The 72,089-nt window shown below is 37.3% G+C and overlaps 1 protein-coding gene across 1 annotated transcript; it reads right to left on the bottom strand.

Annotated features, from left to right (window-relative positions):
- Window positions 1-33,300: 33,300 nt before the first annotated feature.
- On the bottom strand, window positions 33,301-64,121 carry LOC105437406 (proto-oncogene tyrosine-protein kinase receptor Ret-like). The gene is made up of 19 exons (XM_030980125.1): window positions 64,094-64,121; window positions 59,955-60,194; window positions 58,976-59,202; window positions 57,728-57,887; window positions 55,466-55,668; window positions 45,125-45,365; window positions 44,386-44,406; window positions 43,016-43,234; window positions 42,248-42,421; window positions 41,336-41,628; window positions 40,450-40,597; window positions 39,715-39,825; window positions 38,856-39,094; window positions 36,649-36,771; window positions 35,387-35,457; window positions 34,933-34,973; window positions 34,182-34,278; window positions 33,384-33,483; window positions 33,301-33,309 (listed from the first exon to the last, which is right to left on the bottom strand). The coding sequence occupies exons 1-19, from the start codon at window positions 64,119-64,121 to the stop codon at window positions 33,301-33,303; spliced, it is 2,745 nt and encodes a 914-aa protein (XP_030835985.1).
- Between the last annotated feature and the right edge of the window lie 7,968 nt (window positions 64,122-72,089).

Here is a 72,089-nt window from a genome sequence, read left to right as displayed (position 1 = left end):
GTTCGTCTGTCTGATTATCAAGATATTTATGATTGGAAATCGAAATTTCTAAAACAGTTTTTTTACCACTACAGTCTAGTGGGACAATGAGCATGGTCAAACCAATCACTCAAATATTTAAAATGGGCACTTCATGATCATTTTGAAGCGCAATTTTTTTTTAGGTCTTCAATATTGTAGTATTAATGACTGCTTTGAGAGAAATAGTTGTTTTTATACGCTCTCGGGAAGGTTAAAATTGTGCTATTGCCCGAGGCGTGCCGAGGGCATTAGCCAAATTGTAACCTTCCCGAGAGCGTATAAAAACAACTATTTCTCGAATATTAAAGCAGTCAGTAATACTTTTATATGCCGAAAAAAAGTCAACATATGACACCACCTTGGCCTTTCTGTAGTTTATCTGCACGGTTGTTTTTTATGACTATGACTGAGTGTATCTTTGAGAATAGACTAGATCTAGATTCTAGTCTAAGGAAGATAGTTTTACAATTTTGGGGGTGGGCCGGCCCTGTGGGGAATATGGAAAAAAACATGCTCTCTCATATGACACCTCACTTACTGAGTATCACCTTCAGGATCCCGAGCAATATTAGTTTGAATCTCATGAATGCGCAATGCTTAGGGATGTGTGCAATCTCTATGATAGAGATTGCACACATCCCTATGCATTGCGCACTCATGAGAGTCTATGGGAAGGATTTTTAGCACTACTACCAGATCTATTTTCAATATATTATGGAGAATTTGACGTACCCTTTTGGTTTTCTTGCTGTCAGCAAGTCTTGCATTTGATCATCATCAAGAAGTTGAAATCTTGGGAGAGTTTCTTTAGCCATTTTTGCCTTGTTTGGAATTCAGTTCAATCGAGAATGCCGTACGTACGGTCGTCTGCTCTGTGCTGTATTAAAAATATCGACCAATCCTTCGCTCACTTACGGTATCCTCGATCGCTCAAACCAGTTTTTAACATGTATACCTATGGGTATTTCACCAAGACTGAACTATGTTGCCCGGTAACTGGAATTTTACCGGGAATTTTACAGGAATATTTTAGATAGGGTAAAATCTGGCTATGCGTTATATGATTAACAATTCTTATTTATATGTCAAAACGTGCTTTCGGAAATCGCGGAACAGAAAACAGTATGAGAGAGATGAAGTATAATGAACGGTTTTTAGAGAGTGAGAGAGTGAGAGAGAGAGAGAGACAGACAAGACAGAGAGAAAGAGAGAGAGAGAGAGAAAGAGAAAATTGGGCGCATCGTTATATAGTCTGTATTGTATTTATTAGTATGCTATTTTGGCTTTCCTTTCACCCCCCCCCGTTCTGGATTCTTCTTGAGTTTCATTTGATCATGTTTATATATTTTCGCTACCGTATAATGTCCGACGTAAATTATAACAATCAATTTTGGCTGATAAACTATTTCAATTAAATTTGATGCAACAGAAACTTACATTAAAATAGCTTACTTTTTATAAACTGTGTATTTTCTCATAAAATCGAGTATCAAAATAAAAAGAGATAAATAAGAAGAATAGGAAGAAGAAGAAAAAGAAGAAGAAGGAGGAGGAATAAGAGTGACAAGGAAAAAAAAAGATACGGAGGAGAAAGAAGAAGAACAATATAAGTAGGTAGAAGAGGAAAAAAAGATAACGAAGAAAAAAACCCACCGTACGGAAGAGCTGAAAGAACTTAGAGGTTGGAGCACGGCAGATTGCCAAATGATCTGCGCATGCGCTAAGTTCCTGCTCGTCGAAGCGACTGGCCAGGCTTTAGGTCGCTTCAACGCACACGCATTGTTCCGCGCGCTGAACAGTCGCACGGTACGGCAGCGAAGGAGTCGAGTTTTCGATTTTTAATCTCGTTTGTGGGGTGGCTATCGGGCTGAATAATTTCGGAAGGAACGGGTTAAAACCATGACTGCAATTTCGACCAATCAGATGGCTGGATTTCTTAAGTGAGGTATATAATAAACCATATCACAGACACTGCTAACACTTAGAGCCATACATCTCAGATTGAACATTGTTAAATGATGCCTTTAAAATAATGGGAACAAAAAGTAAAACAACTTTGAGATTGAATAATGTTGCGGCCATGAGAGAAACAAAAAAACAACAACCAAGAACACCCCTCCAAAAAAGCGATCGGGGGAGGGAAGAAAAATAAAACATAAAAAGTAGCACAAAAAATCCACTTTAAAAAATTGGCCTTTCATTTGGGGGGGGGGGGGGGTTATTAATTAAATCTAAAAAATCATTACTACATAAAAAAGAGCGACAGATTTAAGTGGACACACTGATAAAGATAGTTAAGCTCAATTTCATTATACACGTATATCTTTTTATGATAAGACGGAAAGCGAAACCGGAATATATACTACAGAGAATGAGGTAAATCGCTCCTTCAGGCATCCACATTGCTATTGATGCCTGTGCTAATTCCGAACGCCCGAATCAAGCTGTCATTAATATCTTTGAGCTTATTTAATTTGATTAAAGTAAATAATACCTCAGTGCTCTCAGATATTATAACATCTTAAGGTCGGACTGGAGTGCAAGGACGCAGGCAAGGATGAAAAGATTAGGCTTTGTAGTTTCTTCTTCATCCTCATTCCGTTTTTGGGGCTGCTCTCATTTTTGTTTTGTGATATAAGCAGGGGAGAGGGGGTTCCGCTCCGACGTTAATCATATTTAAGTTTATGCTCTTGAATGGTGAGGATAAATATGAACAAGTTATATTTCAATGTATCGACTTACTACTTAGTACTTTATTCTCAATTTCTTACTTTTATTAATTTACTCATTCATATATAATTTACATATTTCTATATAACTATTATATATACATACATTTATGTATCTATTCATTCATTTATTCATTCATTCATTTTTGTTTAAACTTCCGTACTTATCTTCAATTTAAGCCCTCCCCCCCCCCCCGAAAAAAGAAAAAGAAGGATAAGAAAATGAAGAAGGGGAAATATAAAAGAAGAAGATTCGAATAGCCAGGTTTCTGAATGCAGGATTTCTTTTAAAACATTTAATTCTTCTTATTTGTTATTACATCATTATTAAGACATGAATACATACATAGCTGATATGCGATAACAGGGAGCCTACTTGTCTCATTGTATTTGAATTAAGTACCGAGCATAGTAAAGGTAAACGAGAAAGATGAACATATTGATATTGACTATTAACAAAACACACAGACAAACGTCTGTTGCGATATAAAATACAATTAAATAAATTATCAGAAGAAATAAAACAATATATATAGATATTTTCAGGATTATAATAAAATAGTGTGCCTCGGTTCAAAGACAAAACACAATCTGCGTATATATATAATTATATATATATATATATATATATATATATATATATATATATAATATATTTCAATTTGGTTCCATTAAAGCTGCTTTTACTTCGGGAAATGCGCCCTTTCTTTACTAGTGAACACTAAATTCATGAAACAGGTATCAACTAGTATACCCCATGCATCGTATGGAATCTACGTTGAACTGTTGCAGTCGGTATTATAATCTGGTTCCCACCACCGTCCCTAAAGTTCAAATAACTTTCGATTTTATATCAAATTCTCCCCTCATCCCTGGATCCACTGCCTTATTACATATCCACGGTGTGTAATGTGCTGATATGTTTCTCCTCAATTTTGGTGTAAAACAACAGGAGAAATTAATACAATTGTCTAAGTCTTAATCATGTTAACTTTGACATGTTTTTTTTTAGAATGCCTTTACCATTTTATGGGCTTAGGGTAGGTGTAGGGAATTGGAGACCATTAAGCACATTTGCATGATTTACATAAACATGAAAGATGTTACACATACAGAGAAATTTGTATTTCTCTTCAGTAACTTCTTCTCTTTATTTGATAACAAAATTGTGGTCATGATGTAAACTGATTAATAAGATAACAATGAGTACTGACGCCATCACCAAAGGTCTCTCATTACCTACACGTGTAGGTAAAAAGGGACAGTTACAAATCAAGACATTTTAAATACAATTTGAATGAAAAAGGGATTGCTATAGTTAGTTCAAACACTTTTTGAAAGAGATACATGCAGCCAATGAACTTACTGTAATTTTAAAACGGTTTTAAAACAATGTGGCCCAAAATATTTCTGTAGTTTTTTGTTTAAAGTAATAATTGGTGCTTTAAATTATGTTTAAATAGTTTAAAAATAATGTTCTGGCAATGTGACTTTTACATTGATCAAACTTACAGCATAAAAACAACTTCTTAAAGATAAAGGTGAGTTCTGGTCAAGCTAGACGAAGGGATAATCTTTTTACCTAAGGTAACTATCAAAGCTTGACGAGACGACCTCACTGCCTGCCCAGTGAAACGGGGTGCAGTTAAGGAGTGGATATAGCTCATACGAGTGACCGGTATGTGCATCATAAGCCGTCGCATAGCCGTGGATTATAATTGTTTGACTAATATTACCATTGTGTCATAGGTTTTACTTGGAAGGTGTGTGGATAACAATTTGTGAGAAATATGAATTTAGTAAACATTGATTCTTTCTGCTACTTCCTGATCACTTTCCTTGGAGATATAAACATGAAATCGGGGTTTTCATCATAAAATAGTACAATTTTTGGCATGTAACATTAGAACAGAATAGAAAATGGCAGTGAGGCCTCCCGCTGCCAGAGTATGAGGTGATGATTCCCAAGATATGGATACACTTAGTACATTAGTATATGGATACGCTCAGTACATTAGTATTTGAATATACATGTAACATAGCATGATGAAGATTGAGATCATTCCGTATACAAAAGTGGGCATCGTTTTACCGAATTATTCTTAGTTCACCTAGGTGTACCAACATCCCATCGAAAACGGATATCGGTGAACCTGTACTTATGACGTTGTCGTGAGTAGGAGCGGTCGTAGTATTTATTTGTCCGTTCCATTAAAAATACACAAACAAATACAATATAAACATAATAAAACAAAAAGTGCGACTGGATTGCCCATAATTGAACCGTGTCGGGCATGACATGGCTGGTCTGCCATGAGCCTGGTGAATATACAAATAGTAAAGGCCGTGATACACATTTACAGAATAGGACCTATATACCCATGTCATGTAAAACGATAATTTTTTTCAAGAGGCATTGCAACTGTTATTTGTTGTCTAATTCTGGCCCTATTCGAAACGCGGAGCTTGTGGTTGAGGGGGGGGGGGGCGAGGAAGGGATGTGGATAAGCCAGTCTATCAATATATTTACATGCCCTAGTTTCAGGAGTTCGCATCATTACTATTTTTTAAATGGAATATCGTGTTCAGTAATTCAAGTTGTCCTATTCATACTCGCAACACTACAGTATAAAACTAGAATAAGTGATTATTGTTAGCCCAAAATTAATCCCCTTTCTTGATATCCAATCAATATAATATGATATAATGTCGTGATACATGCAAGGTAAATACTCCCATGCGATAGTTTACCATGTCTGAAGGAATGTTTAGTACTGCTGATGCAATGTGTAACATTATTATCTTTAAACAAAATCCTTTTTGAAGATAGTTCACGTGTATGCATCTGTGGAAGATGAACAGGTGAAACTATAATGCTCTGTTATTTGTTTTGCATAATTAGGTGTACATGATATATATATTTTTTCTCTCGATACACTCTTGTTTAACCCCAAAAAGGCCGGGCTATTTGAGGTCTTAGTACGGCCGGGGGGGGGGGGGGGCATTATGGCCCCCTTAAGATAATGGCCGATCTCCACGAAAATGTGCACGCATGTCAAGTGAAGTGTATATAATAATATGATAATTTCATTTTTGTATAATCTACTCATTTGCATATTTATGGAATTTTATGCAAATCAGGTCATAAATTCCTATTTTTACCCATAAATCATATATCATTTATATTTAAGCATTCTTTTTCACTACATATATTTATTAGATAATTTGGAAAAATAATGCGACAAATTTTTTTTGGGAAGAGCCAGCTCATTCCTTCTGTTATTTCTTGTTTTGATAATTTGTTACTATATATTTCTTTGTTTTAATTTATGTATTTTTTTGTTTTAACTTATGTATGTTATTGTTTTATTTCATTTCTAACTACAATTTAACTATTTTGACTCCCAAAACAACCACCTAAACTTTAAACAAGACCAAATAACCAATTCCTTTTGTACACAAATCACGAAAACGAGCTATTTTCGGTCTGAAATCCAAAGACAAAAGGTCACGTGACCTTGTAACTGTAGGTCCAATTTTCAACAAAAATCTTTTAAAAGATGCACAACACTCGAACAAAACAAAAACAGTGAGCGGCGGGGCGCCATCCATATGCGTTCCCGAACAATCAGGAAAATAGTGGAGGGGGGGGGGGCATAATAAGGAGATTTCAGTGCTTTACAGATCATTTTAAATACCTTTTTTTGGTGCTGCTTTAATTTTTTTTTTTTTTTAACAAACATGTTCTATAGCTGCAGCTGATTTACAGCGACAAATGAATTGTTCAAAACCTTTTTTGTCTTCATTGGATTAATAGGTCCATATTGGGTTTGATTTGATATATGCCACATTAATTCATAAGGAACGTGTGAGTTTAATAGCAAGGAGCACATTTTAATTGGGAATCAAGCTTTCATTCCATCGCATAACACTTTTAAGAAAAATGAAATACCAAACACTAGGTTGAAAGCGATGACTTAGACTGAGCAGTACCAATGCACTTTTTTTATTCCAACTTTTATATAATTTCCATCCTTTTATTGATGTATAGATTATCACCTGGTACGCGTGCTGGAACCCTATACGCAAGGGGAGAGCCACGTGGCGTCATAATACGGATCACCGTGACCTTTTCCTTCATATTTTCTTTTTTAACTTTCCCAAAGCACTAGCGAGATAACCATGCGATATGCCCTTTTTCCGCATCCACCGAATATATCGAATATCGGTAATAGAAGTAGTGCTTCGATTTATCGTCTTTACGTAACATATCTGTCGATTAGTCTGCTTGCTCAGACTTTAAAGGTACTATGTCCCATTTGCAGTCAACATAAATTCTGTAGAACTTTGCTAGAATTATGAATATGTCACGTTTGGCTTATCTGTGAAATTGAAATGTTAGCAGTGTCCTAATATTTTAAATTATGCAAGGAAACCCGTTTTAATACTTTCTAGACTTCTCTGTCAGACACCATTGAGTGACTGACTGAAATGTTTTTTTCCTTTGGTAATAACATACAGAAAATGAGCTGAAAAGGATACATGAGCATTTGTCAACATCAATAACCCGCTTCTTGCAATGGCCAAAATTAAACTGATTGAATCTTTGCGCAGCATAAACCAAACATACGAAGATTCGGTACAAGGGTCTGAAAGTCAGTCTCCTACTAAATGGATTGCGATCACCAAAGTCGATTTGACAACTAATGGTCGTTATTTTCCCACTTAAAGACATTTGTAAGCCCTTTCGTTTTGGGGGAAGTTTTAAATCAGTATCATTTTTCAAATGCCTTTGGAATTAAATCTTTTCATTTGTTTGGCCTGCAAATGGGACCTTTGATATGCTAGTCAAGCTTCAGCCGAGGCTAACCCTGTAAATCTCTTGCTGTGTCAAAGAGGAACAACAATAGTACAGGGCCTATGGAGTGCGTCAGACCGTACAACCTGCATAGTCTTGTAGTTCAGACACTCTGTTCAGCGATTGACAAGGGTATGGGTGTGCAAACTATCTATTGATATTTGATGCACCAAGCAGGCGGTTCCGGGGTTTAAAAGACATGTGCAGTGACATGATACCATCGTCACTGACCTTTGAATAAAGATCCTGTTTCCTAGTTTTACCAGGGATTGTGTTGTCTCAAGTTTTACCAAGGTTTCGCACGACGAAAATATGGCGAAGCTGCAGTCGAAGGTCTTTGTCAAAGCCTTATTTTTCTTAGTACATCTCTTTCTATAATAGTAGTGTTTATTGCTTCATGGGTGGATCTTTTACTGTCTTCATAATCGCAGGCGCTTTGACCACATCCTCCCTTCCAAGAAAAAAGGGATTGCAACTTAAGATTTGTTTGGAGAAATAAATCTCCCACTTTTCTAAAATAATATTGGCTTCAGGTATCGTTTTAGATTTGTTTTACTCTTTCATAATGACCAATTTCAATTTTTACAGATTCATATGGATTTGGAAATGCAATTATACCCCAGTCATTCACTCTGCATGATGATCGTAAATATCAGTGGGGGGAAATGAGGCGAGGAAAAGAGAGAGGGATAGAAAGGGAGGGAGAGAGAGAGAGAGAGAGAGAGAGAGAGTGTGTGTGGGTGTGTGTGTGAGATAGAGAGAGAGAGAGAGTGTGTGTGTGTGTGTGTGAATGATAGGGGAGAAAGGGGTGGGGGGGGGCACGTGACGAAAACTAAACCATTTCTTTAGTTTTCTTCACTTTTATCAAGCTTTCGAAGCCGTCTCTGAAATAAAATTTCTACTTGTCATTAGTGCGCTCACCTTTCCCCTATCCTTTCCTATATCCGGCCAGAACCTGTGATACATCACGCTGATTAGAGATAACTCTAATTTCCATTCGACTAATTGCAGGCATTATGGTCTGCAACGCAATATGTGACGCAATCGGATGTCTTTTGGACGTACATCGTGACCGTGAAGCGTGTCAAAATAGAAACAAACGGAACCAGATCAAAAAGACGATATATATTCTATCTTTTATCGTCTTTATCTCACTCACCCCCTCCCCTCCCCTCTCTCTTTCAGTCTCCATATTGATGTTTCCCAGGTACGCAAAGATCGTTTAATCGAATCAATAACAAAATGACGTCAATATCACGTGATCGAATCAGGGGCAACGGGCAACAGGTGGAGTTTATCCGGGTTTCATTACTTTATTGGGGTTCTTTGTCGCCAATGTTTGTTCAAATGAATTTCTAAAAATTGGTCACAGGTTATTAGGATACTGGGAAAATCACACCGTTCGAAGAACCATGTATGACAATAAATATGCCTTTAAAACAGGTGATTTTTCCGTTACTTTATAAGTGTATCAATCTATTGTTCAAATTATAAGAGGGTAGCAAATTTAAGTTGTTGAAAGGAAAGATATATCGGTCGAGTAACTAATCTGTTATTCACGATGCCAAGACAAATGAATTCGCTTTTTCAAAACTGAAAGTGCATGTCTATTCCCGTTCCATGTTTTCTTTTTAATGAACATCCTATATTACAAGTAATGTACTTAATGTGGATTGAAGATATTACACCTACACACACTCTTACAATATTATCCTTGATAATGATTTTGATGACGACGCCGATGATAGTGATGCTAGTTATGATGTATTTCATATTTACCTTGAAGAACCTGAAGACAGCAAGACTTATGTCCATAACTTGTGAAATGGCCCAACCGCGTCGACTTAGTTTAAGGCCCTGGACATCCCGGTTACTGCGGGATAGCTCTGCTGCTATCGCATCTCGTCATCCTTCTCCTCCCGCGCCTCCTCCTCCCCTCTTTCCTCCTCCTTTTTCGCTCTCCTCCTACTTGACTGATGAACAAAGTGCTGAAAAGATATAAACTTTATGTATCAATAATCCACTTTATTGTTACAATTATGTCTTGAAAAGAAGTACGTCAAATTCAGTCCAACTTTTATAGGAGGCATAAAACAGACACTGATACAACTGTCTTTCCGTATTAAGCAAAATAACTATTTAGAGCAACGCAAATATCAATTAAAATATATTGAGAATTAATGTTTGATCAGACGCAGGTGGTTCCAATATTAGTATTCAATTATTTACATCTAAATGTTTGTATCTAGTCTATATACACACCTGCGTCATGTGTTATATTAAGATAACCCCTCGTTTTTAATAGCAGCTATACAACGTTTTTCATTCCCGCTTCTCTTTTTTTTTTTTGAAAGAGGCTGCGTTTGTTTAATATCGAGAAAATTATATGTAAACTCTTCAGCATCTTTATCGAAGTATATCAAAGTAGATCAGTCTCACGAAAAAGAGCGCCCATACATAGTCTGCAGGTATAAACTTTCATTTGACACTAAATCACAATTCCGTTAAAGTCTTGATCAGAGCCTAGTTATGCCAAAATATGGCTGTACCTATAAATTGCAGTCGACAAAGCCTCTATTTTCAAACAAATACGCACTACGACTGACAAGGATTTGTGCTCGCAAAATACTAAATTTCCCTTTTTTTCTGAATTAAGTTTAAAATGTGTATACCTTTGTTGCAAATGATGTCCATTTTACCAATTTCTGTGTTCAGTGCTTTTCACTGATTAGTAAACAAGATTGAACAAATTTATATGTTTTTTTTATAAATTCAAAACCTTAAACCCTTCTCATAACTTACAAACACTTTCCGTCACAATGAAATCCCTTGAAAAGTACTAACTCATAATTTCAAGAGTCGCTAGGCGGGAGGAGGTGAGGGGGGGGGGGGGGGGGGCTAAGGCATGAACCTGTCTTTAAAAAGGGACTTGCCGTCTATCGCTTGGAAAATATTGCATGTCCTATGACATTTTGAGTGCAACCCCCCTGATCGTGACACTCGCCAAATTCATGGCCCAAAATCAAAGACAAGGGGCGAAAAGAGGGAAAAGGAAGGGAATAAGATAGAGAGCAGAATTGATCTGTAACTTGACTCTGAAAAGCGGCATTCGAGAACCAATTAAATGACCGGTGAAACAGCGGGCACCCGGTTGACTTGAAAGCCGATGGCTCCAATGACGTGGCGTGCGGTTTCAGGTCTCGAAAAGAAATAAAAAACCGCGAGCAAAAATAATAATAAGTGCAAAACGGAACTGTTTAAGTATCACTAATCTCCCTGTCTTTTGAGTATGCGACATCCCCGTAAGAAGGGTGCTATTCGTGGATGCATCGATTCCGGATTCGATTTCAATGACGCGGACTTCAACGGTTATGAAGGTAGAAGTGAAGATGCCAGAGGAATTTCGGTTAGAAAAAGCCGGATTTGTTTTGATCACTGTAGAAATCGGACATAACATTTAACGCATTTCTTTCCTCTTTCCTCTTGAAAGGGATTTCATTTATTCCGTTAATATCAAATTTCAGTATCTTTTAATTGTATGATCATAATAACAGAGAGAGAGAGAGAGAGATAGAGAGAGAGAGAGAGAGAGAGAAGGAGAGAGAGAGAGAGCTAACTAAAGGGGGGATAGTGGAAACAGAGGCATATCACCGGAAATATCGATTTTGACGTTTAGCCAAGAAGTTCTTGGTTTAGCTACATCTCTAAGATGTAGTGGGTGAATTGTATTGTTATTGAAATTGCTCTGTTTAGTCTGTCCTGAAGTAAGCCTATACTATGCCCGTCTTTCCTCCCCCTTCATTAACAACTCTATTTCCCCTCCCCATCTTCTTCTCCAATAGTCTCTCTTCCTCTAAATCATGATACGCCCAACTCCCCCCCTGCCCTCACCCCCTCTTTCTCTCTCTTTTTCTTAGTCCTTCACCCCCTACTCTCTCTTTACTCCACCAAAGTTTAAATCATTTTCTTTTGTTGGAGTAAAGTTTCAGATTACTTTAGCGCATATCTGTTAAAAAACCAAACCCTCTAATTCCAAATCCTTTTTACCAGGAGAAGTGCAATTTGATAAAAAGCGTCTAGGGACATGGGCCTCGACCGAATTCCAGTTCCTGCAGGTGGTGTCAGTAAAAGTAAAGTTTGTCCCTGGCAAATATTTTTCTTCTCCTCGCGAGGTCTGGATGGGGATTCCATGATATTAGCACTCGAAGCAGATTTTTCTCTTTGTTACAAAGAAAACAGAACGAAAAGGTGAGACACCTCCTTTTTCAAAATCATATTATTGAACGGAATTAAATTGGCACGTCTGGTTATGTCCTTATGCTAACATTCTCTTGTTCACTATCTCAATGTTTGTGAGATATATAAACCACCGCCAAATGGCTGCATGTATTCCTTGCTGTACATGAACAAGTTTAAAGAACTTAATCCTTTGACAAACTTCTTTCATTTCATTTTTTCCCCTGTCTTGTTATTGTTTTCATTCCATTCAGTTTACGTCAGTAGGTAGAACTACCGTATTTCATTTGTTTAACTTCGCTGGAAACACAGTTCGAACCTTCACCGCTCGCGTAGTTGATCTTATCCGTCTCTATTATCTCTTTCTCTTTCTTTTTTAAAGAGTTATCTTACAAGTTTCTACATTTGGATGTTTTAATGCATATAATAATAATTTATGTTTTATTTTTCCAAAGTAATACAAGGGCCCCTTCTTACAAAATAGTTGCAATTGCTTCGAATCAATCGCAACTACTTCCTCTTCTCAAAAGACTCATCTTACTAGCCATCTTAGAACACATACATTCCAAAGTTGCGTCTGTGCCCAGCTGAAAACTTGATGCATTCTTCTCGCGTCGCGATCTATTCTTCTCGCGCCGTTTGCGTTGTAATGGGCGGGGGTATTATCTTTCCAATCATGAGTTGTTGAAGGTTTCCGATGTTCATCGCTATGCAGCACAGCCTGAAATTGCTATTCAGAAATTTAAGGAATTCCAATTTCACCCTTCACTTCCCCTTCCGATCACAATATTCAATTTTAATATTTTTTTGCAAGACTCGCCCATTCTTCCCTTATCGTTTTTCGCTAGTCGGGTGGGAGCGTTTCTGTTTTGTTTTGTTTTGTTTTGTTTTTTTTTTTTTTGGGGGGGGGGGGAATCAACACACCCGTGATCAGAATAAATAACGAATGTTATGTTATTTGTGGCGACTGTATGAAATGTGAAATAAGGATGACTATGTACCATGAATGGTTGTTTAATTGCGAGCTTGATTGCCCCCTAAAAAACAACAACAAACAAACAAACTAAAATACGAATGATGTGAATAAATACATGCGGTTATTGTCAAATTTATTATTGTTTGGGGCGCTTGTGTATGTTTTAAATTTGAATGATTGTCAACAAGCTTCTCTAATTCTCACATCACGATATTATCCATGCGTGGTAACGTACACAGGAATTACCATTCTCTCCCCTCATTATTCACGCTACGCGATGCACATCGCCACTGTCTTCCCCTCCCTTAACTTGGTTCTAATAAACAACCCATATTGTTTAATAAAACTCGATGCATTCTTTTCGCGTCGTCTTTTCTTCTCATGCCGTTCCTTGCTATAGTCATAGTTAAACACCCTTCCATATCCTCCCCCAAATTAGTATAGATATAAACGGACAGAAATCTGAACGGATAATTTTTGATATTTCAGCTGTTTCTGAACCTATTTTGATAAATAACGTTTATTCTGTCATTGAATTAGTATAGATATGAACGGACAGAAATCTGAACGGATAATTTTTTGATATTTCAGCTGTTTCTGAACCTATTTTGATAAATAACGTTTATTCTGTCATTGAAAATATACTCTTTCAAATTTGACAAATTTGCGCAAAATAAGTAAAATAAAACCGGCCGCGTATAATACATCGTGTTAGCAATCTGTATACGAATTCATATCATATCATACCTATCTTTGTGATACCACACTGTGTTACTGATATCAAAATGATATAATATATTGGTCTATATGTGGTCCGACCCTTTCCTTTTTTGTATTATTTAGCATTTTTTTGTTGACATGTTGTGGGCATAGTGTAGATCTTTAAGTCCTATACAGAATGAAATGATACTGGTAATATTTCTAATCAAACTATCATTCCAATACGAAACGTTCCAATTGAATGAATCCGGCGAGTTGATTATATCAATAGTATTAATGAAGCATTATTATATCGACTATTTCAATTGGTGATAAGTAGCGAAAGTGAAATGTTAAAATCATAATGCACCATCGGAAATACAAAAACATATCAAACATGTTTTTCTTCTATTATTTAAAGACGGCAGATTCTAATAGATCTGTTCAAAAGGAGGGAGGTGCGATAGCTCAGTAGTAGAGCAGTAGTCTCGTTACGGGGGAGGTCCCGGGTTCAAAACCAAGTTGATGTGCTAGTGCCCTTTGGTATATAATGCGTAAATCTGCATCACCAATTCCTTTGGAGAGGGTTTAAAGCCGTATGTCCCCTGTTTGCCTAATTAAAAGCATACACTTGCTTTCTATAGCAGCCAGGTAAAAAAAAAAGCAAACGGTATCAAAGGAAGGTACCTTTTTAAGTGTTCCCAATGTACAAACTTGCGATTAATTCTAGGTTGCGATTAATTTGAATTAATCGTAACTATTTTTAGATACAGGTCCAAGAGAGAGAGAGAGAGAGAGAGAGAGAGGGGTCTTTACTACTTCATTTCGGAACCATACGCACTTAAAGGTTAATACCGGTTCCTCTTTATAGATCTTCATCTTGAATGTCGTATATTTGAGACTTTCATCGATAATATAAAGACGGTTTGATTGCCACAGTTACAATATCTCTAAGTTATGTAAGTCTTCGATCTGTTTCTGTCTTTAGAATCAATTTGCAAATGTGCGTCATAGTACGGTCCTAAACAACAATGTAATCTGCAAAAAGTCGAAAGTGAAATTCCTTGCCAGTTGAGGGTGTTCGGCGAACCTTTCGGCTTCAATCGGCAACTGGCCGTACATCATTCGTCGATCGGCTGCCGACCTTTTCTCAACCAAATATATCATCACACGGTAATAGTCGACAAGCACTTGTGATCAGTCGGCAATCAGTTTATGAACTGGAAGACCATGAAAAATCGACACACAAACAGTTAAGCCTGCTAGTATGTTCCCGAAGCAGCAACGTAAATCAGTTTCTCCAGTCGACCACAATGACTAAAAGGACGTCGGCATGTTTTACGAAATTTGGTAAATTGACTAAATCCGCAAAGTAACAATGAATGGTACTAAAAGACAATTTGTTGACAGTTCGATTAGATGATATCACTATTACAAGAATATAAATAATAATATCATATTTAACTTTACTTACATCATGACTGTCTTTCTTTCAAATATATAATGCCTCACAATCGTCATTAATTCGGTTTAAGGTTTTAATTAATAATTTGTTTCCCCGACATAATATGTCCCCGACATAATATAACGACGTCGTACGAAATATGCTGATATTATCAGCATATTTCGTACGACGTCGTTATCGACAGTCAAAGTAAACCCCTTTGAACATTCCTGACTGTGTATTATCATTATGCTTTATTTTTTAGCGAAAGTAATTAAAAAATATTAGACATACATTGTCACTGTCTTTCCAATTTGTAAGATGATGGTTTAAACATTACGAGTTTGTATAGGCTTTATCGAATACAGCAGGTGAAATCAAAATAATTAACATGTTATAAAGTATCAAATCATATCAAGATTATAACTAAGAGTTTCGTGCCTTCTTCCTTGTAATACAAGTTCTTTAATTATATTTATGTTCCTACTTTAATATAAAATATATTCTTTGGAAGAAAATAAATGTTCATTTGAATTGAATTGAATTGAATATACATATTTTAATAGTCCTTTGAATCCTTAAAGAAGAAGACAAAAAAGGGTACTAGCACTATAGAATTAAAATAGAGCCACATTGATTTAAATCGGTATCCAAGGATAGTATTAAAAAAACTATATTGTCTTAATCAAACTAGAATTTGACTTTATAGACTAGACGCCCTTCCCCTACCCCACCTCCCACCTTCCACCTCCCACCACATCAGTTCGACTATAAACACGGATAATAACTTATCCTATTAACACTTTAAGGGTATAACGCAATAAAATCTACCAACGTACATTTCCATTTTTTAAAATTGGAACACGTATAGTGTTTGTCCCGGGGAAGTGGGTCTACTGTGGAGTAATATCGGATCTGCTTATGTCCAAATTTAATTAGCTGCTGTTGCTGGGGGTGCTTAAAGGTGATGTCATGTTCGATTGCATTGCCCCACGTCTGATATAAAAGAGTATTTCGCTTATAAATAAAAATACACTATGCAGTTTTCAAAGGTACTTACAAATACGAATTTAAATCGATCTTCTATTGACTTACGGGTTCAAAACAATATTTGTGTATGCGTCGAGGAATATTGGCCTACGATCATTTCGATAATAAATCTTTAAAAATGCAATTATGGTATAAAATCCACAGGTATGATATAATAAATAAGATTTGTAAGGCGCCAAATCCACTTGACAATGAAATGTTCCAGGAGCAGCTTGTGCAGAAGATGAAATACATGATAATCAGTGAATCCAGTCGAATATATATTAATTCATCCAAAGGCTGTTTTCTCAAAATAAGCAGTATTAGGTCCTTTTGTACCTGTTTTCATTCTTTATAAAATATATCTATTTGATGGACATAATTTCAAATATACAGGCGCCTAGGCCTGTTTTAAGGGTCAATACATTGTTATCTTTTAGGACATACATGTATACTAATCTGAACAGAACAACACCGTACGTATGAAAATTGAATGTGTTTGAATTAATACATTCAATAAACCAAAAAGGAAGCGGTAATATAATGTTTTGCTTTCTAAAAACACACATTGACATTATTTTGTTGTTTTAATTTTCATGTTGTATACACCGTCTTCATAACACTTTTATGAAATTTGTTTTAATTTTACTACACGAAATTATAAAGAAATCTAAATCGGAAATGTTTTTCCTATTAATAATGGCGGCCTTTAAAGTTAGCGCGAATTCATTCATTTAGTAAACCCAATATTATGACGGTTGGTCGTGACTTTCTACACGTGTCTTTGCAAAGTAAACTCGAGGGCGATTCACAAGGGTACGAGGCTAATGAAATGTACTCCCCTCGGGAGCGCGAAGATCGTGTGAGTAAAATGGGGGCGGTATAGTAATATGAACCAATTCACACGTACCAGGAAAGAGAAGAAGAAAACATAGGGGGAAAAGTGCAAGGCGGAAAGGATTACAGGCGAGAAAAATAATAGATGACCTGCTCTGAAGGGGAAATGAAATGGAAAAAAATAGGTTAAGAAGGGTTAGTTTACATACTAGATATAAGCTGCCCAGTCGTACATGAATATAGTATATTATAGAAATGTAAACAAATATATATTATATATAAATATGTTTACACTTTCTATTTTGTTTAAACAGATACTAGACAAAAAAGTAATTATATTCCCTTAAGAAGGCAGGTTTTTCTGGCATAATATCAAAACTATAATCATTTTGGGTAATGCGTCTTAACTAAACAACTATTAAAATAACATTTAATGAAAGATTTACCATTTCATTCCAATATATAATTGTCAAACATATTTAAATTCACATACATTTCTTATATTATCCTTCCTGTACTGTATTCCACATTAACTACAAAACTAAAAAAAAACTGCTCCAAAATTATAAAGTTTCCCTCACCGGTATAACGCATGTACTTGCGCGGTGTTGACTCTTCGAACCTTTATAATACCGGAGTCGCAAATAAGATCAGACATGTATAATCAAATATGTTAAAGGTAATAATACTTGTTAATCGAATCCTGGAAGGTTGTCCCAACAAAATTAGGTTAAGCTGGCCAAATGATTGACGTTGCTATGACATGGTTATCTAGGAAAAATAACAGTATAATACGCCTCTGCTGTGATGTTTAAAGCGTAGTAAAATCTTGTATTCATAATGGAGTTTAAGTGATTTTAAGTTAATGTAGACTGCGGACAACACAACAAGAAATTAGGTCAACGCTTCAGCAGTCTCTTATAGAAGAACTGATAATATCTGTGTATACTATCAGATGTAGTGGCATTAATTCTTTTTAAGATTCAAGGGTTCTATCCTAACTGTTTCCTCGGTGACTGCATGCGGTCAATGCGTGCGCTCCATCGCAATTGCGCGCCAGAGTGTGACAGATATATGACTCAGCTTGGTGGTAAGTTATCTTATAATTTCTTTCTCATATATTTGCCATGGAATAGTGGTTCATTCACTTGACTCTCATTCCAAGGGCAGAGGACTAACGGTTCGAATCCCAGCCTGGCACTAACCTCCTTAGGCAAGATATTACTGCCACTCTTCACTAATGTGTCACTTGGTACATGGCAATGATAAGGTAACAGGATGAGCGCGAGAGAGCAATATCGAATACCGACGAGACCTACTTGTGTCAATAAGTTCAATTTGTCCATCGAAATGTTAGGTGTATTTACGTTATTAGAGAGAAAAACGCAAACAAAAATAAAGTTCGTCCAAAACTATAGACCGATTACGCTTTTTAATGTTGATCACAACATAAAATTGACATTAGCCAAAGTTTATATGAGGTTTTTTTTTAATAAAGTGAGAATTCATTTTTGACCATTAAGGTAATATCAAAAACAGGAATATGGAAGAATGTTTAAGATCAATATATAATATGTTTTTATATTCTTGGTTTCCCACGATTTCTTATTTAATATCCTGCATTTGATTTAGATTTGGTTATACGTTTCGTGTTTGGGCCGATGCGTTATAAGCAGATATTATAAATTGTATTACGAGTTAGGAAATTCCACAGAGACCTTCTTACACTTACTTTTAAATCGCGTGAAGGTCAAACTGATTTGGCAATTTATTAATGAACACTAGGATTGAGTTGAATTGAGGAATATGGATAAGCCGCGCATCATAGATTTTCTAGGATTTGTCGGGCTTTTCGAATTTGAAATTTTAGTGAATGATATCATACTTTTATTGAAATATACCATGTTTAAATCAAGAGCAAATGGTAATTTACCTATCGGTGTTTAATAGAATACAGAAATTGATTACGGACTTTATAGAGGAGGACAAAACTTTCCAATCAAGGTAGGTATGTTGTCGTTGCGTTCACACAAATGGTAAGAATTAGAAGTGACTATAACTGCGAGCACGTTAACTTGGTGTCTGTTTGGTGTTTGCGTGTGTGTGTGTGTATGTTGTCGTGGAGTGTACGAGTGTGTGTTTTCCAGTATTGTCTGTTTGAATTTTTTTCTCCTCCCCCTTCTTTCTATGTGTTTTTTTGTATTTTATATATGGATTATGATTAATATGTCATTTCTATGTATATGTATCATTATGTCTATTTTGTTAGGGCAACCCCCACCACAACCCCTTTGCTCATGGGGAATTTCTCTTCCTTCCCACAAAAAATTGTACATATATATCTTAAAATATATTTTATTTGTTTTTGTGAGGAAAATAGATGTTCATTGAATTGAAACATTGAAATTAACTATTAATAATAATATTATTAATATTATTATTATCAAAATTGTTGTAAGTGTAATACTAATTTATATTATTAGTTTTACCATCGCTATTACTATTATCATGATTATTATTATTTGCTTTAATATTAATAATTGAATATACCTACGTAAGCCTAACTAACGGTAATTCTCTTCTTCCTCAAAAGCCCTGAAATTATCACTACTTTTATTACAATGTTTAGGTATCAGATTACAGTTAAAAGCAGAATGAGATATGTGGATTAATAAATTGTCAAATTGCGGTTTTTTTTTAACCCTCCGCCCTTTGATTGAGAGTCAAGTTAATGAAGGAATGTACAAAACCTAATTAAGGTCTAATGACAGATATCTTCTAAGGGAGTAAGCGATGTCATGACGTAGATTTCTGGATATGAATTACTTATGCTCCTTATTATAGAAAATTAAGAAGAAAGGTTATATCATAACGAAAATGCAAGTAGAAAAAAATATATACATGGATAAATATATAAATAGAGGGAGAGAGAGGTGAGAGAAGGGAGAAGAGGTACATAAATGCCCATAATTTATTTAGATAGGTAATAGATCGGTTAGAAAGTCCAAAAGAAGGAGAGGGAGAGAAAGATAAATAGAGATATGGAAGGAGATCGTACGTGCATATTCTCGTTTTCCAGGTTTGTTATTCCACTCAAGGATACAATCCATTAGTAGGCCCACTTTCATTTTGCCATTCATCTGTTTACCTGAAATGATTCCTCAAAGAAGAAAGGATCAGCTATAGAAAAGGTTACGTCAATGACTCTTTGAAGTTCAAGTAAGAAAGGGTTTCCTTACAAAATTTGTTTCGCAATCACAGTTCTTTATAGACTGGAATGTTTTGTGCGATGTGTTAGCCTTCGGCATGAGCATTTGGTGATTGTGTACCAGTATATATTACCGCACTTACGCGGAAATTCCAAATCAAGATATTAAAGTAAACAATCGTGTATATTAAACTTATGCAATAGATATTCATCAAGATATTAAAATGTAAGGTACGTGACCTAATGTTGGATGTAAAGCATGAAATCTCTCTCCTTCATCACGTGTTTGCACCATCTTAGTTGAGATGTAGGGTATCATGTATTTTTTAAATTTTGTTTAAGGAGACCTATATCCTAAACCTTGCCTTCATTTGTTTGTTGTTCGCTGCCAAAGATTTTCTTGTTTTTAAGTATTTTCTGTGTGTGTTTAATCATTGTTAAACTGTACATACACTGTCGCTCATAAAGTTGGAATATTTTTGTTTTACCCCAATTTATGGAATTATTTCAAAAATAATTTAAAAATAATAGATTTAGATAATACTATACATTCTCAGATTTTATTGAATATTAATTTGCCAATGTGTGTTTTGCGTGACTGTTAAAAGCATGTGTTTGCTACTATGCTTATCGAATAGGGGACCTACGTCATTAAGTCATAAATGACAGTAATGGGGATTAATGCCCCACAAAAGGGCATTAATATTTTTACCCCGGTCCCCAACATAAAAAAAATCCTCTGGACGGCCATGCATTATGGCTCAAGGCATGGGCACACAGAGGATTTTTTTTATGTTGGGAACCGGGGTAAAATGCAATAAATTTTCAATAATTTATTGCATTTTCTTTGTTTTGTTTTATTTATGGAAACTGCCCCCTACCATAGCCCCCACTTCGTATTGGCATGGTTCAGTGGCAAAGCAATGGCCTCTTAAAGGGAAAGTCCACCCCCAAAATAAGTTTGTTTCGATAGAGGCAGAATAATAAGAAAATCAGGTGAGTGAAAGTTTGAGCAAATTCTGAATGAAAATAAGAAAGTTATGAATTATTGAAGTTGTGATCAATCAAATACAAATTGGCAACTCTGTGACTTATTATACGAGCTCTCTTTCATTTGCTTTGTGCATAATATTCCATAAAATCATGTTTTCTTCGTTATTGATAACGGAATATATATTTGTTCCTTGCAGGGGGAGTATAGAAACATATTTGCAATTATTATATTTAGGGTGCATTGTATGGTGAAATTTTTCTTGAGGGAAAATGAAAATTTTAGATTTTTTAAGTACTGAGCAAATGGAAGTTGAGCTCGCATGATACGTCATAGAGTTGCCAATTTGTGTTTGATTGATCACAACTTCAAAAATCCTAACTTCCTTATTTTTAATCGGAATTTGCTCAAACTTTCACTGACTTGTTTCCCTCATTTTTCTACTCCTATTAAAACTAACTTAATTTCAGGGTGGACTTCCCCTTTAACGGTGAGGCCCCATGATCAAAACCGTGTCGATGTGCTATATAAGTGCCCTTTTGTCGGGCATTAATCTTTCATTACTGTCATTTATGACTTAAGGGCGTAGGTTCCCTAGTTGATAAGCATAGTAGCATACACATGCTTTAGCAGTCACGCAAAACACACATTTTCAAATTATCATTCAATAAAATCTGAGAATGTATATTATTATCTAGATCTATTATTTTAAAATTATTTTTGAAATAATTCCATAAATTAGGGGCCGTTAAAGAAATAAACTTAAGGGGAGGGGGAAATTACTTTAACGTTATCGCTAGTCGCCTTTATACATGTACTCACCCTTCTCACTTACAATGTCTAAATAATAATTAAATGTTAAAGCAAAACAGAAGACAATAACAACATATATACGAATGGTGATGATGATACATGTATAAATACCCCTTTTAAATATGATAAGCTCCACTTGTTACTTTTGATGTAATTGCATGCCTTTTGATAAGTGCCCATTTTTGTCTGTATTTCCCACTGTCGCTTACAAATTGTGCCCTTGTACAGTCATTTAAAGAGCCACATCAGGTTTCTAAGAATCAAAGCAGCTTTATGTCATACGTAAACCTTCTTTCTATATAATGCTTTAAATGCACAATGCTCATAATGATAGAACGAACGGTGCCATTTATTAGAAAATATGATTGTGCTCGTTTGCGTAGCTATTAAATGGTAGTATTTTTTATACACAGTACGACACAACAAAAAAACGTCCTTGTGCATTGAAACTTTCGCGGTTTAAACTTCCAGTACATATTATGCTCTACTCCTAAAAGAGACATCTTCCAACCTATCACTATTTAGACCTCACGCCCTTTTGAATTTCCGATTCAAAAGAAACTGAAAATAAATAAATAGTTACAAAAAAAGATCCATGGAAATCGATCGATCTATATCGGCATGGAGCGCTTACCAAACAGCTATTCAAAGCAAATTAGTATTGCATTGGGAAATTGGAAATAACGACACTGCATTACTGTGAATGTCATGGATGTCTTCTATAAAATGGTATTTGGTCAGACCAGTTTTGCCCAGAAATGACAAGTTATCATCAGCATCATGGTTATGGATTGATGATTGGTAGTCAAGGCATTTAAATAGACCCTTCAATCCAAATACATGTTTGCAGCACTTCATTCGGGATGTGTTAATGAAACTTCTACATAACGGATAGTAATGAAATAAAAGCTACATTTCGTCTGGAATATGATGAATGAACAACATGCACATTATGTAATACAATACCTGCAAAATATATGAGAAAACTTTACTGTACGCACAATATTATTTGATTGTGATGCATGTTTATATATAATAGTAGATCAACATTTGAAATAATCATTATGGGAATCTATGTAAACATGGCCTTTTTTAACGTTATCACAGTTTAACCCAAATATAGATATAACTATTGGCAGTTCATTTTTTGTTTTATTTTTGTATTTTTGTATTTATTTATTTATTTATTTATTTATTTATTTTTCTTTTTTTTCTTTTTTTTTTTTTTTTTTTTTTCTTCTTTTTTTTTTTTTTTTTTTTTTTTTTTTTGGGGGGGGGGGGGGGGCATTGCTTTTAACGAATTATCTAAATTATATTATGTATTACGGTTGATTATATGTGATAGACATGATTGAGTAGCGCATTAATAATATTTATAACATACGAATACAAATAGTATTGTGCTGATAAATAATAATTTTCAAAAGTATTCCGCTTATTATGTAGCTATTAAAACATTGCTTCACAATTGTATATTAAACCCAGTGTTTGGTTTAAAGCTAACTAAAAGGCATGTCCGACTAATTTGATAGTTGAAATACATAGATAGGTAAAATAATATTAATAATACAATAATAATGTTTTATTTACCCAAGGTAGCCACTTCAATTATGAAACTGCTCTTCCAGCGGGCCCTGCATAACAGAATATTTCAATACTACCCTTATCCAATCTAATATGCTGAGCGCCTAGCTAGAAGGCAGAAGGTCCCATTGTTATAAGTCTTTGGTATGACTCGGCCGGGGGTCTCGAACCCACGACATCCCGTTCATGAGGCGGGCGCTCTAACCACTGATCCACCATGCCCGGTACAAATTAAACATTCAAAGCGGTGAAAGTTATGAAATTGAGACAGAAGTCGCCAGGCTACAATAATAAAAATAGGGAAAATCGTGGAAAATTTTCTTTTCTCTTTTTTTCTTTAAGATTTATCGGATGTTTAATGTTTCCTGAATAAAAAGAAAGGTGAACAGGATGATGGGAAAGGGTAAAAACCTTTTTTTCGAGTGTATGGTTGCGGACAGTGATGTCTGGCGCTCAAGGAATCTATTTGCTAAGCCACATCCCTTAGCGTCGTAGGCCTGCAGCTAATGTCCTTGGCGGTTCACAGGAACATGTTCTTGAACATATTTTTGTTTACTGTTGTGTCTTGTTGTACGCTTGTTCTTTACAAAATTGGAAATTGTAAAGCTCAATTTAAAACCGGTTGAACAGAAATATAAAGCTTTTAAAAGAGAGAATGAAAACTGAGTTGAGCTTTTAAGTGCGCAATTCAGAAATAAAAACAAAGATTGACTGGTTATTCAAGTTTGAATTCTTATACTTTAAAAAGCGGCTAATTATATAGGAAAAATAAAATAAAAAGGACAGGAACTGTTTCCAGATTACAAGGGCGTGATTTACAATGAGAGCACAAAATACATCATTCATCGCCTGGTCATGAAACATCTTAATTCGTTGCCAGTTAAAAATGAGGTGAACAAGTCAGAGTTAAACAAATCAGGGTTAAACATGTTACTAGTAAGAATGTCTGAGGTAAATTCTGAAGTCACATTTCTGAGGTAGACATGCCAGAGGTAAAAATGGCATTGACAATTATGAATAAGGTAACAAAACTATTTTTTAATGCAAGCAAATACGCACAAACGGACCTTATTGTCATATAAACACGTATGCAGAACTAAACGAAATATCTTTGGATGATAATGGTTTCATTGAATAATCATAGTGATGTCCCCTTTCTCTTGAACTTCTCATGAGATAAACATGAGTGGAATATCAGTTTGGCAGGAAAACCCAGCTACGGACACGTTGCTGGAGTTCTTTAACATGAAGCAACATTCACATGTTTATCGGCGCCTCTTCCACACAACAGTCAGTAGCGAATAGAGTCGAACAATTTGAAAGGGGTAGGTGCGGAGTTGAAATGGAATGTTTACATTTAGTGCTGGTGATCTTGGTTGGGTTACCGCGTTAAAATGTTTCTCTTTCAGGTACGAAACAGGACAAGTTCTAATGAATCCTTAGAGAGTTACCCAAACCCTCACGATCCTCACAATGTGGCTGGTTTGACTCGTTTTGATAATGAAGTACAAGTTCTGGTCTTAATCACAAAGACAAGGGTGAAAGTATAACTTGCACATGTTAGAAAAAAGGCGTAATCAAGGAGGTGTGTCCACAGGTCCTCTGTAGCCAACCGGACAGTTGCACAAAATAAACAATAGGCGAGATTTGTTTCAAAATTCAATTTAAATAGCTCCATCTGACATTCATACACACCGTCTTGGTCGCTCTATTTTGAAACAGCGTCCCTTAGAGCACCACACGCCTTCCCCAACCTCCCTCGGCCATCTTCCCATTATCATCAAAGTACGCATAGACGTGGGCTAATAATTATCACTCGATTTGATTTGATATTTATTTATTTCATATACATCAAAATATAAACATTTACAATCGTATAACTATACATGTATGATAATGGCATGGTATATACAGAAAAGGAATCTCCTTTCAATAGGCATACTCTTAAAGTGACGTCCTTTATCAAATGAAAATAAGAATACATACAATATGAACCGGTGCAAATCAATTTCGAGAGAAAGGAAGAAGAATAGAAAAGGGGCATACACAGGACGAGAAGGGACCAAGAGGAACAGGGGAGAAAGAGAATGTTACATTCATGATAGTATCGAAAGGAGTTCATATATAATAGGGACTTTTAGATTTGCAAGTCGGGATGGTGGCGCGTGACGTCATTTTAATGCACTGGCTTAATAAAAGGGCTTGACGCGTAGCAGTCCACTATGTCAACGTGCAAATCTAAAAGTCCCTATTTAGTCAAGTTGAGCATGTATTTACAATCACATTTTAACAGCTACTATTCATAACAATAGGGACATTATTGGCGTCTGTCCAAGTATATGAAAAAACCTACATGCGTATACATGTATGATTCTTGCAATCAATTAAGTATTAGTTTGACTGCTATTAAGGAGAAGAGTTATTAACTTGGTGCAGGGAGGTGGGATGTTAACTCAAAGTTCCCGTTCTCTGTTTCGCGTGTATATGTGTACAACGTAGACATACATACGGAATACCAATGGTGGCAATTTACAAAACTATTAAGCTATCTCTATATTATAAGATGACGTGGATCCTAATCGAATTGGTTGAGAGCATACACGTGACCTGGCATTTATTTTGCCTAACCCGTAATTTTGATAATGACTGGTCATTATCAAATGCTAATGACCGGTCATTAGTAATGATTATGTTATAAAACATCATGTTATTAAACAAATGAAACATAATCTTATAAAACGAATATTACACATCATTTTGTTCGTGCGTTTTAGTAAGATTACTCACACTCGGTACCTTCAAAAAAATCCAAACACCCTCGGCTTTCGCCTCGGACGTGTTAGACTGTTCCAAAGGTACCTTGTGTGGGTAATTCTTACTAATGACCTCAGTGCTGTGTATTATTTGTATATTATGGGTAACATGTGGTAACATAATTATAAAATAGGAACTCTATAATTACAATTACAATTACAATAAATATGTGCAGGGAGATGGGGGTTTTAATAAAACTCCTATCTTTCTGCTTGGCGTGATTAGTAATACAACTTAGATATATACGCGTGACACCGATGGTGGCAATTTACAAAACTTTGAAAATATGGTATAGGTTGAATGGCAACATCATCATACAATAACATATAGATACATTGCTTTAATATTGCTAATGAAAATGAATAGTGTTGCAAACTATAGACATATTCTTTGTTGGACCCGTTCGGATTTCATAAGAGACTAAATTTCAAATATCAGGGCCGGTGTGCATTTTCTTATAGACTAGTTTTGTGAGCTAGAGCTGTGTTAAGATTATGTAGGTGTGCACATGTCGAGAAATTCAAGTGGGATAGCTATAAATGACAGAGTTCAATCAGAACTTGCCATTAAATGTAAAAATAAAGCAATTGATAATAGTATAGTTTTAAAAACAGGAAGTGTATGCAACTGACAAAAAAAAAGAATTATGAGCTAAGTATGCGCCATGTGTACATATTTGAACAGATTTAGTTTGGAGAAGCCAGATACGATTAATATTTTACTATTTCTTTGCCAAAAACAACGTTACAATACGATATGTAAGGAAATTTAATTGCATTGTAAACAGTAAAAAAACGTGGATTTTATAGCTTCTACCAACCTTGAATTTTGTGGGCAAGCTTTCGTCCACTCCTGTGGACTTTCTCAAGCTAAGTGATCAGTCACACGTTTTCTCAGCGCTGCCTGATGTTTTGCGACCACTGGACTTTTGTTAACACTATATCCTCTCGCTTTAATCGATATAAGTGTTGCCTTCAGAAGCCCTAGCAGACTGAGAAGTAGGTTGGTCCATCCAAAAGACCAAATTCCAAGAGAGGAAAAGACAGGCATTGTGTTCAAGATTACTTGCACAGGTTGTAACAATTCTTATGTTGGGGGAAACGGGCAGAACTCTTAATGAGCTATCAAAAACACAAAAGAGCCCTCAGATTGAGTAACCCTTTCCATTCAGCTTAATAGCTGAACACACCCTCAACACAGGACACAATGTCGGATGGGATGATGCCCTCATTTTTTTTTACTTTGAAAGCAACTTCTGGTCAAGAAATGTGAAAGAGTCAATATGGATTAAGAGGATTAAGCCTACACTTTAGCAGGGACTCTGGATACCCATTGTCACATTTTTTTGGTTCACTGATCGCAAAACACCAGGCAGCGCTAAGAAAACGTGTGACTGATTACTTAGCTTGAGTAAGTCCACATGTGTAGACGAAAGCTCGCCCACAAAATTCAGGGTTGGTAGAAGCGTTAAAAACTACATTATGATTATCTCCAACCGATGAAAGTTTTCTGTATCAGTCAAATAAAGTAGTTGGAGGAACATACAATTTCAATTCATATAATATTTCAATTCCACGTGATGCAGAAATAATTTCTTTCCAATGTGTGTCTTCCAATCAAAGCACTGATCTTGAAAAAAATAGTTTTTTTTTTTTTTATTTTGTATTGAAATTTCATCGACCTTAACATCGAGTGTGCATCGTTTACAGAGGCATTGTCGTTGTCTAAAATGTATGTCAGTAGCATCACCAAGGTTTTTTCTGAACCACGTGGATAGTGTGGGCAATTAAATATTCATGGTTTCAATAAGTGTATCGATTTCGTGGTTTGAGAGAAAAATATATTAGTTAAGAGCAGGCATAATGTGGCTCCTTGCGGCACACCACATTGTATTTATAGTATATCAAAGTTTTCATTGTGAATGGTTGTAAATTGTCCGCGGTTAGAGAGATACATTTTAAACCACTGAAAAGCTATTCGTCTTACTTAATAACATTGTACTTTATATAAAATAATCTTATGAAAAAGAGTATCGATGGCTTTTGATAGTTCCATAAATACTTCAAGAACATGGTTCTTTATTTAATAAGGAATTTGCAATTTTATCACATAATTCAATGAGAGCCTTTTCCGTGGAATTATTTTTACGGAATCTATATTGATGCATACAAACAAATTATTAGAGTTTGTTACAGACAAAGGGATATTGGTCGATGATTACTAAAAACTGAAGCCTTTTGCTGGTTATATATTAAAATAAATTCCGCTAATTTCACGCTACTTTGAAATATTGCAGATGATATCGACATATCAAAGATATGGGTCATAGGAATAAGGGTCATTGTTTAAACATTGTTTATGATTCGTTGACTACTGTATATTGTTACTACCTTCCTCATGATCTTCTTATTTACTCGTGTTAAATTGCGTTTTCCAATATTTCATTGAACTAAAAGAAATTTTTACAAGGCTGTTTCAGATAATGTTGGTAAGTTACATTAGTTCATTGTATCTTAGAGGCTTGATCAGGACCATTTGGTTAACTTAGAGTTGAACGCATTATCAATTTCAAAAGGGTTTTTATACAAATGTCACCACTTTTATAGGTTCGTTCTTTATTACAATATACAGTGCGTCCCAGAAAAAACGAAACCGAGAAGTATCGATGTTTTATCATAACTTAATCGCAACCATAATTAATGAATGATACATATTTGGAAAGCTTAGAGTCTCCTCATTCATGTGATTCTACTCAGATAATGCATATTTCACGAATGAGTGATTAAAAGCAATTTGAAGGAAGGAAACCAAAAAGACATTTGGCGGGCGGTATCTAAATTTCGAAGAAAAATTCACATTTCTAGAAGGTTGAGTTTCTGCCCTTTCATATGACACCTCAATCAGGAAAAATGAGCGATGAATGACAAAGTTCTGTTTGTTTGAAGTAGCCCTTACATTTTCATAATTTTAACAAACGAATTCGTTTTCACTGGGTGCCTGCCGTAGCAAAAAGCAGATTTGACAAAAGACTTAACTCCGTTTCGTTGACAATCAGCCATGCATGAAGGCTCTCGTCTACGGCTGATTGTAAACGAAACGGAGTTAAGTCTTTTGTTAATTTCGTTTATTGATACGGCAGGCAGCCAGTGAAAACGAATTCGTTTAATAAAATTATGGAAATGCAAGCACTACTTTAAACAAACAGAACTTTGTCATGCCTTGCTCATTTTTCCTGATTGAGGTGTCATATGAAAGGGCAGAAACCCAACTTTCTAGAAATGTGAATTTTTCTTCGAAATTCAGATACCGCCCGCCAAATGTCTTTTTGGTTTCCTTCCTTCAAATTGCTTTTAATCACTCATGCGTGAAATATGCATTATTTGAGTAGCATCACATGAAAGAGGAGACTCTAAGCTTTCTAAATATGTATCATTCATTAAATATGGTTGCGATTAAGTTATAATAAAACATCGATACTTCTCGGTTTCGTTTTTTCTGGACGCACTGTATATATATTAAAGAAATATATCATTGATTACTTTTCAGGTCGATGACAAATTGCCTTTTGCGTTGTCTTTGTTTTTTGAAAAATGTTCTTTATTAGAAGCTCTTAATATGGAAATCAGACTGTTTCGATATGAAATTCAATTCGATTCAATTCAATTTATTTCCACTTTGAAAACAATTCAAATATCATGACATATACATATGAATAATAGTGGCGCTCGTTTAGGAAATGTTCTCGTTAAAATTACAAAACTGGGTGTACTATGAATAACGCCAACAACATGAGTTTTATAATTTCCAATGTCTAGTTCAATAAAGGATTCTGCATTTTCTTCAGAAATAAGTATACATTATGTCTTAATCTAAATTATATAGAATTTGTCAATATAGATTGCATCATACCTTCTCTATTTATTTTCCGGTATGTATGCAGAAATGAGTAATTCCAAACCTTTAGCAAGGAAAGTGAATATTTATGCAGCCATGTTTCTGTGATACCAATGACGGAGAATAAATGGGATAATTGACTGTGTAAGCTTTCTAGTAAATAGGTATTAGTTTGTTAAGCTTCGTTTGTTTACATTGTGAAAACTGCGTTAGTTAACACGAAATTTGAATTCATCATCGAACTCTCAAGGTAATAGTGGCATTCATGTATGGAACTTGGTTCGTATAAGATATCATCTATAATTAGTACAGAAGTTTACTATTTAAGTACATGAACATGTCCTTGTCATACTTGGGGAATAAGGTTGAAAGAAGATGTGAATCCTACTCGGTTTAGTTCTATACATAATGCAATATAGTAGACAGATATGGGGGAAATATTCATGAAATAGGTGTTGTAACTAGCATCAATAAACTTATCAATGACTACTAAGTACAGCTCAGAACGCTCGGGATACTGGAGCACAACAATTAATTATAATTACGTCTTGATTTAACTACTATAAACAAGAGTTACGCATGTAGATAAGACATCCCTACAAAGGCAGATACATATAAATGAAATTAGTAAATATAGATATTTGGAAGAACAAGATGAGCAAGTCAAGTTACTACGAAATGTAAAATGTAACAATAAACTAAGTTCCTTTCATGGAATGATTAGCAATTTTTCTATGCAATAACTATAGTATGAAAATAAACCGTGTGTCGTTGTACACTTTTGTGTACATATATGATAGCAATGTTAAGATATGACAAATTAGAATGCTACAAAACGAAAATAAAATAAAATAAAATTTCCACAGATGACAATACTTAAAAAAGCTGTTAATTATGCGGTGTCCGTACTGCTGCCCGTCAAAATCCATATCTCCTATATAAAAAGATCATTTTGAAGAAGCTATCTTTCCGGTTTAAGTTTGACTACCTTTCACTTAGAGGGTTCTCCCGCTGGCGACGGCATACAATCGTTGATGTTGCGATTAAAGGCCGCGAGTTGACCGCCCTCTGATGTCCACTTTCCGGCCGAAGAGGGTTTACATCGCGATACGCTGCTTGGGACCATTTTATTTTCTATTATGAGTTTCTGCGATGTAAAATGGTACACCTTCAGCTTATCGCGTTGCTTTAAAATGATAGTGTGCTTGTCTTGATACGACGGAAGTTTCACAAGCATTTGTCTCGGCGTCCTGTCATTGGCTCTCCCGTCTCGGTGGGCTTTCTCCATTGGTAGGGTTTTGTTGAAGTGTAGCGGTAACAGCTCGGTAACTCTTGTTGGTGGAGATTCATTCGTTGTTTGTAGCAGTCCAATCATTGTGATGTTGTTCTTTCTCGAAAATCGATCCAACCTATTCTCTGCTCCGTGTGGTTTTTGTTAGTTGCACACCAAAAGTTTCTACTCACTTATCTAGATCACTCTTTTATTCTTAATAAGCAGTGTCTTACGATTCCCAAGATCCGTTGTGCGGTAAGCTCGAAACTCTCAGGCAGTCTCAATATTTGCTAGCGCTGGAGGTCCTGGGCATGCCCAGAGCCTGCTTGCTCTGTGCTTAGGCATTTCCCCGAGGTAACAAAGTTCTGTAGGCATTATTGATATTCCAATAGACATCCTTAATGCGAGGTATAAACGATCTAATTTAACTCATAAATGATCCAATATTCCGTTGAAAGTGGTATTATCTCTTAAGTCGGCAGTTCAAACCAGATTAATCCAATACATTATGCGAAAAAAGTAGAGCCCCAGGTTGTCACGTAGAGGGTATTTGGTCGGCCTTTGTTTCTGTTGCAGGCATTTGGCATTCATACAGCTGAATAAGTTGATCTAGGAAGAGTAAAGGTAAAACAAAAAGGCAATCGTGTTCATTGATTGTATAGAGCTGATATTTCAAACTCTGACATTTTACCCCTGACAGTTAAACTTCTGATAATTTTCCTTAATGCGTCTTTGAACACAAATCAACGAAACAAACATAACAAATTATATTATATCACTTTTGTTAAAATTTTTTTTTTTTTTTTTTTGTTTTGTTTTTTTTTTTTTTTTGGGGGGGGGGGGGGGGGGTTTATATACAATATTTTGCTTTGTAACTAGCTAAAAATGAACACTCCACGGATACAATTCCCTTAAGTAGACAGTCATTGATTTAATATTGATTTAATTTGTGCCATTGCATATTAAAGGGTAGGTTAAATCGAAGAAGGTTATAGAAATTTTCCGTTCGGAAACATTCAAAGTAACGATCATTATCAATATTAAAGCGGTAATATACGGCCCCACTTTCGCACTTGAAGAGCTTTCTGAACACTGCCGAGATTCGTGACGTCACGCAAATGACCAAATTAATATAAGCAGACGATGTTCCATAGCAATGCACACGTTTTAGTGTTGGTCGCGTCGTCTCCTCTTTTCCCTTAATTCACCAGTGTTATTCTAACTGTTTGATTTGTTGCCTCACTCTACATTTCGGACATGTTTTTATTTTGATGAAATGCATAAATGCATCTAAATGTACAATGGTGTCTTCGTTACAAGCCATAGTGAAGCTACATCTGATTTCCTTCATTATTTTTCAAACGCTGCATTAAATAATAATAATAATAATAATAAATCATTAAAAGTCATTAAATCCTTAAATCACACGGCATTCACACAGCTGCGGCGATGGGTTACCCCCCCCCCCCCTTCCCTCCTCCCCACCCCATGCTCTACAGTACAGACACTATGTACCAGAAAGAAGCAGTGTGTGAAATCCCTCGGGGGTCACAGCTCTTCTCACCATCTCTGTTTTTCCTAAGGAGACAGCACTGCTCCTTGTGGCACTCAACCACTTCCTCGTTCTCTTCGTCTGAAGAAAGATCACCATTGATGTCCGACAGATCAAGGTATTCCTGTTCCAGATACGGGTAAGAATATTCATTCGATAATAAGAGAAAATTATTTTTGCGGATAATCATGATAATAGATAATAGATAAAAGGCGTATAAACTAATGTGTTGAGTTTACTTCTTTTTCACATACTCCGGGCATACACTACTACTACTACTACTACTACCACTACTACTACCACTACTACTACTACTACTACTGTGAGGAAATTAACTTAATATTATACGTACTGATTTTAAACGAGTGGGTAGTGTCAATTTTGATTATATATAGCATTCCTCTGGAGGAAATGAATGTACTTGCCATTGTTTCTTCAAGCATTTTCTCGAACTGCAAACCGAGTTTCTCGAAAGAAGGCCGTTCTTGTGGATCATCCGACCAACATTGCTTCATTATTGTATATCTATATCGGAGATGGAAACAGGGAGTGATGACGAAGGAGGGAGAGAGATGGGTAGACAAGGATGCAGAGAGAGAGAGAGAGAGGGAGAGAGGGGGAGGTAGACCAAAGAGGAACAGACAATAATTGATATAAAGACTCATTAAATAGTTTTTGTTTCATCTCAATATCATTTATAATGTATTGATTGACAAATCCACTATTTAACCAAATCTTTATGACCATTAGTTTAGCAAAAATAAGACAAAATTATTTGTCTATAAAAAATCAGACACGAAGTGTAATAAAACAATTGAAGTCAATATGTATTTTTCATGAATTCGTTATTCGCTAAAGAATAGGAAAATAAATGGCCAAATATTTTGAATTCGCCCTCGTACCTCGTTTTTATGATATTCACTACATTATGACAATTTTTTTTTCGATGTACACAAAAAACCAACAATTCCCCAAAATATTTACGCTCATTCTAAAAGGCTTTCTATAAAAAGGAACACTCATTACTGTTTTTTTATTTTGGTAGTTAGTGTTTTATAGTGGAAAATTCAGCTTCAGTAATAAACGGGTAACAATCACTCATTTGATAATTGAATAAGTTATGATAACCCGTTTCTTGCTACAATGTTTATGTCATATTTGCTATCTAACCAGATGATACATTGTGAACGTGGGAAATATTTATTACGGATTGAGGTACGAACAATTCTTCACTGCACTCTTCTGGTCTATCCATCCTGTAGCCGTCCCGTAGTAGTTGGCACAGTCTCTCTGCAGTAACACCAGGGTATGGAATGGCCCCTGTTCAAAAAATGGAGAAAACGAATGAACAATCATTGCCAATAGTGATTTCCCGCATTTGTTTAAACAAATATACCAATTTATGTGCTCGTAAAAATGGGAAGGATTATGATGAGAAAATTAAAGGAAAGTAACATTTTATCGGTATGCCATTACTGTTGTGTTACTTGTAGCTGATGACATGTTGACTCATGGTGCATTATGAGGCGGAAGCTTTATCAAGCATAATCTTGTAGGGGACAACTTTGTGACTAAGGAAAGAATCGTCCATAAATGATATATTGCTGACTTGATTGATCGAACAAACAAAAAGTTAATCGTGACAATGATAATGACAATGACAATGACAATGACAATGATTTTTTATTTCTTTAACGGCCCCTTCTGGGGCATGGAAGAAATACAGTTGAATAATTATATAATGTTCAACAACGATATTCATATAGATTTTTTTTTTTTTAAACACACACAGAAAATCTTTAAAAACAAGAAAAGCTTTGGCAGCGAACAACAAACAAATGAAGGCAAGCTTAAGGGTATAGATCTACTTAAAACAAAATGAATTAAAAATAAATCGTCACGCTGTGAAAATATTTGTTTTTTATTGATAGAACGTTAGACTGATATTTCTAAAACATTGGGGTATGTACTTACCCATCGTTACGATCTCCCATAATAAGATACCGAACGACCATCTGAAAAATCAATAATTGTAGAGGAAAGGAAATGATAATACACTTAAATATTAAACGAGCCATCCACAGATCGGAAGAGAGAAAGAAAAGTAGAGAAAGAAAGAGAGGGAGAAAATGAAAATGGGAAAGTTTGTGTTTGGATGGCAGAGTGGGAGAGAGAAAGAGAGAGGGGGATTGAGTAAAATTATGCACGAATTCTAAAATTGGTTTGAAAATTTGTATAATCATTTTTAAGTACAGAGGCAGAATTTTGTTAGGGTCTTTAATCACTATGCCAGGAAGCACGTGTGGTTCAGTTTTGTTTAAATGGTTTATTTGTGGCACATGTAATCAGTTAAAGAATTTAAGGTAAAGATTAGCATGGAATTCTGGTACATGACTAAAATGTTCACCGTTAAAGTGATTATACTTACACATCACTTTTCACTGTAAATACGTTATCGTAGAGGGCTTCCACAGCCATCCATTTTACTGGAAGTAATGACTGAGATGGGAAAAAAATTAAAAGAGAATACGATGGTTATATTTTACATTTAATCAATGCAATGGTGTAATGAGGTCAGGTCAGGCCGGGTTAGGTCAGGAACCCGTTTCACAAAGCCTTTTTTCAATGACAAATTACAAAAGTCCGTGACAAATCTGCTGATAACCAATCAGAAGCAAGGATTTCAGTAGCTTATAACAAAAACTGTCATTTGTCACTGATGACAAGTTGTGTGAAACGACCCCCCCCCCCCCCTGGTGTGATCGGTGGTATAACCGACTCCCTCACTCTCTCAGAGGGAGGAGGGTGAGTAAAGCAAAATACAGAATACAAGAAAAGAGAAGAAGCTTCACAGCTCGCCCTCAACGTCTCCGTTGAGACTCGCCTGCTGGAAGCAACTAACCTAGTAGGTAGGATTCTGAAACATTATAGGGCGTTCCCCGGAATTAAGCGACGCGCGTCAGCGGACACCAATTGGCGTGGAAAGACGATAGGCGGCAGAGGTTGTCTGACATGAGGAAGTAACGAAGGACACCATGGGTTACAGGAGAAGAACATAGAAAAAAAGGAGCAATCATCCTGGAGAAGGTTAGGGATCGACATGAAATCGATATGGGTTGGACACTTGGAGATGGCTGATGAAGGAAAATCAGGAAATGACATTGTGATACAATGAAGCAGATGACAAGGAAGGCAACAAACCTGTTGGAAGAAGGACAACATTAAACAAAGTATGTGGGATCTGAATATGTCAGCGGCACAAACAGGGAACATATATAAGAGTAGAGATTGAGGATTTAGGAAACAACCCTTGTTAAGGAACGACGGATCATGGAGTAGTAGATGGTGATTTTTTTCAAAGGAGAATTTCAACTTTCCCAGACACTGAACTGAATAGCATATTAGCATTAGATGTCGTCAATTAAAACAAGTTTATTTTACGGGGTATTACAGTAGAATATATTGGCTTAAGAAAATAACAATAATCCGGTAACAAGGGATAATGAATAATAAACTGAATCTATAGAATTTTTAAAGCAAATAAATTGTTCCGTCGTTTATGTAAATGTAAGCTTTTATTAGGTCAATACGAGGTCATCATCTTACTTTGTATATTTCCTCTCAATGTCAAACCTTTCTTATGCTTTTAAAATGTGATTTTGCTTAACCAATTAAAATCACAATATTTACCTTGCTTTGCCTCTCGTACAGACCCCTTTCATAAACATCACGAGTGAGACCAAAGTCGGAGATTTTCAACAGAAGACCCTCGGCTACGAGTACGTTACGAGCTGCTAAATCGCGATGAACAACCTGTAAAAATCAATCATTATATTGCTTTTTAAAACATTGTATTTGCCTTTTCATTTTCATTGATAACGATGAGACACAGCTTTTGAAAACCGCTAACAAGCATATACTTCGAAAATGGTAAATAAAGCTCAATGGTTATATATATATAACCCTGGTTGTTCATTGCGAGGCAGTCTGTCCAATAGGCATGTATAAATTCAGCATGCTGTTAATATTTTTGTGATAAAAGGGTATGTTGTGGCTTAATCATTTTTGAAAGTAGTGTTACCTTTCAAATAGCAACTATTTGAAATGAACAATCCAAACTTTATATATTAACAACAGCTTAAGTTGCCGGATGCCTTTTTGTAAACACTGCCTCTTATTGAACGATGAGGGTTCTATATTCACTGTTTTTAAAGATAATATGTCCCTTTTGCAGGCAACATCAAATTATGTAGAACTTTGCAGGAATTATGAATATGTCATGTATGTCCTATATCTGTGAAATTTAAACGTTAGCAGTGTCCTGATATTCAAATTATGCAAGGAAACCGGTTTACTTGCTAGACTTCACTGGCAGACACTACTGAGTGTCTGACTGGCCTTTTTCATCTTTGGTCTTAACATACATAAACTGAGCTGTAAAAGGTACATGAGCATTGTCTACATCAATAACCCACTTCTTGTAATGGCAAAAATTAAACTGAGTGAATCTTTGCGCAGCATAAAACGTACGACCATTCGGTACAATGGTCTGAAAAAAATCAGACTATTACTTACTTGCTCTATAGCTCCTAAGTCGATTCGACAACTAATAGTCGTTATTTTCCCACTTAAAGACATTTTCAAGCCCCCCCCCCCCTTTTTTTTTTTTTAGGAAAGCTTTAAATTAGTATTGTCTTTCAAATGCCGTTGGAATTTAACCTTTTTCATTTTTGGGGCCTGCAAATGGGACATGGTACCTTTAAAGTTAATGCCTATTAATTTTTGTTTGATATTGTGTATGGCAGGTTAATCGTTAATGCCTTAAATTCGAACGGTCTTCCGCTGAATTTGTGGTTTGCAGAAAATTCGCCGGATTTAAAAGCCACCAGGAAAATTGAGCGTATTTTTCGTTTGTAATCTACCCTGTCACATATTGGGTGTAAAAGTTATTAGAGATCCCCCGATGCCCGTCAGTAAACAAACGGGGGTCGGGCGAAGCTCGCCCAACGTAAGGTCGGGCGCCGTCCGAGTTTCATTCAATGTTCATAAGGTCTGTCGATGCCCGCCCGATGCCCGCCCGACGTGCGGGCGATTTCAGGACTCCAGGGCGACTACAGATGACGTTTTCTTATACGCCATAATGAAGCTATAACTCATTCCTTTATTTATTTAGTTTTTTATAACGCTGTATTTTTACATCAAAATAATACATTGTTCCCAATCTACAGTGAAGCAGCAAATCAAACAGATTCTGGTGAAATAAGAAAAATATGTAAACAGAATAACGATGAAACCTATTCTAACAAAGTGTGTATGGAACGTGTTTGCTTATGCTAATTTGGTCCTTTGAGTAAAGTCACACATCCTGCCGTGTTCGGAGAGCACTTCGAATGCGAACGTGGTGTGGTATTTTATCGTTTTAAAATTGACATTCATCGTTACTTTGAATATTTCCAAGCGAGGAATTTTGATAGCCTTGATTTATCCTAACCTTTCCTTATGCAACGAATCAAATGACATCAATAATCATTACACCTCTACTTTAAGGATACATCATGTTTGTATAATGAAATGTAGCTTCAACACCAATATTCAAAAGTAGGTTAGGTATAAGTCTCGAGGTATAAGTGTTGCCTACAGTACATTACGATTTAAAAAGAAATGCTGCCGAGTCTTTATCAATGCATGCAGGATGATGAATCAGGAAGGACTAAACAAGTCATTTGACTTCAGGAAACGAGTGTGAAAGAGCATGGAGAAATAATGTCCAGTCCAGTAAGTAAAGAACAAGGACAATTTGGACCTTTTGTTCTCTTTAGACAATGGGTCGTCATGGAGCGCTTGTACGATACGAAATTCTTACCTTCACAGAGGTCCATTTCTTATTCTAAGCTTACCTTCAGAGATGATATATAATGCATCCCTTTGCATATTTGCCAGGCGAATGAAGCGATTTCTTTGAATCCGATGTCAAAGCGCTTTATGACATCTTTTCCCCGGGAAAGTCCGGGAATACTGGACGATTCGTTTGATATGGAGTATTCAGTGTACAGCGCCTTCTTCCTGTTTAGCCTGAGAAACTCCCGAAGGCATCCATATTTGCAGTACTCGACTATCACACACGTCTCGAAAGGGTCTTCCGTAAAAAGAAAACGATAATTTTAATATAACTTCATATGAGCATAATACGATTGAGTATTCTTGACTTTGTACAAAACGATTGAATCGTTCCATTGAAAAATTTCAGCCATAGAACAATCATGTGTATTGCACAATTCTCTGTCTGCATTTTATTAGCCAATATCAATATGCTTCTGTCAGAAGGGCCACTGAATATTGATTGGTGGGAGGGCATATAAACCCAAAATCATGGAGAAATTATAATGAGTACTATTATGTAGATCATTATTAAGAACATTCTATCATAATCCCGCTTCATTCAGGTATGTTATGCAAATAAGGAATATAGGTAAGAGCTCCTTTTAGAATCGGTTAAGTATTTTTGAAAGTATTTTATTTACAAGATTACGTTTCAAGTGGTCAGCACCGGTCCTAGATAGTTCATTTCCTGGCATAATTATGATGCATTCATAGAGATAAATGCGAACGTTAGAAGTCGTATTTTTAACGAATTCAAATCAATAAACTACGCTTATGTCTTTAAAAGGAGTTAGGATTCATTTGGAATCAAACTTCATACAAGATGGGGGACCAGACAAAATAAAGGTATTTAAAGTAATTAAACAATAAACTAACCTTTTGGAATGCAGGCACCAAGAAGTCGAATAACATTTGTATGGTTGAGTAGTTTCAGCAGCTCGAGCTCTGTAAGCAAGTCATGTAGCTCAGCGGAGGTGGCAGTATCTCCTGTAAATGTCATAGTGACAGCAGAAGCATGAAAAAATACCACAGTCAAAGTGATATTCTGTTAAGAAAATCAGTTTCTGCTCTAAAACTACGTGGAAATAATCATTGCCGATTACTAAATAAACCACCTAGAGTAGTTGCCTTGACTAATTCAGACAATTATATTTTCACTAAAATTCACTGGGTAGGGAGGGGATGGGGGCGGGGGGGGGGGGGTAGAGATACAGGTGAGGATTGTATGAATGAATGAAATGAATGTATTAATTGTTAGTATACTTGTTTTAACCTTGTGGAAAACGAATGGTAGTAATATTATAGAGCACATATAAACAACAATTTATTTAGGGTTCAAGCTATATTTTTCTCTTTTTTCCATGTAGTTTACGAGAAGAGTCATATGATAATGTTGGCCTTTATGTGGATTTTCGGATAGTGATGCTCAAGGCCTTCACTTCATACAAATGCAATCGCTTTAGTATTGATCTAAAATATATATTTGTCTGCATTTTACTCTGATTGTTAAGATTAATGGATTTTGTCATCTTATGAAACCTAAATAAATATTAGGTTGGATTTCCCCTTTGATTTCTTGAGAGTATTATTTTGTTCAAAGAATTGTCTTACTTTTTAGCATCTTCACAGCCACCGTAGTGTAACCCGTATGTCCTCGTATACTGAGGGCTTGAGCTCGGACAACTCGACCGAAGTGACCCTCGCCAAGCTCATCCTCGAACAACAGCTTGTCTAAAGGAAACTCCCATTTGGAGTCCTGCTGCAATCACAAACATATAATTAAACACGAGAACTTTAGAACAAGAATGAGTGTGAATTAAAGACATTTTGAGAACAAAAAAATATATATCATGAGGAGGCAATCTCAGTCAATAAAGCGTCTGACTGTGGAACCAAAGATCGTGGGTTCGAATCAGAAGCAGGTGAATGACTGATACCTGTGTTGTTTGTTAACGTACCCCTCTCCTGTGTTATACACGCGGAGTGGGTTATAGTGGAAAACACTCCGTTCTTCTAAGAAGATTTTGACTCGAGGCCCCGTGTAAAATAGAGTCACCACCTCTGCACGTTAATAACCCACTGCACTAATCGTGTCCAATATTAAAGGGAAAATATTGGTGTAGTGGTCCAACTGCACGACCCAGTCAATTATCTCGGGAGTGACCCGAAAGATCAACACAGTTATTCAGTTCACTTTTTCCTTCAACAGACGCAGGTGACGCCAAATTCTATAATAATAGCGATGCAGTTGTTTACTGAATACCTGCAATTTTTCATATTTACATCGTATTCCCTTATGTAGGTAATAGCTCCTGGTTTTCAATTCGACACAAATAGTTCAAATTAAGTGCCGTACCTCGTGCTTGTTATTCGTAATTTAAACATTTTAAATGTATTCGTTTTCTACTACACATTGATTTATCCTATTGTCACCGGCATTTGCTAGTGATATTTCCTAAATATATAAATGAAACACCATTTAACTCTACATACGTACTTCGAATCGGCCTTTGAATCCAAACGACCTTCCTGACGTCATTTCATCCGCATATTCTGCCAGCACCATGCTTGCACGAGTCGTGTTTGGGGCGTCGATGGGAGGCTTGAAGATGCTGGAAGTGTAGGCCCGACGTTGGTGGCGCCTCGCCCGTCTCTTGCGCACCGCCAAAATGATCGTGATGAGAGCGGTGAGGAACACCCCTGCACAGACCCCAAGGTAGCACTCTGGTCCGCAGAGCTCGTCCCCTGGATCCTCCTGCAATGGAACTGGCTCCTTCGTAGTAGTAATTGCTGAATAAATTAAATAAATGTATTAATTTTATACTCAGAATAGAGTTTTTCCCTTCTATTTTGAACACTTGAACAAACAAAGAAGGGAAGTCAGAAAAAGTTCGGTCCCGTAGGCTGTCAGTATAATGGCCGCTCTCGAAGCTTGCTAGTAGGCCTACGAGACCGACATTGTTGGTTTGACGAACATTGAAAAGTAGTTGTTGGTCGGTATTATCGGGGTTTCATTCTTTTTTAGAATATTTAAACCTTTCACTTTTTTGTATTAAAAAACCAATATTAATTATGCCTTTAATAAAGTAGAATTGTCAGCTCCATCTGAATGGCAACGAATCACCCTGCAGTTATATGGCCGGCTATCTTGCTCCTTTTATAAAACTCTCACTAGAGTATTGATCACACACTCGCTGCTGGAAGTTACCCTAGTATAATAATGACGTCATCACAGATAAACTGGGAACCGTTTTACAAAGCTTGTCATTAGTGACAAATAACAAATGTCTTTGTTATAAGCTACTGAAATTCTTGCGTCTGATTGGTTATCAGCAGATTTGTCACTGATTTTTGTCATTTGTCATTGAAAAAATGCTTTGTGAAACAGTTCCCTGGTATATGATCTTACATGGAAACCTGATGATTGGAAGTGTAGGTCCCGCTGGCTTGCCAATAGGAGGTGGCCTTGTGTCGGCTCCCATGCACATGCAGCCTCCCCCTGCGTAGCACCAACACGGACCGATGGCTACTTGAATACCTGGTAAGCTCTTGTTTATTGGTCGTTGGAAACCGTCCGGACGTGCTGAAATTGAATTGGCATGGTTTCTTTAATGTGTTTACTTTAGACACGTTAGTAATTGTTTCTTGGTTAGGGAAATACATAGGAATGTAAAAGGTTAAATTGGAACAAAACGCACATGAAAACAATTATCCTCATAATCCCATACCAATCTGCATTGTCTTTTAATGATTTTCTACGCTCTGTCTCATCGAATGTAGATCGTTTGAAAATATATATTGTTACATGGGGTCAATTTGAAATATTATGAAAATATCAATCATTTTACAATATTTGCGAAAAATAAGAATTTTAATATAAACAAGAATCCCCCTGCAGTTATTTCAAGATGATAACAAAGATAACCAAGTTAAGTTTTTGCTATGCAATAATGTAGTGAAAATACATTTTAATGCGCATTATTTCCCTTTAATGGTATAATCTACAATTTGCATCGCCTCTATGATGCATTCTTAGACCCGTATTTGTATATAAATACCCACAGGGATAAAAATCCATCGCATGGACTTCCTTTCCCTACAAATGCAAGACGCATCATTTCCACAAACAAAACAAAAAGTGATTAGTTGTGGTCTCATCCAACAGCCCAATACTCACTGGTGCAGTCTTGAGGGCAGATGTCATTCCTATTCTCCATCTCGACAAGATCGCATCTATTATCCGGACAGGTCTTCACATCGGGCGTACAGGTGGCATACAGAGTGGACATGGCCCGCTGCATCCCACCACCCCTCCAGGAGCAGTGACCATGCATTGACCCCATACCGCAGTGGGTCAAGCAGTCGGCTCGGTTACGATGACGGGAGCAACTGTCGCCTTTGTGACCATGGCCACATAACAGCATTAGAAAATATCGAAACACATCATTGCTTTGAACAAAAAACGACTGTTAGGCCCTGTTTCATAAAATTTGATATCAATAACACGTTACAAGCTACTGTTATAAGCTACTGAAATCATGGCATCTGATTGGCTGAGGGCAAAATTTGTGATAGAAAGTTTTATGAAACGGGCCCCAATGCTAGATTTTTTTTTCTCATTAGAAATAAGAAAGAAATACAATTTGGTAAGCATTATTAGCATGTGACCGAATTCTAATATTGTTAGTTGCATATTTATGCAGTCTGGATTATGTTTCCCAAATTACATGAAAATATATTTAAAAAGGGAACAATTCTTTACCTATATTCCCCAATACATCAATATACATGTATACACCCCTTCATATGGGCATATATCGCACAATACACAACAACCCATGCTTAACATCATGGGATTAATGATATGTCTATGGGGGTCAAATTTTTGAAAGATAATAATACATCTGGATTTATATTTGTATTATTGATACAGAATACCGTCTCTAAGCGCTTTACAGATATGAATATAATCCCGGTCATCAGATTCATTTACGCACAGAGTGTACGTTTCCACTCCCTGTGAAGTATTCTTATTATTATGGTGACCGTGAGGGCATGAGGCAATCATTAATATCACAAAGCTTATGTCATTCTACCAGGGGCTGTTTCACAAAGACTAAGAACGACTTTAAGTTGGACTTAACTATGGCAGGCCGTTCATGCCACTGTTTGCTCTCACCATACTGGCATTGGCCTCCCAAGGGACGTACAAATCATGGTCCCAAGTCTACAGAATTAACATTTCTTGATAATGAACGGCCTGCCACAGTTAAGTCCAACTTAAACTGGATCTTAGTCTTCGTGAAACACCCCCAGGTCCCTATTTCTCTCCTAGTTATGGAGTGGCAAATAAATATTAAGGTCTTCCCGAAGGTCACTAGTGCCGAGCCGGGGATCGAACCCACGGCCTTTGCATATCCAGCCAAGTGGTTAAATCTCTCGAGAACGGTTATTATTATTATTGTTTTTTTGTTTTTTGGGGTTATTGAAAACCATACTTTTAAATGTCTCCCAATATCATAATTGTTAAAAACAAGACTTACTTACCTACCCTACAAGTTTGCAAATCTGAAATTAGAGATAGAGAGAAAAAAACAGGAAAATCAATATGCAGGCAACTCTAATACAGTTCATAAGTCACGTAAGAGCAGTGCAATTATATAATTATATAACACGAGTGGGTTTTTCCGTCCGGTCAAACACAACAATCGCAATCCTACCAACTTTAATAAAAGCAATGTATTGAAATAATTATCTATCTTCCTTAGATATGAAACTAATCTCGATAATTACCCAACACCTGATATGAATATAATTCGCCGGTACAATATTTTTTTACAATGGATGTACATGTATCCTGGAATGATTCGATCTAAGACTAGAATAACAGTTTATTATCAAGATACTATTAACTGAGGGAATTATCATTGGAATATTATGATGCTGGAAAATTTACTAGCAGCAAATCTGCATGTAAATATTCCCTCCAACTTAATGCTGAATCACTTGAATGTAGATTGTTTTTCTTCAATACTTAACCTTCTTTTTTAGAGCAAATTTTTCTTTACTTTCATTAAACGTTTTACACCATCATCTTTTACATGCTCGTCGCAAAATTACAAATACGTAAAAATAGGATGAGCAGAATTAGATGAATACAAGGAGGAGAAGAACAGAGGAAGGAGAAGAAGGAAGAGGAAGAAAAGAAGCAGAGGATGAGGAGAGGAAAATATAATCATCAACCACAAATCATTTTATTAATACAAAACAATCGGGGATTGTTTACCTGTCTTTTCAATGGTAATCGTTAAATTGATGATGATTCCGGCATTAAGAACATCTCCAAGAGATCCGCACTCCACATACAAGGTAACATTGCGTGGTGCAATGAGCCTCAATGCAGTTCTGTTTGTGACGTAAACAATGCCCATTGTTTCTTGCAACTCAAACATGGAGTGCCAATATTCTTCATTGACGAACCGGAGAGGGCGCTTTGAAGTGGAGAGTGCACTTGATAGGTCAACAATCTATGGCGAAATTGATAAACAATACTGATCATTATTATACTAAAAGAATAATAATGATGATAATGAAGTATTTTTTGAGTATTTTGAGTGATAAATTTGCTAGAGATACGCAAACTCGCATCTAAACCGTGCATTATCACTTTTAGCCGTGAGTTATCACTTTTTGATAGGAAAATTGTGTACACGGTAGGCGTGGTAAGAAAGAATGATGCCAGGTCATGTGGTCATTTGACCAATATTGCTTTAATTCTTGAACCAGTTTCACAGAGTAAAACAAAGATATGTTTTTTTTTTATACGTCCTGATATTGGGTTATTGACTGCAAAGTTGCAATTATTTGTTTACATAACACGGACATACTTTAAATATGAGTTGATTTAATGTAACTGGTCGCGTGAATGATATTGACATTTGATATTTAAGTGATCTATTCAATCTTTTCACAAACATCTATAATCACCTAAACCATAGACCAAGCTCGGTAGAATTATAAGATGTATTACTATTAGATTTTATGAATTAACATTGCATATGGTTCAATTTCATTAAAAAAACACACTATACTGCTTTTTCAGATGTAAATTTAATAGGTTGACAGTTAAATCTTAGATGCTGAATAGTGAAGTAACTACTCACAACAATTTCATCCATAAAGGATTTCATCGAGACACCGCACCGATTGAAAATAATATGATCTTCACAGACCCACATGTTATGAATTTCCCGTTGTCCCCCTTTAAAATTAATAAATTCTTTCAGCACGACACTTAGTGATTACACAAAGGAGAGGAATACCAACTTTTGTATACATTATGCAACGCCGTGAGGCCTATATAAAGTCCCTTTTCCACAAGGATTTACCCGATGATTGCCTGAGCACGGAAAGGTAAAACGGAGCAGATTTATTGGAAATGAAAGACAGCAATCCTGATAAAGCTTACATTCTCGTCAGATGGGATGGAGGGGGGAGCACAAGCAAAACAAAAATATATTTTAACGAAAACTGCCAATAATTTTAATAGTACACTATGTCTTTTCGAATGTGTCCTCTACACTTTTCGATATGATGATTTTTTTTCTTCTGAGAGAATGTAATAAGTAATGCCTCAAACACCTTTTTGCCATAAGTTGACATGCTTATATTACTCCCATATTAACCGTCGCTTGGGACGTAGAAGAAGTAAAAGTAGTGGAAGCCGCATCATTAATATTTTTATCGGTAGTAGTAGTAGTAGCAGCCGCGTACACAGGGGGGGGGGAGGGGGTTAAACCCCCCCCCTTACAATTGTTTTATGTGTGTATTATGTGTGTATATTTGAGCAAACCCCCCCCCCCTTTTTTTTTTTTTTTTTTTTTATTAACCAAAAAAAAATTATGTCAATGGCTGACCTAACAAAAAGTTACCTTACCATCATTTATTTGCTCACATTAAGTTTTCTGAGGTTAGCCGGTGTCAATATTGCAATTAAGAAATATAGGTTATAAGGATATGGACCTGTATTATAGGTTGTGTAGTATAACATTATTCGAACCACAGGGGAGTTTTTTTTCCACTCGTGATCATTAATATCACCCCTTCAGAGGTAAGGAATTTAACAAAATTATTATACACCCTACCAGTACATATATTTATTTGTTATATTATGTAGCCTTCATACACTGTGTTACATAACAATCAATGATAACGAAAGACTTTTTGGTCAATTTAACCATCGAACATTACCGGGAATGAAATATGCACATTGCGATCCTCGCAATCATTATCACGTGATGAGCCGTGGACCATTCACACATTTCTGTATGTTAAAGCCATGTAAAATGTGTTCAAATTTACATTAATTCCAAATTTAAATTATAATAGTAACAAATGTATCGCCGCGATGAGGAGATTCCGAGTGATTTACGCTCTAACATTCAGAACTAACGATGATAATGATAATCGAGAAGGCAATGCCATTGGCAAAACTGTCAGTTAGATTCATCCCCCGCGTATTTGTGGCGTTACAATTTGCGTGTTAATAGGTATACTAACTATACAAGAAGCAATTCCCACAGCACAATGACAAGACACTTTATTTTTATGATCCCGTGTCTTGTTTTCCCCAAACAATTCCCCTTCCTCGGTCCGTGCTTGAACCGTGTTTCATACCATGTAACGTCAGACGACCATGTGCACCTTTACGTCCCTCGTGCAAAATTAAAACACGAATGACTACCCTTTCGTACCAGCCTTTGGAGAGAAGCATAGATATATCACACACGCTTCACTTGTTTATGGTCATTTTCGGGTTGTATTTCATGGCGATAGTTTGTGGGGGCTTGCCATTAGAGCGGATCGGCCCTCTGAAAAACGTCACGGGGGGGGGGGGGGCTACTATTACGATCATTGCCTCGTAAAACCGGTGAACTTCTAAATGATATTCTCACAGATTATCCACTCTGTATTAACAGTGTGTGACATAATGGCTCTGCCAGCTTTCGAAATAAATTCCCTTTTTTTGCGGAATAGGAAGATATTTCAGCAATAGAAAGATTGTTACTGATCATGGAAAATAAATTGTTCTTACTATTGTTTAAACAATATATTTATTTGAGACCTTCACATACTTTATCACCCCCAGAGGCTTTCCTTCTGATGGGAATCAGTTTCTTCCAAACCCCACCCAAGCCACCCACACATCCCGCACACAGAAAACAAATTGATTTCTGCATATGCCCTAGCTTTTGAAGACGTTTATTTGTCCCTGCAAATTGCAAGTTGAGCGTTAATAAAAATTGAGGTGAGAATAAAAATAAAGAATCGACTATGAATATACCTTTGATATCATGTATCAAAAGAATAACTAGCTTGTTAACAAGCGATGTGTACTACGGTCATCAATATCTTTTTTTTTATCATTCAAGTGATCATGATGATGATTTTATAGCGCTTTATTATTATGATTCTCATTGGAATTATCATATTTTAATTTGAAAGCCGTTGTGGTCGTTTTAATATGCATAATTGCGGATTTTCTTTAACATGATTTCTACAAAGGTTACCCGTCCGGAATCGGTAAACATGCGTTCCAATCCCTGATCCAAAGAAAGTGACAGTAGCAAAACAAGATTCTGTTTCAAATCCGTTCGCTTGGGTGCATCTCAACTACAACCCATGGGAAGCATGGAAAAAGACAGAGTAGTCAGGGTTGAGGAATGTGATTTTTTTTTTTCTTCAGCCGTGGATGGAATTTGAACCATGCTCCCATGATCTGTTTAGGCTGACGCTCTACTATGATTTCAGTTTGACTGTAATGGTATATCTTCACCCAATCAGAGAAAATGAGATTGTCTCTATCAAACGTGTAGAGGTGTCGTGGTCGAGTGGATACGTCGCTGGACTGTCGATCGCAAGGTCCGCGGTTCGAGTCCCGCCGCGGCACTAATGTCCTTTGGCAAGACATTGATCGACATTTGCCACACTCAACCCAGGTGAGGTAAATGGGTACCTGGCGGGAATTAATTCCTTAAAATGCTGGAGCGCTGTATAAACGGCTGCTAGGCTATAGCCGGGGTAATAATAAATGTGCCTCGGAACAGAATTATCTAGATAGTTGGCGCTATAGAAATGCCTATTATTATTATTATTAAACTGAATGAACTAGTTTTCGTGTTCAAATTGGCAACGCGTCTTGTCCTTCCTTGTGTGTTCCCCTTATCCTGTTTGCCTTCTGAAATATGAATTGAATCAATTTAATTTTATGCCATGGCATTCCACAATTTACAAGCTTACATTTCTGCAACGTTAAACTTTTCTTTCTTTCTGTTGATATTGTATTATATTTCTGATTCTTGTTTTGTACTCGACTCTCAATGAAATTAAACCGTGTATTTAAGATTTCGACGCGGATTTCACAAACCGACGTGATAGGCCAACATCTTGATTTTTGTCGATTTTGAATTATGGCCATTTTTAAATCAGTTTCAAAACTATATAGGTCACCAGACCTCTTGATTACCTAATAATGACATCATACAAAATGGCGTACGCGTACGCCTTTGATGAAAACTGGGATAATATTCTAGGTTGTAGATACAATCTGCGCATGCGCAGATAAAGGTCACTTGTACAAAACTGTTAGAAACTCACTGAGACTATTATTGGATACATGAGCACGAAACTTAATGCATATACCTGTGATACATTGTATTGAACACGGTGGAAGTAATCCTTTCAAGAGGGCAAATAGAGAATCACCTCCATGACTTTAGCTCTGATTATTCCAAAAGGCACACAGCGGGATTTATCTATGTTTAATAGATCTGTGGATATGTGGGGTTATGTAAACCATATGCTAACTACGAACTGGTCTATTGGTGTTGCAAACCCACGTACATGTAACTTACTCATATAAATTATTTATAGGTCCAACAAGAGCGCTATAACACTACGGACATAAAATATGCACTGTGTTACATGTCACGATTTACTCACTTGATGCATAATTGATTACATAATTGACAAAGTCTAGTTATACATGTTTATTGCAAATGGAAATTGCTATAGCATTATTACCAACTGACTGCTGAAAGCACCTTGTTATCCACAAGCAGGCACAACGGATTTTCCTAAATTTTTGAAAATGTGTGATTGCGTTTATTCGCTCTTTTATTGTCATAATCCATTCAGGTCTCAATAGCTGAAAACAACAAAAAGAAAACTTACCATGCATTGTGTAATATATTATTTAAAATAAGGAGTCCGAGTCAACGTTGTAAATAGCTTGACTGTATAACCAATGGTTATTTATGACAACTAGGTCCAGGCGCGGATCCAGGATTTCTTAGGGGGGGGGGGGGGCCCAAATTTGAAATTTTGCGAGCCAAATATTGGTACGTAATGGTGACCAACAGTGACATAATGCGGGGGGGGGGGGGTCGGTGCAGGGAGGGGCGAGTTTCCCCCTCCCTCCTCCGCGAAACGCGGAAGCTTTGACGTTTATTAAATTATTAGAGAAAGAAGACGATTCGTTGTACCGTTCTCGAAAAAAATTCTCGTCTGAATTAAGTTTTTCACCTCCCGCGCGAAGCGCGGAAAATTTTACGATTTATTTAACTATTAGAGAAAGAAGACGGTTAGTTGTAGAGTTTTCGACTCTTAATCCTCGTCTGAATTCAGGTCCCCCCCCCCCTCTGCGCGAAGCGCGAAAGCTTTTAAGTTTATTTAACTATTAGAGAAAGAAGACGATTCGTTGTACCGTTTTCGAAAATAATCCTCGTCTGAATTTAGATTGTCCCCCTCCCGCGCGAAGCTTGGAAGCTTTTACGTTTCATTAAATCATTCTAGAAACAAGACGATGCGTTGTACAGTTCTCGACTCTTAATCCTCGTCTGAATTCAGTTTTCCTCCTTCCGCGCGAAGCGTGGAAGCCTTTACGATTCATTAAATCATTAGAGAAAGAAGACGATTCGTTGTACAGTTCTCGACTCTTAATCCTCGTCTGAATTCAGTTTTCCCCCTCCTGCACGAAGCGCGGAAGCTTTTACGTTTCATTAAATCATTCGAGAAACAAGACGATTCGTTGCACAGTTCTCGATTCTTAATCCTTGTCTAAATTCATCCTCCCCTCCCCCTCCTGCGCGAAGCGCGGAAGCTTTGACGTTTCATTAAAATATTAAAGAAAGAAGACGATTCGTTGTACCGTTCTCGACTCTTAATCCTCGACTGAATTCAGGTCCCCCCCCCCCCCTCTCGCGGAAGCTTTTAATTTTCATTAAATCATGAGAGAAAGAAAACGATTCGTTGTACCGTTTTCGAAAATAATCCTCGTCTGAATTTAGATTTTCCCCTCTTCCGCGCGAAGCTCGGAAGCTTTAACGTTTCATTAAATCATTCGAGAAACAAGACGATTCGTTGTACAGTTCTCGATTCTTAATCCTCGTCTGAATTTAGTTTTCCCCCTTCCGCGCGAAGCGTGGAAGCTTTTACGAATCCTTAAATCATTAGAGAAAGAAGACGATTCGTTGTACCGTTCTCGACTCTTAATCCTTGTCTAAATTCAGTCCCCCCCCCCCCTCCCCCTCCTGCGGGAAGCGCGGAAGCTTTGACGTTTCATCAAAATATTAAAGAAACAAGACGATTCGTTGTACAGTTCTCGATTCTTAATCCTCGTCTGAATTTAGTCTTCCCCCTTCCGCGCGAAGCGTGGAAGCTTTTACGAATCCTTAAATCATTAGAGAAAGAAGACGATTCGTTGTACCGTTCTCGACTCTTAATCCTTGTCTAAATTCAGTCCCCCCTCCCCCTCCTGCGCGAAGCGCGGAAGCTTTGACGTTTCATCAAAATATTAAAGAAAGAAGACGATTCGTTGTACCGTTCTCGACTCTTATTCCTTGTCTGAATTCAGGTCCCCCCCTCCCGCGGAAGCTTTTAATTTTCATTAAATCATTAGAGAAAGAAGACGATTCGTTGTACCGTTCTCGACTCTTAATCCTTGTCTAAATTCAGTCCCCCCCCCTCCCCCTCCTGCGGGAAGCGCGGAAGCTTTGACGTTTCATCAAAATATTAAAGAAACAAGACGATTCGTTGTACAGTTCTCGATTCTTAATCCTCGTCTGAATTTAGTCTTCCCCCTTCCGCGCGAAGCGTGGAAGCTTTTACGAATCCTTAAATCATTAGAGAAAGAAGACGATTCGTTGTACCGTTCTCGACTCTTAATCCTCGACGGAATTCAGGTCCCCCCCCCCTCTCGCGGAAGCTTTTAATTTTCAATAAATCATGAGAGAAAGAAAACGATTCGTATACCGTTTTCGAAAATAATCCTCGTCTGAATTTAGATTTTCCCCTCTTCCGCGCGAAGCTCGGAAGCTTTAACGTTTCATTAAATCATTCGAGAAACAAGACGATTCGTTGTACAGTTCTCGATTCTTAATCCTTGTCTAAATTCATCCCCCCCCCTCCCCCTCCTGCGCGAAGCGCGGAAGCTTTGACGTTTCATTAAAATATTAAAGAAAGAAGACGATTCGTTGTACCGTTCTCGACTCTTAATCCTCGACTGAATTCAGGTCCCCCCCCCCCTCTCGCGGAAGCTTTTAATTTTCATTAAATCATGAGAGAAAGAAAACGATTCGTTGTACCGTTTTCGAAAATAATCCTCGTCTGAATTTAGATTTTCCCCTCTTCCGCGCGAAGCTCGGAAGCTTTAACGTTTCATTAAATCATTCGAGAAACAAGACGATTCGTTGTACAGTTCTCGATTCTTAATCCTCGTCTGAATTTAGTTTTCCCCCTTCCGCGCGAAGCGTGGAAGCTTTTACGAATCCTTAAATCATTAGAGAAAGAAGACGATTCGTTGTACCGTTCTCGACTCTTAATCCTTGTCTAAATTCAGTCCCCCCCCCCCCCTCCCCCTCCTGCGGGAAGCGCGGAAGCTTTGACGTTTCATCAAAATATTAAAGAAACAAGACGATTCGTTGTACAGTTCTCGATTCTTAATCCTCGTCTGAATTTAGTCTTCCCCCTTCCGCGCGAAGCGTGGAAGCTTTTACGAATCCTTAAATCATTAGAGAAAGAAGACGATTCGTTGTACCGTTCTCGACTCTTAATCCTTGTCTAAATTCAGTCCCCCCTCCCCCTCCTGCGCGAAGCGCGGAAGCTTTGACGTTTCATCAAAATATTAAAGAAAGAAGACGATTCGTTGTACCGTTCTCGACTCTTATTCCTTGTCTGAATTCAGGTCCCCCCCCTCCCGCGGAAGCTTTTAATTTTCATTAAATCATTAGAGAAAGAAGACGATTCGTTGTACCGTTCTCGAAAATAATCCATGTCGGAATTTTGTTCCCCCTCTATCCCGCACGAAGCGCGGAAGCTTTTATGTTTCGTTAAATCATTAAAGATTCGTATTATAGTTCTCGCCTCTGGATCCTCGTTTGAATTCAGGTTCCCCCCCCCCCCCTCCCGCGCGCAAAGCGCGGAAGCTTTGACGTTTCATTAAGATTAAGAGAGAAAGAAGACGATTTGCTGTACCGTTCTTGATTCTGAATTTCAAAGATATCCTTTGTCTGCTCCTTTTTCTTCCTACGCCCCCGCCTGGCTACGTGCCTGCGGTCCGATAAACATATTTTGATACCTTGTCCGACCCCGCAAGCTCAGGGGTTTAAGGCAATAATTTACGGTCAGATAAGCATTCAGGGGCCCGCCTTAGGGCCCCTGGTGGGGTCGAGACGGCGGAGCCGGCCCCGGAAGCTCAGGGGTTTTAGGCGTTTAACTAAGGTCCGATGAGCTTTTTTTTTGTATACCTTATTTTTTGTGTGACACTGGTAGGACACTATTGGCGTAAAGTACAGGGGGCAGAGCCCCCCCCCCCCCCAAATCAGGGGTTTTAGGCATTAAATTACCGTCAGATAAGCATCTATGGGCCCCCGTAGGGCCCTATAGGTGGAGTCCATGGGGGCAGAGCCCCCGGAAGCTTAGGGGTTTTAGGCATTTAATCCAGTTCAGATGAGCATATTTTGATGCCTCATTATTTTTTAACACAAGCAGTTAACTATTCTCTCTTTCTTGCTCTCATTCTATTTTATTTCTCTTTATTACACTTTTTCAAAAAAAGTGTAGGGGGTGGAGGGAGCTCGAGGCTCCCGATTCCTGCCGTACCTCGGGCCCTGACATGTAGGAATCTCAAGAATCATATTTCTTGCCTGGCTGTAAATTTAGGAATTTGTCATTTTCCAACAAACACATACAAACGTATAATTTACTAAAAAGTGAGAAAAAATCTCGGAAATTAAGTAATTTCAGCATTATTTGTAATCCACGGTTGTGGAATTAGAAATAAACCACGTTTGAGTTTGATTTCCCCCAAGCCCCCCCCCCCCCCATCAGTACGCAAGTATCTCCTCTTTTCCTTTTTTCTTTCCCTTTCCTTCCTTCTCTCTTATTTTTTTGATGGGGGGGGGGGGGGGGGGTCAACAGCCTGGGAGGCAAGGCTCTTTCGGCCCCCCCCCCGATCTCCTTCTTTCCCCTTTTCTTTTTTCTTCCACTTTTTTCTTTCCCTTTCTCTCTTCTTTCCCTTTCCCTTCTTTTCCTTTCTTCTCTCTCTTTTTTTTTTTTTTTTTTTTTTTTTTTTTTTTTTTTGCGGGGGGGGGGGGCCAAGGCCCGCTCGGCCCCCCCCCCCTGGATCCGCGCCTGACTAGGTCACATGTCTTACTAAAAATATAATTGCCGTGATTGTAGAAGTGAAAGCAATGAGACAAAAATGCCTTTTGGCGACTGGCCGCGTGCCACTAAACCTATTTGTCGAGCAGTTATTCAGAGTAGGCCTAAAAGCAAGTTAGATAACCCCAAAAGGCAGCTTGTAATGGCAGAGGATGTTGAATAATTAAGTATGATTAAAAAAGGAAAGTGTACCAAGGACTGTTGTATAAAACGTTATGGGGATACATAAAGCCTAGCCTCAAGTGGCAAGTGCATTCAGAACCTTTCTATTTGTGGGTGTCACAACGGCGTATCACGTAACCCGAAAATGATTTCTATGAATAACAAAAGGTTAGTGAAACCGCCATTTTGTTTACAGCCATTTTGATTTTAATAAAGATCTGAATTGGCAGCATGTGGCTACGTACTCTGTGGCTGGTCGAACAATCTGGTCACGTTGATGAAATAGTTTGACATTAAAGCCTAGCCGCAAAAGCTTTATAATAACACAGGGCATTTTCTTCTTTTACAGGATGTTTAGAAGCATTAACGCTAATTGCAAAACGGAAATGTCAAACAATTGGCACACAATATTAATTCGAGCACCGCTCAATGCTTTTGTGGCACTAAATGGCGTTATGGGGATTATGCGTAACTTTACGCATTATGAAGTGGCGTGGCATTTTATGTTGCGGTTACCTGGAAAACACATTTATCTGTCTTCAAAAAGTTGACAATAGGGCGGGTGATCGGTGGCAGTAATCAGTCATTTCAATATCAACATTTATTTATTGGCATATTTCAGTCGTTCATATATGACATACATTCCACTAGAGTTGAAAAACCTTATCTGAGTTTATGAACTTCTGTCGTATTTACTCTATCTATAATTAACCGATATTTTTCGTGAAAAGGGAAGGTATCTTACCCGACTTCCCGCCGTAATGTTGCTATACACAGTGCTTTCGTAATTGACCACGGGCCAGATTGTGACGTTGAGGGCGATGTCCAGTGTTCGACCACCACGTGCGGTTTCATTGCTGTGTCGGCCACACCCATGCCCATCGATACGAACGACGAACTCGACTGGACCCGAGAGATCCCTTGGAATAGTTCGCAATAAGTAAATTTCTGCAAAAAAAAGAAAAAATAATAATATACTCAAATGGCTTCAGTTCTTACAGTCAGAGGCGGACCAAGCCCCACCAAAGAGCGATTTATCAGCCGACGCGATTTTCAAATTTTCAGGAGCAAAAAAAAAAAAAAAAAAGTGCTCACTACCCCCACCCCCCCCCCCCCCCCCCCCCCCCCCCCCCCCCCCCCCCCCACCTATGAAATCCTGGATCCGCGCCTGCTTAGAGTAAATTTTGTTGAAGACCGTGATAGATCCCCTAGTGTTCGTAATTAATACAATAGCCATGTTCAGAAGTGACTTCCTAGTTGGCATAAGTTTTTGTCCTGCAGCAATAAATATTCCTAAATATTTGACTTACACTACCAGTTGTCCATACGCTATTTACTCAGACCAACTTGCCACGATTGAGTTAACACAACTTCCACCGGCACAGTCTTACTAAGCGTAACCTCCGGAAGTGGTGTCGCCCCCACAAGTCGACCTCAACCCATCTTCCGCATCTAAACCACGCTTTTTTATTGTAAACAAACACTAGCTTTAAAGCTGAAAATCACTCTAAATGCATCGAAAAACCCACATTTAGTAAACACTTTAGGTGTGACCCTGGTTGTGACCCAGGTCAAACAATCATTGTGAAAGGTCACAGATACTTCGAGTGCCAAGTGAGAGCATCCACACGGTCAATTCACGCTAACCTCTGAAAAAAGCAGGAGTAAATCAGGCGGCTTAAAGGTCGGTTGGCGTAGCTTACACTCATCGTATTAAACTTATCGTTCAGACGGTCACTGTTTTAAATTACTTTATGCACTGTCACTATGCCAGCACGTTGCACGGACATCCCAGTTTAGCTGTATGATAGCTGCCATCGGGATTATCTCTACAAGTAACAAGTCACTGCATCGACCTTTACGCTGACCTTATCATACTTACGCTGACTAGGTCTAAACACGACCTTTACACCAACCCAAATTGTCATCGTGTGGACACGGCTATTTACAGTCAAAATACTTAGATGGCCTGTTTTTAATTATTCTTCAATATACAAACTTTTGTGCAAACAGTTTCCATGATTTGATTTTCCCGCTAACCTCATGATTGTTTGTTTTTTATATCTAATTGGATGAAATAAATGGAAATCTTTGCTCACGGAGGGCCTTCGCTGTAGAATGCGTTCTCCCTCGAGAGATTAGTAATAGCAGATCAGTTGAAGTATTAATTAATAATCTTAAAAGGTATTTGTTTAATACGGCATATGATTAATTGTTCCGTAATTTCTGGACGTTCTATATGCAATGGTTTGTCCCTTATAATGCAGATGCTTTTTAATATGTGATCTTGTTTTTTTTTCACAAGTGACACACTTGAGCATTTAGGTTTTAAATGAATTTGGTGCCTTATGAATTTCAAATATTACTATTACTATTGTTATTATCATGTTTGTTTGCTTTTATTTCTGCGTTCAAAATAATACAATACATAATATAAATTGTGTTTACAAAGATAATATACAAAACAATTCAGAAGATAAACAATATATTCATGATACATAATGAATACAAAATAAGGAAGTGAGCTTAAACTTTTTTTTATAGATATATATCCATATATACGCACATATACATACATATATATATATATATATATATATACATATACATAGCACATGCATACATACATACACATACACATAAACACATACTCTCACATATAATATAATATAATATAATATATAATATAATATAACACATATAATATAATATATATAATCCAATCAATGAACGCAGGAGACCGCCATCGTGAGCGGTAAGGCTTGAAATTGATGTTGTTATATAAAAACGGAGATTTTCTGCCTCTATGTTCATTTAATAGTAGGAATTGTACCGATGAATACAAATTTCAGAACACTCTACATCAGGTAACGGTTAAAAAAAAATTGACTGCTTTTAAACGCTGTAAATTGAATATCTTTGGGTAATTATGCCAATATTGAAAACAAAATATGAGGGTAGACATAAAAATTACAATGTAATTAATGTCGAATTGTCGAGCGCTCACCAATTAAAGTCTTGTCATGTTCTTCTGGTCCATCGACTATCCCTTTTCTGATTCCAAATGTTTCCCTCGCAACCTCCCCGCCGATGATGGACACTTCAGCATGTCTCACCCATGAACGGTACTGATGATGAGCTATTGTTTGGTTGAGCACCAGATCACCCTGAGATGCACAAAGAACGCCAAAAATATTTAGATTTTATGTAAATCAAATTAATACAAGAAATTAAATACTCGGTTAAAAGTTATCGTTAATAGCTCAAAATTTAACTCGTTTTAATTCGTGTCAGACTAATAAGGTCTAACAATACAGTTGTGTATCGAACCTGTCATTTTGGCCAAAATTTTGCTATGATCCAGCGTCATTAAGGATTTATGTCTATTGGTTTAAAAGAGGTGCTCTGTAATTTCATCTGAAGTGCAAAATGACAATGGTCGTGCTTCGGATAGATGGACCGGTTTACTAACATGTTGAAATGTTTTTCAAAACAAGGATTTCTCTTGACAACTTGAAAGGTTGTCCAATGCGTGACCGACATAGCAATAAGTAATGTTTGCAGACTGGATTCCAAGTATTGTTGTTTATACATTAATAACAGGTAAATGGAATAACTCGTCACCATATAGGTCCCCAGGAAAGAAACATCCATACATCTGAAAATGTAAGTAAACCGGTTTATCACTAATACACATATATTTTGTGGCCTTAATTGTTCAAATATTAAAATCCTAATTTATAAAATCGGAGCACTGTTTAAGCAAAGTATTCGAAGAAACCTTACTTTAAATAGTAATTTTTAAGATGTGAAAACGATGTATACAAGTTTAGTTAATAACTTTCAGAAGGTCAATTTTCCAACACCTCATTCTTTGTACATGAGCGGATACAAGGGAAAATATAGTCACGTACCCATTTAAGTACAATTAATAACACATTATTTATGAGACATGAACATTTCATGCTAATTTGTGTTCAGAAATATATTCTTAAGTCCACGGTATTTGGCAATTTTCTGTCCAATACACGACAATAAGGACTTTTTAGATTTGCACGACGAGAACGTGGACTGCCACGTGTGACACCCTTTCAAGGCAATGTGACGTCCTTTCCGGCAATGCCTTAAAAGGACGTCACATTGCCTTAAAAGGATGTCACATGTGGCAGTCCACGTTCTCGTCGTGCAAATCGAAAAGTCCCTATTGTTACAAACAAGACGAACAACAACAAAACACTTCAAGATACGAACATACCTTGTGTCGGCTGTACATCACTCTACCCTGAACGGTTGTGTTGTAGGAGGCGTCGACGCACAGCGTTAAATTCTGAGAATTTTCTTTCAAAATTGCGCCATTTTCGTCGACCCTCAGACAACGCACGGTGATATGATGAATGGTTTGGTTCGTATGGATCCCATTAAATGTGCGCATGCTCAGTTCCCCGGTTGTATTGTCGATGCTGAATATGCTGTCTAGGTTTTCTGAGGTAAAACATGTGGGGGGGGAGGAGGAGGGGAATATGTTTAAGAATATGTAACGCATGCATCCACCCTATGGTGGTCATTCAACAAGCATGACTGCTCGGACGTCTACGGACATAATGAAAAGGGTGAGTTTTTTCGCGGCCATCAGAGTTTATTTCGCAGACCGTTAGGGATATGGAATTAGAGGTTATTTGTACCATAATCTGCGATATTCAAAAATTAGAGATGTCATGTGACCCTTAATATCCGCAATATCGACACATTTTTTTAGTTTTTTGAGGGTCAGCTCAGTATTTCTCACACATGCATTCTTGGAATGGGGATAGTAATGTGTTTCCTTAAAAAGTTTTTCTACACTTGTACTGTTACAGTAGCTCTTGTCGGTGTCGTGCTGGATAGGGGTGGAGGCAGTTGGTATATGCGTGGATATTGCAATCTCTCTTTTAATCACCCGTGATTACTTTCAAGACCTGGTTTCTTTGGGGTTACAATGTTTCATGGAAATCATGATGAAAGAGAACACGCATTAAATTTGTGAAATCAACTTGTGTTTCGCAATAAGGACTACTACACTTGTTTTGTTTTTTACTTTTCCCTTTTTTTCTCAATCGAGTAGATGTAATAACTTTCTCACATTATTGAAATATAAACAATTTCTTTCACGTTCCAACTCACAAATCTCTACAAAAGATTTGTATTCAATTAAACACAAATTATAATGAAAATCAGTTCTTGGACTGCTTTATTACCTGATGAAATTTCGAATGTTGTCGAACCCGCAACCTCGCTGCCAGGATTGCCGGTAGGTTGGTAGAGGAACGCAAGGGACTGTGTCGGGAACTCCGACTCGTGGATGCGCATGACGGAACTGATCCTACACATGCAGGACGGTTCCCTGTGTCTCACCTTCAAGCGAATCCACGTGCTTCCTTCACTCACCTTACCACAGAGATGAGCTGTTGCTCGGACTGGTAATCTTATATCATTCCCTTAAACAAAAACGTGAGAGGTGGGACACAATAGATGATTGCTAAATGAATAACGTAAACAATCTGCATTCCTTACCGAAAAAGGGAATGGTATTGATACAGGCACTTGCTCTGTAAAACATAATATACCTCTAAAACATATCACCGCAATTAGAATAGAAGCGAAATTTGGAGATATAATAATAATAAGAGGACGAATTCGCTTTTTATATAGCGCCAAATACGTCGATACAACGATGTGACTTATACAGTGCGTCCCAGAAAAAACGAAACCGAGAAGTATCGATGTTTTATCATAACTTAATCACAACCATAATTAATGAATGATACATATTTGGAAAGCTTAGAGTCTCCTCTTTTAGTTGATGCTACTCAAACGATGCATATTTTACGCATGAGTGATTAAAAGCAATTTGAAGGAAGTAAACCAAAAAGACATTTGGCGGGCGGTATCTGAATTTCGAAGAAAAATTCACATTTCTAGAAAGTTGAGTTTCTGCCCTTTTATATGACACCTCAATCAGGAAAAATGAGCGAGGAATAACAAAGTTCTGTTTGTTTAAAGTAGCCCTTACATTTTCATAATTTTAACAAACGAATTCGTTTTCACTGGGTGCCTGCCGTAGCAAAAAGCAGATTTGACAAAAGACTTAACTCCGTTTCGTTGACAATCAGCCATGCATGAAGACTCTCGTCTACGGCTGATTGTCAACGAAACGGAGTTAAGTCTTTTGTTAATTTCGTTTATTGATACGGCGGGCAGCCAGTGAAAACGAATTCGTTTAATAAAATTATGGAAATGCAAGCACTACTTTAAACAAACAGAACTTTGTCATTCCTCGCTCATTTTTCCTGATTGAGGTGTCATATGAAAGGGCAGAAGCTCAACTTTCTAGAAATGTGAATTTTTCTTCGAAATTCAGATACCGCCCGCCAAATGTCTTTTTGGTTTACTTCCTTCAAATTGCTTTTAATCACTCATGCGTGAAATATGCATCATCTGAGTAGCATCACATGAAAGAGGAGACTCTACGCTTTCCAAATATGTATCATTCATTAATTATAGTTGTGATTAAGTTATGATAGAACATCGACACTTCTCGGTTTCGTTTTTTCTGGGACGCACTGTATAAGCACTTTACAGATATATTATATATTACCCCGATCATCGGATTCAGGCTTATCCGCACACAATGTATGCTCATTCTCCACTCCCTGGGGAGCATTCCAGCCAGTCGCCAGTTTTCAAGCGCACCCTTGCTCATCCAACCACATTAACTTTCGCATCTTACCGGGTATCCATTTAAGATATGAACACAGAAATGACCATATGAAATATAATAAATATCTCGCAATTTTAATGTGTATAAAGTATTTGAAGACGGAGTTCCCACCACCTCGAAATGAAATGTTATATCGTTCATAATTATAACAGTGCATAAATAAAGCATTTAACGGAATACAAATGATACACTCTTATTAGAATAGCGACATTTTTTCATTACCCTGACTATTTCGTCAGTGTGACTTTGCTTATTCTTTGTATTTATGTCCGACCTTACAAAACCCCTGTATAAAACAATGTTGTTGTTTTTTTGACAGCCAATATATCCACTCAAGCTAAATAGGTAATATAATGAGCACATGATTTTATTGATTTTCGATTGGTGGCTGAAAATGAAAGAATATGTGCCGTTTTTATGCTCATATACCATTTATATACTATTTTGATATAAATCAACCATCTGAATAAATAAAAATGAAACCGGTCATATTGAAGAAGTGAACTCTCAAATTGATTTAATTATTATGGGTGTACATGGTATTTACGATAAGGGCCAAGCTTTTATCGTGGCAAAAGTTAGAGTACCATTTTTATGTAACCGGTGTTTTTTATGCGAATGTTCATGATAATTTGTTTTCAAGATTTCGTTTTTTAATTAATTTATCTTCATGCATGTTTTTCCTACATTTTATAAACAAATAACAACATAATAGACAAAAACACGTAGCTGAAAGTAAAAGTAATTAAATCAATACAGCATTATCAAAAGACAGTCATGAAAAAACGCTTGTCACATGATATTAAGCTAAGCTTAAAGGTGTGGCAATTTATCAAAATACTAATATCGTAATTACAAGATATAGAAGAGAGGAATACTGAAAAAAATTCTACTTTCTTTACCTTTTTGTTAAGGCAATATCTGTGTCATTTGGGAAAGATTAGTTTATCACGTTTTATTTCCAAAAGAATGCAGGATGGTTATACTCGCGTTGCGATACCACTTACCCGTAATATTTGTGATTAGCATCAGACTTCCGGTTGTTGAATTTATACTGAAGTATTTCTCCAAATTGGCGCCGCCGTCTTCGCGCGCTGTCCGATGGTGGTCGTGCCGAATGCTATAACTGATGTCGGCACGCGCGTCGTTTACCGCGTGGCGCGTTAACGCCAAGACCCGCGCTATGGTCCGGTTGAGCGGGAAATCGGCAGGAACGGAGTACATGTATTGGTTTGCCGGGAAGTACACTTGAAACCCTGTATAAAGATACAATTGATTTGATTACATGAATAAAAAGCCTATGGTTACAAGTTAAAGACATAGTCACATTTCGTAAGACTAACATTAAAATAGGATCAATTTTGTTAATGAAAATACGTTATACGTGCAGCCGTTATACTCCTTTGCAAACCTCTGCTACTTATGATAATAATGATATTGGATTTATAAGTCGCCATATCAACTTAAAAAGGCGCACTAGTGCAACAAATGAAAAAAAAAATACTTAAACATACTTGTACAGAAAAGAGGATATAACACAAAAATAAGAAAAAAATCATATCAACTAAAAGTAAAAACTGCAAATAATGCGTTTTAAGATTGATTGTGAAAGATTTTACTGTAATAATATCTCTGATCCCTCGAGGTAAACGATTATAGAGTAATGGCCCATTATAAGCAATGGCTCTCTTTCTCCACTTTGTTTTAGGTTTTGGGAGAACATGCAATCCAGACTTTTGAGAACGTAAAGATCTGGCAGGTGTGTAGTGACTAATCAAAAAAATATTGTACTGTGAGGCAGATCCATGTACACAATTAAATAATGCTCGTAGCGTGTATGTGTTTTGCAGGTGGTAATGAATAAAAATAGTGTAATATTGTGCTGCCTTAAAAGTAAGAACTTTGTGAACAATTACAACTTATGGTACCGTTCCTTTGTAAATTAGGAATAATACCTTTACAAGATTTTGTTGTTGCATTTCACGTTCCCCTTTATATGTTCATGATAGTATATGGTGTATTGAAATCCTGAGTAGAAGATGGGGTGCAAAACGAGATTCCCTCGATTCATGATGTACTCTCTTTCAATTCATTCAATATCCCATTTAATCATTCTTCTGTCTGCCCTGACGGACTTTTCCCCAGAAAAGGATATACATGTAGTGCAAAAAAGTTAGGAAGAGAACGATTTAGTATTAAACAAACATCGTCAAAATTCAACAAGAAGATTAAAAAAATTAATGCCATATTAAATCCGAACATGATTTCTATTAGTAACGCAACAGGAAAATGCCCTTGATTGCATTCCATGGACATCTTTTGCGAACGTGGAATATGATGACCCCTGCCTCAAGTTTACGGTCGTTCATAATGCATTTCATTCCTGCGTTGCTGGAAATAGCTCACTCTTGGATGATTTCCCTATTAAACAAAATCGTTTTTCAACCATGGTGTTGTAGGACATCTCTAAAGATGCTGCGAAAGATATTTAGTTGTATAAACAAAATATTCTGGAATAATTTCAATTTCGTCAAAACAAAATAATCGAAAGTGTTTCGCCGAGCGATGATTTTTGCTTGGTTTAGATTTTCTCTTTTTTTTGCTCTTATAAGCTACCATAGGTTAGGTTCGGCACTGTCGCCATGTTCTTCAGTCAGCACTGAACGCAGTCAGAAATGTAGTCCAGTTTGACTCATTTACCAGTTAATCCGTCAGTTGCCATTCAAGTATTCCCGACGAAGTTTTGTCCCGCCACAGAAGTGAGTGTTTAGATTAATATAAACTGGAATGTGAACTGATAAAACGGAAAATAAGATAGTTTCAAGTTGAACTGTAAAATAAGCTTCACAGCTTAATATCTCCATTTACGGCTGGACTCCCAAACTTCATTTTTCCCTTTCTTCAACTATTCATTGCATTCGATTTCTACGCTGACCTGGAATAGGAGACGAAGGGATTAAGTTATTCCAAGATGACAACTGAACAAGATGTAAAGGACCTCAAGATCAAGAGGAGAACTGCAAATGCTAAGCTAACCCGGATGTCCAACGCCTTGCAGCATTTGTTGGACCATGACAGGGACCTTGAGGAGGTCGACGAAGCTTTCCAAGGTTTGCAAGTTACATTTATAGATTTAGAGAAAAGGCATGAGGCCTTCTGTGAGACCATTGATGATGATGATGAATTCACTAAAGAGGAAGCCTGGTTGGAAAGCTGCCAGTCTACATTCATTGATATGCAGATGAGAATAAGGGACCATGCCAAGTCAAAGGCAATTGTAACTGTACCGGATGTGAGTGATGGTCCAAGCGGAGCTACTGCTGCATCGTCTGTAGCCGCAGAGACAGCAGGGCAAGAGAATGAGACTGTGAGCAGAGAGGCAGAGGTTGACTCACGTGTTGTCACCTCCTGCAAAGTACAGATGGAACGCCCAAAACTTCCAAAGTTCAGCGGTGACGTGAGAGAGTTTGCTACGTTTCGATCGGACTTTCATCATCTAATCGATACTCAATATAGCAAGAGAGATGCGGTCACCATACTGCGTACCTGCCTCCAGGGAAAGCCCTTGGACATGATAAGAGGGGTAGGCAACGATTATGATGCTGCTTGGGCATACCTGAACTCTGTTTTCGGTGACCGGCGATTTATAGCAGATGCCATAATCTACGATGTGAATTCTTTTAGGGATTTGAGGGACGGAGAGGACTCCAGATTTTGCGATCTGGTGCACCTGTTGAGGCGAAGCTTCAATACACTGAAGGAAGTTGGCTGTCCACAAGACATTGACAACAGCCAAACATTGGCTCTGATAGAGCGTAAGATGACCCTCGAAGACCGGAAGGTGTGGTTCAGACATGTAGAAAGTGCTGACAAGGATGTCAGTTTGCAGCACTTACTGGACTGGATGGAGACGGAGATGATGACACGTATGCGGGCCACTGCACCGCTTAGAAGTGCAACTAGTAGCAGCAGACAGAAGAATGCAGTCCACCATGTAAGTGCTGACAACAAACAGAACAGTGAGAGTACCCAATTTACCCAGTACAGATGCTGGATCTGCGAATCTTCTGATTATTGGGTTGAACATTGCCAGAAGGTCCTCTCCAAGAGTCAGACAGAGAGGTTTCAGTTAATGAGAGACAATCATGCATGTTTTAGTTGTCTCAAGAAGGCAGGCAGAGAGCACAACATGAGAACCTGCAAGAGAAGGAAGAGGTGCTCTAAAGAGATAAATGGGGAGCAGTGTTCTTCATTTCATCATCCTCTGCTGCACAGGGAAGTTGAAACCAGAACTGAGATAGTAGCCAGTGTAGCTGGAAAGTCCGCCCTACTGCCAGTGGTTACGGTGAAAGTGCTGGGTCCAGATCAGAAGAGTTCAACAGCGAACTGTCTAATAGACTCAGGATCCCAGATTAGTCTTGTGAAGCAGTCGATGGCAGAAGACATGGGTTTGGTCGGGAAACCGATCACGATCAACATCACGAAAGTCGGAGGCCGTGTTGAAGCAGTGAAGACGAAACTGTATAGGATGAGACTACAGTCCCTTAAAGGCAAGCAGGCTTACGGAGTGTCGGCACTTGGGTTGGAGTGCATCAACGATAATGTAGCAGAAGTTCGGGTTGATGAGCTTGCAAGGACATTCCACCTGAAGAAGGATCTTCTACACCGTGGTTTTGGATCCATCGATGTGTTAGTAGGAACCGACCATGCTAAGCTTCATAAAGGAGAAACCAGAGAGAGAGGGAATATGTTGGCAAGGCATTCACCTTTAGGATGGGTAGTGTTTGGAGCTACCTCAAAGCAACAGCCAACCAAGAGTATAGTTATGAATGTTATGCTTGCCAACTCAGTGGACTTCAATGATTTCTGGACGACAGAACCAATTGAAGTTTGTCATGATCCAGTGCAGTGCCATCCTAGTGGTATCAGCAGGCAAGAAGCAGAGGTGAATGTTGCAGATGAGCTCACCCAAGATTTGAGTGAAGATGAGTTTGACGGCAGATGGCAGCACGGACCTGATTTTCTGTGCCAACCAAAGTCAGAGTGGCCAGAAGAACCAAAGCTAGAGGGAAAGGTGCCTGAAGTTGAATCAGAAAGAGGTAAAGAAGAACAATCAGTCTTGATAGTAACCAACAAAGAGGACGTCATTGACTGCAAGAGGTTCTTCAGCTGGAGAAAGTTGATCGGAGTGACATTATATGTGCTGAAGTTTGTAAGAAAGCTGAGATCGAAGTGCAGGAAGGAAAGTGATGTTGGTGATAATGACAACATTGGCACTTTGACACCTGATGAGTTAGAGAAAGGAGAAGCAGTATTGATCCAGAGTGCCAAGAAGTCACTGAAAGGCAGAGACGATATGGGAGAACTGAAAGCCCTTAGTGCTCACACAGACGGTACGGGCATCACCCGAGTAGAAGGCAGATTTGATAGAGCTGAGATGTCGTTTGGAAGGGAACACCCAGACCTGCTTCCTTTCGAACACGACAAGTTCACACGACATGCCCACAACAGTACCCAATAAACAGAACACTAAAAAGTAACCTCTTTCGGGAGTGTATTTTAAGTGATTTTAAAGTATAGTGCCTTTTGAACTAGATTTAAACGTTATCGACACGTGCCTTCATTTAAACAAAAAAGGTACTCCTGTTCACGTTTTCATCTAACCTAAAAACCACCAGTTTATCACGCGACTGGAGTAACGTGATTCCAATTACCTCTGTAAATCAAGTGTTTATGACCAAATAACCACTTGACCAAGCAACGAGTTTTTTGTCAGTTAACCGATGGTGGCGATAAATACGTAATTATTTGGTCTTGTAAGCACCTTTATTGATTGGTTTCACAGGTTATCCAAGGTTGATGGTAATAATCACGATACTTACACCGGCTAATCGTCTTATTGTTCTGTCCGTGAATCTCTGGTTATATTCAACTAGTAATTCTGAGGTGTCTTACACACCTCTTTAAAGGTTTCAAAGTTACCATAAATTTCTTGGTTATGATCACGTGGCTCAAGCTGATTACTAATCTAAGCTGTGAAAACGTGTAATATGTAGGTGTGAAAATTAGTAATTATTAAGTGTTTTAAAACACCTATTTAAATGGAAGTCAAAGTTGCCATAAGTTCCGCGGTGATGATCTCGTGACTCAAACGGATTATTCATCTAAGCTGGGCATACGTGACTTTTATGTGTGAAAAATTAGTCATGATTAGGTGTCTTAAAACACCTATTTAAATCGTAGTCAAAGTTGCCAGCAGTTCCGCGGTGATGATCGCGTGACTCAAATGGATTATTAATATAAGCTGGGTATTCCGTGTTTTCCATGTGTGAAAATGAGTTATTCTTGGGTGTCTTGATAGTTTCACAGTTACCATTTAAGTTCCGTGGTGATAATCCCGTGACTGTTGGCATATTTCTATGTTCACCAGTTGATAACTGACTGTTGGCATATTTTCATTGCACCAGTTGATAACTGGAGTGTGCATATTTCCAGTTGCACCAGTTGATGACTGAGCGTTGGCATATTTCGAGTTGACCCAGCTGACACCAATTCATTTGCATATTGAATATGGGGTGCCTGCAGATCTTTGTTTTTTAAATAATTTATCTGAATTTACAGCATATTTCTTAATTACTGATGATTTAGTTATTTGCAATTCATTTCGAAAATACTACAAATATAAATTACCAGTTATTAGGACATTTCGCTACTTCGTATAAATTACATTTAGTTAAACATGAATAAGGGAAACATTAACTGTGAACTAAAATGATTTCAATAAAGTACAAATATACGAATTTTTTTCGATTAATTCAATTATGTAAGTCTACTTATTACCAATGCCCTTACATTGGAAATACAGACGTACCAGTATTGAAGTATTGTTGCTGTTCAACTGGTTGGAAGTTTTACCAAATGGTTCTAATGGCTCAGCTAGACCAGTTGAATTATAACTGGCCTGGATCAACTGGATCATTTAGCCCATTTCAATTTCCAGGGTTTCCAGTTGGCATTAAATGGTTCATCAACTGGACCAGTTGCAACTAGCTTTCTCTTCTGGGATGTTTGCACCCACTAACCCCTCTAATCCCAAACTGCTTCCGGCGCGCCTGGACGTAATTATGGAAGATCCAAGACACGATGTTCAGAAACGGGATGAGAACGTCATTATTTTGGTTCATTTATTGTGTAACATTTGCGTAATTATTGGGTTGAACGCGGGTTACAGTAACATCCTTCCTTTTCGACGTAAATTTCACGTGAATGAAGAACATGATTCATCTCAAATCAGCCTCGTAATATTCACGTGAATTTCACGCAGATATTTTGACTAAAATTATCACTAACGCTTCACGTGTTTCTGTGACGCGATAATTTCGTGTATGAAGATGTAATTTCATAACCAAACAAACACGGGAGTATTAGGTTTACAAACCATGGTCTCCAAGGTAGGGATAATCACGTTATTATAATGGTGATATTGCAGTGACAATTGCGTGATTTAGTGTACGTGTGTTTTAAGTTACCTAATGCAATAAACGTATTAACACATTTACGTAAATGTCCGGTATTTGAAGAACGTAACTCTCCTCAAGTCGATACCTTGATATTGACGTGATTTTCACGTGATTTTGTTTATTGGGTAGTGGTCATACTAGAGTTGCAACCAGTACAGCAAAGGCTAGAAGGAGGTACCGGATTCTGAAGGGACAAAGACTAGTAAAGACTGTAAAGTTGACCGAGAAATGAAATGAAATGACCGAGTTACCCAGAGAAAGACTAGCCCCACATACACCACCAGTTTTGTTCACATGTCTGCATTTAGAGTTTGCAACTGAATGTTCCGCGATGGAGTTTGTTCAAGTACTTCGTCAAATCTTTGCTTTGAGAGGGAAGCAATCACAGATCTGGAGTGATAACAGTACTCAGTTTGTAGGTGCTCAACGTGTGTTAAAGGAGTTCTGTACTGTAAAGGGAACGAAATGGACGTTCATAGCCCCCCCCCCCCCCCCATCACAACGACTGCGCCGAGTCATTGGTGAAGAGTTGCAAGTCTGCTCTCAAGAGAGCCATTGGAGAGCAAATCCTGACACCGTTTGATCTGTATACATGCCTGATAGAGGTGGCCAATCCAGACAATCAACCGCCGATTGGCAGAATCCCGACTGATCCTGATGATGGGAGCTACCTGAGTCCTAATGACATGCTGTTAGGATGTGCATCCAGTGATGTCGCACAAGAGCCGTTCCGAGAAACCAAGAACCCAAGGCATCGAGTAGAGCTCATCCAACGGATTGCAGACGCCTTCTGGCAGCGTTTGAGAAGAGACGTGCTCCCGTTATTGACGCCAAGATGGAAGTGGAACATTGATCGTCGCAATTTTTGTGTCGACGATATCGTTTTTGATGGCTGACGCCAACGCGTTACGTGGAAAATGGACCATCGCTCGCGTTGTGGAAGTGTATTCAGTATACCCAGTTGAAGGCTACGAACAGTAATATAGCAAGTGATAATTTAATGTTAATGTTTTTCATGAGGAAAGTTCCCTCATTGGGTGGGGAGGATGTTTCGCCGAGCGATGATTTTTGCTTGGTTTAGATTTTCTCTTTTTTTTGCTCTTATAAGCTACCATAGGTTAGGTTCGGCACTGTCGCCATGTTCTTCAGTCACCACTGAACGCAGTCAGAAATGTAGTCCAGTTTGACTCATTTACCAGTTAATCCGTCAGTTGCCATTCAAGTATTCCCGACGAAGTTTTGTCCCGCCACAGAAGTGAGTGTTTAGATTAATATAAACTGGAATGTGAACTGATAAAACGGAAAATAAGATAGTTTCAAGTTGAACTGTAAAATAAGCTTCACAGCTTAATATCTCCATTTACGGCTGGACTCCCAAACTTCATTTTTCCCTTTCTTCAACTATTCAGAAAGCGTTATGTATTTTCACGCATAATCAATCACATTCAAAGGGGGAATATCGAGTCTTTCAACATCAAGAAGCATGGTGGCCGCCCACATACATCAAATATTTGTATCGAAATCACACATTACCACTTTTGTTTGTTTCACTCGCTCGCAAAATCTAGAAGCCGGATAATTCTTGTCTACGGGATACCGAATATCCTCATCAGTATATGTTTCGATGCTATATTTGTTTGTATTTTTTTTGGTATTTTATTCATGTATTCAGCAGCGAGGTCTCCGCATAGCTAATTTGAAATCGACGGCATTTCTATTCGTCTTGATTGAAAATGATAATTTTCACCTTTTTGCTAGTTTCGCTAGTTGTACATTTATACATTGCACCTGGCGAGTGGCAGAGTTATGCAAAATGAATCTGGAGTGATGAATTTGGTATTGGGGGTGACGCAAACCGTTTTATTTATGGGTGGCGTGACTATGAAAGGTTGAAAAACGTTGCCCTAGAGTACTTTATTCTCGGTGTACAGATTGAATAATACATGACTAGAGCAAAATTCCACTGACGACTATATTTAGAGCGAACATAGGTTTGATTATTATATGTAACTAGTATTAGAAACCGGTATGGAAACGGGAAAATCCCAGCACAAGACGTATGCATAGAACGATCAAGTTACCTTTTACTGTCCCGAGGGCTTTTTTATCAGAGCTTTTACGTCTACAATTATTTATTTGCAAACGTCTGCTTTTCTTTAACCATGACATACACACACCAAGTTTTGTTCACAAAACTTGTTGGAAATGTAATTTCTTTCAGATTATACCAATTATTCGTATTTAAACTTTTAATTATTTCATAACAGTGCAAGAGCATTATTGTAAAATAAAAATTACAAATGTATTTATTCCTATACCTTTCTGTTTCTCATTTGTTTACTATTTTCTAATAGGTTAAGAAAAGATCCTGACAAAAAAATTGAATAACATAATAATGATTAGCTACTTTAATAATCGAGTAATGCTCTAAAAAATAATAAATTGCCATATTTATATTGATTCCCAATTTGTGATAGAAAATATCTAGTTTGACGCTGCTACAGTAAGAGTTAAACTGAGGTTTTATATATTTTGATCTTGCTTAAACATGGAAACGAATATGCCCATGTATATCACCCCTAAATACGCCTGAGAATCCGAACCAGTTCAATTCAATTCAATTTAGTTATTGTTCAATGACATTCAACATATTTGGTTTGCTTTCACGTAAAGTAAAGACTTTTGAAATTTGATACAAAACATGGATGTATTTTGGTGATGAAAAAATAATAGTCAAACATAATAATGGTTCTCGTTGGTTATGGCTTTTTTAGTTCCTTATGTTACGTAATTTAAATGTCTTCATGCATATTTATAACAAACATTATTTAACATTATACACATTATTTTTAATATTTTATACAAAATTAAGCTTTTAAACTGAATTGAAGTAAATCGGAATAAATCTGAAAATACAAAAATATAGATATTAGTTTATATTGAATATTATATTTCTTTGGTTAAGAAGCCTAGCGTTCACCTATGCGCCGTTACAATCTTCCCTTTGCGCTAGAACTACAATCGCAGGAACGCTCTTTCTTTCTAAAAAAATGGCTGTAAAAAAGGTGATGATGGGTGTTATTTTGAGAAAG

The sequence above is a fragment of the Strongylocentrotus purpuratus genome, unplaced genomic scaffold (assembly GCF_000002235.5).
Source record: "Strongylocentrotus purpuratus isolate Spur 01 unplaced genomic scaffold, Spur_5.0 spur5_scaffold_10, whole genome shotgun sequence".
Classification (NCBI taxonomy): Eukaryota; Metazoa; Echinodermata; class Echinoidea; order Camarodonta; family Strongylocentrotidae; genus Strongylocentrotus; species Strongylocentrotus purpuratus.
This window is presented reverse-complemented; position numbering and strand designations above follow the sequence as displayed.

Coding starts and splice junctions, on each gene's coding strand:
- LOC105437406 (XM_030980125.1), bottom strand. CDS start 64,121: ATGGCGACAGTGCCGAACCTAACCTATG. Junction 42,422..43,015: donor CTGCCCTCAAGACTGCACCA/GTGAGTATTGGG, acceptor ATTCAATTTCAG/CACGTCCGGACGGTTTCCAA. Junction 39,095..39,714: donor TGGTGCCTGCATTCCAAAAG/GTTAGTTTATTG, acceptor TTTTTACGGAAG/ACCCTTTCGAGACGTGTGTG.